This window comes from Bombina bombina, chromosome 8 (assembly GCF_027579735.1).
Source record: "Bombina bombina isolate aBomBom1 chromosome 8, aBomBom1.pri, whole genome shotgun sequence".
In the NCBI taxonomy this organism is placed as follows: domain Eukaryota; kingdom Metazoa; phylum Chordata; class Amphibia; order Anura; family Bombinatoridae; genus Bombina; species Bombina bombina.
In genome coordinates, this window is record NC_069506.1 from 211,696,979 (window position 1) to 211,769,067 (window position 72,089).

A 72,089-nucleotide genomic window follows, 5' to 3' on the forward strand; every position below is an offset into this window, starting at 1 on the left:
CCGCCGTAAAGTCACATGTTTTTTTCTAGCCAATCCGGTAGTAATGGAATGTTCTCTGTTAGTGTGTGACGTTGCATGGGCTCGTTTAGTCACATGTTGTTTTTAGCCAATCAGGAGAGTCCTCCTTTTTCATGCCTTTGTTCGAATTTATCGATGTATGAATTTGACTTAACATTCTATAGATAAAAAACAAGAAAAAGCGGCAGTATCCATTCTGATCGCATATAAAGTAAAATAATCACATTCTATCTGAGTCTTCTACATCAGCTTAAAACAGCAATGAGATCATATCTTAATGATATGAAAAGACGTAACTTTGAAAATCTTTAGTGTGTTACAAACAAAAGGATATTGTAAGAAAATTCCGTATTGAAATTAAACATATCTTTCTTCTTAATGTTTTCAACACTTCTAAATGAGACAATATTTATTCTGTGCTATTCGATTTAGTGAAGAATTAGTTACATAGTGAAAAAAATAAAAGACAAAATAAAACCATTTTGCATTCAATATTTGGTGTCTTATCTTAATGAGACAGACATAAAGTTAGATAGTGAGGGTTGTATTAAATACAATTTTTGGGGGAAACTATATCCCTAATATTTTAATTTGTTAAAGTGAAAAATAAATTGTGCTAGTTATATAATCTTAATTTATGAATCCTAGTGACTAATTTGAGTGGTAAACAATTGACATTTCAAAGTGTGACTACATTTTCTAAAAGGTTTTAAAGTCCCTAATATTTATGAATTATTGGTTTAAATAAAAGCTGCTATTCGAATGTCTTTATTTAACCCCCAATGGTTATAGGTTCTAAGGGTATGAATCCACCATAATTCTCTCTTGTTTAACTCATGTTCTAAATATCCTCCTCTCCAATGGGTGGATACTTTCTCTATTCCTATCCATGAAAAATTGCTAGAATCAAATTGGGGACAGGTATTACAGTGTAAAGGAACACCATGGTCCTGATGTTTCTTTTCTATTTTGTTGAGATGTTCTAAAATGCGGGTCTTAAGAAATCTAGTAGTTTGTCCTAAATATTGAATTTGACAATTACACTGTAGTAAATATATAACATTTTTGGTTTTGCATGTGATAAAATGTTTAATTACGTAGGTTTTACCTGTTGTAAAGGAAGTGAAGGATTTATGAGTTCTTTTTGTATAGTTGCAACCTTTGCATTTTCCACATGTGTAAAAACCCTGTAAATTTGAAATACTTAAAGGTGGTTTGGGGGCCATCCCTTTTATTAGGGATGGGGCTAATTTTTGTTTGAAATTACTGCCTCTTCTATAGCACAATTTATTTTTCACTTTAACAAATTAAAATATTAGGGATATAGTTTCCCCAAAAAATTGTATTTAATACAACCCTCACTATCTAACTTTATGTCTGTCTCATTAAGATAAGACACCAAATATTGAATGCAAAATGGTTTTATTTTGTCTTTTATTTTTTTCACTATGTAACTAATTCTTCACTAAATCGAATAGCACAGAATAAATATTGTCTCATTTAGAAGTGTTGAAAACATTAAGAAGAAAGATATGTTTAATTTCAATACGGAATTTTCTTACAATATCCTTTTGTTTGTAACACACTAAAGATTTTCAAAGTTACGTCTTTTCATATCATTAAGATATGATCTCATTGCTGTTTTAAGCTGATGTAGAAGACTCAGATAGAATGTTATTATTTTACTTTATATGCGATCAGAATGGATACTGCCGCTTTTTCTTGTTTTTTATCTATAGAATGTTAAGTCAAATTCATACATCGATAAATTCGAACAAAGGCATGAAAAAGGAGGACTCTCCTGATTGGCTAAAAACAACATGTGACTAAACGAGCCCATGCAACGTCACACACTAACGGAGAACATTCCATTACTACCGGATTGGCTAGAAAAAACCATGTGACTTTACGGCGGACCTGAAAAGGAACTAAACAAAAGGAATACTCAAATGGGAACTTAATTCAATGTTGCACTTCCATTGGATGAAATTTTGAAGGAATGTTGCCATTGGCTATTATTTATAGTTTGTATGTTTATGCCGAACCATAATACAAAATTATTTGTTTTTAACTTGGATATAGCGACATAAAAAAGATATAGCGATGTTAAGAATAAGGTTGGGCCTAAACATCCAATTACTTTGTATATCTTTTATGTGAGTCCAATTTCCTGTCATACACAGGAAATTGGAACATCGGTACCACTGTATATAAATCCGGCTACAATGTGTCACAGCACTATGCAAACCAAACCTTTTTACTTGTTTTTATTGCTCTTGAAAAAGACGCTTGAGCGTTGAAACGCGTAGAGCTAAAATAAACCTTTTATCTCTTATATTGGGAATCATCATTTTTTTCTGTGACAAGCCGGACTTACTACTTTGGATAAGTAAGTTACTACATAATTTATAACAAAAGTTACTACCTTACTGCTGATGGGGTTTTTAATCCATTTCTAGCCCAGCTGATAACACCTTTTGATCCTTTGGAGAGGGATACACCTTAGAAGCTGAACTCACATTACTGAAGGAGTGAGTATATTGCACATTATTTTGTCGGATTTAACTTGCATATCAAGTCCATTTCTATCTATCACTAGAAATTAACTATACACCAAGACAGCGCCATCCATTTCGTTTTGCCTATTGTCTGTACAGTCCCTGGGGAGAGACTGAGGAAGGGCAGCGGTCATCTGCACATTATTCGAACAAGGAGAGTATTGTTTTTTAGCACATTGTGTTGAGCATATTTGTTTTGTTAACATCTGATCTGTTTGCCACACACATATATTTGTACACTCGAATTTTTCTCCTACATGGCTAAAAACACTCTCAATGATTGGAGAGCGGCAAGACAAAATAAATACAATAATGCCTTTAAAGATAATTCACATCCCAGTTCTAATTGGGAAACCATTTTATCTAAATTAGCACAATTATATGTAAAAGAAACAAAAAAATGGTGGGAAACCACCTTTCTTAGCCGCTATTTAAATGAAAATCTAGTCCCCAGAGGGTTAAGAGTTTATAAAATTCCAGCTTTTGGAATGAACGACCAAACTTTTTTAGATAAATGGAATGCGGCATTACACCAATGCTCAACAGAACTTGTTAGTTTACTATATGAATCACAAGATATTAATTTAAAAAATATAGAAAAATAAATAATAGCTTTAGAAAATGAACTAGATACATTTCTATCAGACAAACGTTGTATAGATAAATTTGAAGAAATAAAAAATAATACTAAACAACTAGATGAGCAAATCGGTAATTCCAAATATAAAAAATATCTAAGGGACAAAGATGATTTTGAGAAGGGTACACAGTATGTTCAAATGCAAGAAGAAAAGTCTAATACACAAAACAATTCTGTTAAAGGTACATATAAGAACCATGGAATTTGAAAAGAAACCAATGGCACTACTAACGTATGAGACCTTAATTCCTACAATTATTCAATAGTTTGTCAGGATGTGGGTGCTGTGTATAGAACCGTATTGTAGCAAAGAAAGAGAAAGTATACACTTCTAGCACTCCTAGGTCTAAAGGTAAATTAAATCTAACTGGATGATACAAATTATTCCCTAAGGAATAAGTGAAAGGGGAGAAAACAGATTACAAATTAAAATATAACTTTTATTGGGTTACGTTTAAAATAGGAATACACTTAAAATCACACTTAAGCACCGATTTTATTGATGTCAGCAAATAAGTACAAGTTGAGATTGTTGCTCTTAGTACTTGAGTGTTAAATGTAGGCTGGAGTAAGAACTGCTATATACTTGTATCTGGAGATCTGATACACCAAATTATCTGTATCCGAAGTTACCAATTCTAATGTGAGAATTAAGTGTATAACGTATTATTATGTCTCCAAAATAATATATCTTTCTATGCGAAGCTTAATGTGAGTTGAACAGTGGGTATATAATTTTAAATATTTCTGCTTGTTTCCAGCTGAGATTATATATACCACTTATTACTTGAATTCTAAATAAAATCTCTTTACTTGTCCAAAATGACTCCGCTTCTGTATTAGCAATTACCTACTAAAAGATTGAAGTGTAGGCTATTCCCTCCACAGCATCAAAAGCTAACTTTCATGAACGCTTTTAGATTGTATATAAATGATTTAACTAAATTGTAATACAATTTATGTTTATTGAGACATTGTATATCATTGTCCAACTGAATAGACTTTATATGTTTAATTTCTCTGCGGTTGTGTATAAAGACCGTTGCTACTGGGTGTGCTCAAACTTTAATTTCAAGAATTGTGTTCTTTATTCTATGCACTTGAGCTGTATGTGCTGAAATATTCCATGGATACCTTAGTTTAGTAATAGTCAGTATCACTGTTTTTGCTTACCAGAACATACAGTCTTTAATAAGGTGCCCTAAATTATTGTATGTTATTTGTGAGCGTAGTTGGATTAAATTTGCTATTGCTCATCATATATATATTTTAAACTGGTTGTTTGGTCCAGTATGTGGCGTGTACTGAAGCTGTAGTTCAGGATATGCCTGAGTGGTATATTACTCGACTTGTGAATCACACATAGTTTGTATATTTTAAACGAACTTCGGTGAAATTTGTCTGCTCACAGTTTCTTTTAGTGCCAGTTTAAGTAACTCTCTGTGATGTGGCAGTTAAATAATCTTATATGTTGCAACAATGGAGCTTATCTGTTCCTATCATCACAGATTTAATTGAGTACCTGTTTAGATAACTCACAGTGTTCCGGTGATTAAATAGTGTTTTATTAGTACAATGAGACGTATCTGTTCTCAGTAACACCAGAGTTTTTGGCAGAAAGATGTACACAAATTTTCTGCTTGTGTTGTGAGTCTATGGAGTTAAACCTACTGTTCGTATAGATTTTCACACTCGCAGCTGATTATATTAGTCTGTGTACGTTCCACCTTTCACACAAACAGGATTTCCACAGATTAGGTTTATGCACTGCTGTGTTGTATAAGCCGTATTAACGGCGAAATTGTGCTTATGTGATCAAGCTGCACTTAATAATCTAACCCAAGGCTAATATAATAGCGCTCTAAATATACTTTGTGCACCTTGGTTTTATAAAACAGAGCTATCTTACAGCAAAAGGTATCGTGAATATATACCCAGTATAACTCGAGGTTGATTTTAAATTATTAGGCAATAGCCACAAACATAATTCTGTTGTTCAGTCTTTGTGTACTCTACACATTAAAGTTAGCTATTACAGGAGGGATAGTACTTGCAACAATATTCGGTACCAGCACAATACATTAACACATAGTTAAATCTGAGCGTCCATTATTACAAGTGAAATCGTGGCTGACTACAGTAATTTGCGGTAGCTTAAGGCTGTCTAAAAACACAGGAGCTCCTAGGACTCCTCACCATTGCCCTATCGTCCCTAACATGTTTCGCAACTTAACGTTGCTTTTTCAAAGGTGAACGCACCGCAATATTGGCGGCTTTTTAAGGCCGTTGGAAACACGCCCCCAATAGGCGTGTATTGTAATTTAGACCAATGACATGAGATGGGCTAATGATTGACGTAGAGAGACGCGTCTGAATTCTACTGTAAGAGCGGTTTATTTGATTCTGTTTGCGAGCTTATTCTTGAATTCGTTCCCAAACCTGATGATAAATAATGATGCAATGATGGTATAATAAAAACAGTTAACCTGTTCGGAATGGTTTTCATTTGCCAAATATGTTGACAGAGGTAGCTGATATTATATTGACCACAGTGACTCTGTACACAAGTTTGTGTTGTTATGACATACTGTTTTTAATTAGCTTATCCTGAGGTGTTATTGAATTTATCATATTGATAGGTCTGATAAGGTAAAGTCAGAACTGTACCCAGGATTGTGATCTGTGTGAAACCTGATCTGCTTAATATGTGATATTGGGATGAATATAATGTGAAGTAGCGTGTTAAACCGTGATTGCAAACAATGGAGCAAAAAATAATAAAATAAAAATAAAAAATAAAAAATAATAAATAATATTAAAAAATAAAAAAGAGAACAGGGAAAGGGAGGGGAAGTGTTTAAACTATTAACCTCAAACATAACTAGAATTAATGTGTGCTTATATTGTGAACATGGGGGATTATAAGACCCCTAAGGAGTGCATTATCTTATGTATTAATAATTTTAATCTTAAAGAGGAGATATGAGAAAAAGATTTTTTGACATGATATGGGTGGGTTGATAAATCATTAATAAAAATCATATTGAGTGGTGTTATAGTTAGTGCACCAGCACTTATCCAGTGACTTAGTGTTTTGAGTGTGTTTTGGTGTAACGTGATAGAGATAAGGTTTCTATGATTTGCTGTCTACCTTACATAGATAATCTGTTTTTACAAGAAAGGAGTAAAATTATTTACTTCATTTAATCCATACGGTTGAACTGAATTCAAAAGAAAGATCCATTTGCTCTCCGCTCTGAGTAGGACATTCTCTACATTGCCACCCCTTATGCCCAAATGTATTTTCTGGATCCCAAAACATTTCAGATCAGACTGTTTGGAATTATGTCTTTTCAAGAAATGTCGAGCTACAGATGTCAAATTTTTACCTTCTTGCAGATCTTTAGTTGCATTTTTTTTTTTATTTATTTTTTTTTATTTTCAATTTTATGGATTTTCCCAAAGTGATCAGTAATTTCTTGTTTATTGACCATGAAGCTGCATGTACTACATGTTCCGCATTTAAATGATCCTTTCTTGAAGGCTCCCAAGGTTCTTGGTCCCTGTAAGTGACTGGGGCTAATAAGATCCTTGAGATTGCGAGTTCTTCTGAAGCCAGTTTGTACTTTTTCTCCCACAATTTTGGAGATTACAGGATCAGATGTTAGAATGTGCCAATTATTTTGCATAATATTAAGAATTTGAGAGCTTTTAGGGTTGTAGGTGGAGATAAATCTCACTTGTTCCTGTTTTGATTTAATTTTCGTTTTCAACAGTTCACGTCTCATGGTATTTTTAGCTCTAAATTCTGCTTTTTTTATTATTCTTTTACTATAACCTCTTGAGATTAATCTCTCAGTTAAATCTTTTGCTCTTATTTTATAGTTCTCTTCTGTGGAGCAATTGCGTCTCATCCTGAGAAATTCTCCTGTGGGGAGCGCTTTTACTGTGTTGGGGGCATGAGCACTTGTACTCAGGCATATCCACTCAGGCATATCCTGAACTACAGCTTCAGTACACGCCACATACTGGACCAAACAACCAGTTTAAAATATATATATGATGAGCAATAGCAAATTTAATCCAACTACGCTCACAAATAACATACAATAATTTAGGGCACCTTATTAAAGACTGTATGTTCTGGTAAGCAAAAACAGTGATACTGACTATTACTAAACTAAGGTATCCATGGAATATTTAAGCACATACAGCTCAAGTGCATAGAATAAAGAACACAATTCTTGAAATTAAAGTTTGAGCACACCCAGTAGCAACGGTCTTTATACACAACCGCAGAGAAATTAAACATATAAAGTCTATTCAGTTGGACAACGATATACAATGTCTCAATAAACATAAATTGTATTACAATTTAGTTAAATCATTTATATACAATCTAAAAGCGTTCATGAAAGTTAGCTTTTGATGCTGTGGAGGGAATAGCCTACACTTCAATCTTTTAGTAGGTAATTGCTAATACAGAAGCGGAGTCATTTTGGACAAGTAAAGAGATTTTATTTAGAATTCAAGTAATAAGTGGTATATATAATCTCAGCTGGAAACAAGCAGAAATATTTAAAATTATATACCCACTGTTCAACTCACATTAAGCTTCGCATAGAAAGATATATTATTTTGGAGACATAATAATACGTTATACACTTAATTCTCACATTAGAATTGGTAACTTCGGATACAGATAATTTGGTGTATCAGATCTCCAGATACAAGTATATAGCAGTTCTTACTCCAGCCTACATTTAACACTCAAGTACTAGGAGCAACAATCTCAACTTGTACTTATTTGCTGACATCAATAAAATCGGTGCTTAAGTGTGATTTTAAGTGTATTCCTATTTTAAACGTAACCCAATAAAAGTTATATTTTAATTTGTAATCTGTTTTCTCCCCTTTCACTTATTCCTTAGGGAATAATTTGTATCATCCAGTTAGATTTAATTTACCTTTAGACCTAGGAGTGCTAGAAGTGTATACTTTCTCTTTCTTTGCTACATATAAGAACCATTCCTACAATGGAGATAAATATTATACAAGTAATAAACCTTGGGAAAAAAACAGGGACCAAGTAAACAGCAAAATCATTATGAGAGAAATAAAAACAATGATCAGTATATTAGAGATAATGACACCTATAATAGACATTATCCCAATAGTAACTCATATAGGCATCATGATGTCAAACAGGATCATTATAACAGAAATTCATATAATCATAATTATGATGATAGATCACACCGCAGAGATTCACACCCTTTTCCATCAAACCAAAATTGGGACAAACACAAATCAATATCAGGCACAAACCATCATTGGCCACAACACAACAGATTTGCTCCTTTACAAAAGGACAGCCCCATTGCATTAGAAGACAGACATACCCCACATTTCAGGAACCAAGACAACAGGTCCAACCCAAAAAATGAGAAAGGACACCAAATCATTCAGAGGGAGAAGAGGAGGTAGAGGAAAGACACATGAGAAAAAGAAATGTTTGAGTAAGATATACAACTTATCTTCACAGTTAATTACTGAACAAGAAACACGAGTACTAGCAAAAGGACTTAAATTTGTACCAACCCAAGGAGTAAATACTTTCCAATTATTTATAGACGCCCAGAAGTTTATCAGAAATTTAACTATCAAACGTTTCTTTATTAAAAAGGAAACTCTGAGTTATATACCCCCTGAAAGCGACCCAAGGACTAAATTTAAAAATCCGTCCAAATTCTATCCTAGCCATTTTAAAGGGCCATGTATAGATGTCTTTGGGAAACTTATAATGAAAGATATAGAAAATATGAGACATCAACCCAAACATTATAATTTATCCAAAGTAGAATCTGAAATTTTAAAAGAACTTAATAAAAGAGAGGACATCATCATAAAGGAAGCCGATAAGGGGGGGAGGGGTAGTCATTATGGATAGGTCATTCTATTTACAAGAAGCCAATAGAATTCTATCAGACACTAACACCTATCAAATTTTAAACCATTCACCCAAAAAGGAATTTAGTCAAGAATTACAAGAACTACTAACACTAGCTCTAGATAGAGAGGTTATTAGTGAACAGGAATTTGATTTCTTGTTCAAAACTCATTCAAAAACCCCTATTTTTTATTTTTTACCAAAATTACATAAAAACCCCCTGCAACCCCCAGGTCGCCCTATCATCAGTGGCATTGACTCATTAACTTCAAATTTATCTGCATTTATTGATTATTTTTTACAACCCTATGCGCAAAATTCCAAATCTTATTTAAAAGACACTACTAGCATACTTAATATTATTAATCAATTGAAATGGGATCCCGATTATCTGTGGGCTACCATGGATGTTACATTTTATATTCCATAATTGACCATCAAAAAGGCTTAACAGCTATTAGATGGAAATTAACACAGGATCCTAATTTATCAGAAAAAATGTTAGACTTTATTCTTGCGGCTATAAAGTTCATGTTAACCCATAATTTTTTCTGGTTTAATGACCAACAATATCTACAAATATGTGGCACCGCCATGGGCACCAGGTTCGCCCCTAGCTATGCCAATATTTATATGGACCACTTTGAACATCTACACGTGTGGTCCAATGACGTAGCCGGGGCGAGCCTGGTGACATGGCGGAGATACATCGATGATGTCCTCTGTATTTGGAGGGGAAATATAGAAAATTGTCAGCAATTTGTTAACGATCTAAATAAGAATGATATGAATATCATATTGACCCCAGAACTACATAACACCAAAGCAACTTTTCTAGATTTGTCCATCACAACTATTGATGGTTGTATACATACCAAAACACACTTTAAGGAATGTGATGCAAATACATACATTCAACACGACAGTCAACACCATCCGTCATGGTTAAAAGCAATTCCTAGAGGACAATTCCAACGAATTAGGAGAAATTGTGACAGAATAGAAGACTATGAAGAGCAATCACTAATACTTAAGAAGAGATTTTTGGAAAAAGGCTATCCTTCAAGTAATCTTGAAGCAGATAGACAATTAGTTAAAAATTTGGATCGCAATTCTATCTTGGCTAAACAAAAAATTGCTACAAATAAACAATCTTCTTTTCCCAGATTCATTACAACATTTAATTCAGGGCACAATCAAATCACTAATATCATCAAAAACATTGGCATATTTTACACAACGATGAATTTTTAAGTAAGATCATACCCACTAAACCACAAATCACCTACAGAAGAGGCAGTAATTTCAAACAAAAATTAGCCCCATCCCTAATAAAAGGGATGGCCCCCAAACCACCTTTAAGTATTTCAAATTTACAGGGTTTTTACACATGTGGAAAATGCAAAGGTTGCAACTATACAAAAAGAACTCATAAATCCTTCACTTCCTTTACAACAGGTAAAACCTACGTAATTAAACATTTTATCACATGCAAAACCAAAAATGTTATATATTTACTACAGTGTAATTGTCAAATTCAATATTTAGGACAAACTACTAGATTTCTTAAGACCCGCATTTTAGAACATCTCAACAAAATAGATAAGAAACATGAGGACCATGGTGTTCCTTTACACTGTAATACTTGTCCCCAATTTGATTCTAGCAATTTTTCATGGATAGGAATAGAGAAAGTATCCACCCATTGGAGAGGAGGATATTTAGAACATGAGTTAAACAAGAGAGAATTATGGTGGATTCATACCCTTAGAACCTATAACCATTGGGGGTTAAATAAAGACATTCGAATAGCAGCTTTTATTTAAACCAATAATTCATAAATATTAGGGACTTTAAAACCTTTTAGAAAATGTAGTCACACTTTGAAATGTCAATTGTTTACCACTCAAATTAGTCACTAGGATTCATAAATTAAGATTATATAACTAGCACAATTTATTTTTCACTTTAACAAATTAAAATATTAGGGATATAGTTTCCCCAAAAATTTGTATTTAATACAACCCTCACTATCTAACTTTATGTCTGTCTCATTAAGATAAGACACCAAATATTGAATGCAAAATGGTTTTATTTTGTCTTTTATTTTTTTCACTATGTAACTAATTCTTCACTAAATCGAATAGCACAGAATAAATATTGTCTCATTTAGAAGTGTTGAAAACATTAAGAAGAAAGTTATGTTTAATTTCAATACGGAATTTTCTTACAATATCCTTTTGTTTGTAACACACTAAAGATTTTCAAAGTTAAGTCTTTTCATATCATTAAGATATGATCTCATTGCTGTTTTAAGCTGATGTAGAAGACTCAGATAGAATGTTATTATTTTACTTTATATGCGATCAGAATGGATACTGCCGCTTTTTCTTGTTTTTTATCTATAGAATGTTAAGTCAAATTCATACATCGATAAATTCGAACAAAGGCATGAAAAAGGAGGACTCTCCTGATTGGCTAAAAACAACATGTGACTAAACGAGCCCATGCAACGTCACACACTAACGGAGAACATTCCATTACTACCGGATTGGCTAGAAAAAACCATGTGACTTTACGGCGGACCTGAAAAGGAACTAAAACAAAAGGAATACTCGAATGGGAACTTAATTCAATGTTGCACTTCCATTGGATGAAATTTTGAAGGAATGTTGCCATTGGCTATTATTTATAGTTTGTATGTTTATGCCGAACCATAATACAAAATTATTTGTTTTTAACTTGGATATAGCGACATAAAAAAGATATAGCGATGTTAAGAATAAGGTTGGGCCTAAACATCCAATTACTTTGTATATCTTTTATGTGAGTCCAATTTCCTGTCATACACAGGAAATTGGAACATCGGTACCACTGTATATAAATCCGGCTACAATGTGTCACAGCACTATGCAAACCAAACCTTTTTACTTGTTTTTATTGCTCTTGAAAAAGACGCTTGAGCGTTGAAACGCGTAGAACTAAAATAAACCTTTTATCTCTTATATTGGGAATCATAATTTTTTTCTGTGACAAGCCGGACTTACTACTTTGGATATGTAAGTTACTACATAATTTATAACAAAAGTTACTACCTTACTGCTGATGGGGTTTTTAATCCATTTCTAGCCCAGCTGATAACACCTTTTGATCCTTTGGAGAGGGATACACCTTAGAAGCTGAACTCACATTACTGAAGGAGTGAGTATATTGCACATTATTTTGTCGGATTTAACTTGCACATCAAGTCCATTTCTATCTATCACTAGAAATTAACTATACACCAAGACCAGCGCCATCCATTTCGTTTTGCCTATTGTCTGTACAGTCCCTGGGGAGAGACTGAGGAAGGGCAGCGGTCATCTGCACATTATTCGAACAAGGCGGGTATTGTTTTTTAGCACATTGTGTTGAGCATATTTGTTTTGTTAACATCTGATCTGTTTGCAACACACATATTTTTGTACACTCGAATAGATCAATAGATGCAATATACATTTGATAGATACGAATTACATAGATCAATAGATGCAATATACATTTGATAGATACGAATTACATAGATCGATAGATGCAATATACATTTGATAGATATGAATTACATAGATCAATAGATGCAATATACATTTGATCGATACGAATTACATAGATCAATAGATGCAATATACATTTGATAGATACGATTGATATATAGATTTGATAGATAAATAGATAGATTTGATAGATATATAATTTCCCAGACAGAGAATTACAAAGACGTGCGGTCTTGGACCCATGGTAAGGTTACTTCCTTTTGCACAATTGAGTACAGTTTGGAGTCCGGGATTGCCTTTTGTGCAAAGAAATTGTGGCCGGGTACTTTCCACTGTGGTGTCCCCTATCAGGGGATGTTTATATGGCATGGATTTATGGAACCGGGAGATGGAAAAGATGCTTGGACATCCAGTACAGGTCGTTTTCCTTCAGCCTTTTTATACGAGGGTCCCCGACCCTCAACATGCACGACAGCATGAAAGACCCCATATGCCATGACTTCCTTTTGCACAATCGAGTACAGGTATGGCATTGATTTTAGGAACCCGGAGATATTTTTTAGGAACCGGGATATGGAAAAAGATGCTTGGACACCCAGTACAGGTCGTTCTCCTTCAGCCTTTTTAAACGAGGGTCCCTGACCCTCAACAGGCACGACAGCATGAAAGACCCCATATGCCATGACTTCCTTTTGCACAATCAAGTACAGGTATGGCATCGATTTTAGGAACCCGGAGATAATTTTTAGGAACCGGGAGATGGAAAAAGATGCTTGGACACCCAGTACAGGTCGTTCTCCTTCAGCCTTTTTATACGAGGGTCCCCGACCCTCAACAGGCACAACAGCATGAAAGACCCCATATGCCATGACTTCCTTTTGCACAATCAAGTACAGGTATGGCATCGATTTTAGGAAACCAGAGATAATTTTTAGCAACCGGGAGATGGAAAAAGATGCTTGGACACCCAGTACAGGTCGTTCTCCTTCAGCCTTTTTATAAGAGGGTCCCCGACCTTCAACAGGCACGACAGCATGAAAGACCCCATATGCCATGACTTCCCTTTGCACAATCAAGTACAGGTATGGCATCGATTTTAGGAACCCAGAGATATTTTTTAGGAACCGGGAGATGGAAAAAGATGCTTGGACTCCCAGTACAGGTCATTCTCCTTCAGCCTTTTTATAAGAGGGTCCCCGACCTTCAACAGGCATGACAGCATGAAAGACCCCATATGCCATGACTTCCTTTTGCACAATCGAGTACAGGTATGGCATCGATTTTAGGAACCCGGAGATAATTTTTAGGAACCGGGAGATGGAAAAAGATGCTTGGACACCCAGTACAGGTCATTCTCCTTCAGCCTTTTTATATGAGGGTCCCCGACCCTCAACAGGCATGACAGCATGAAGACCCCATATGGCATGACTTCCTTTTGCACAATCGAGTACAGGTATGGCATCGTTTTTAGGAACCCGGAGATAATTTTTAGGAACCGGGAGATGGAAAAAGATGCTTGGTCGGTCCTCCTACTTCAAATTTGGGGCACTGCGCGTGCAATCTACTGTGCCACCAGATATGAGTGGTGTGTTAAGTAGTACTATTCTTAGCAGTTTAATCCCTGTTATGTGCCTTTTTTAATGTTTGGGTTTTGAAGCCACAGTGCAGCACCAGAGGCCAGAAAAATTAGGCATGTACAATTGTACACATGCTTGAAAAATTAGGTATTGTTGCAGCCGCTGCTGTAGCAGCGGTCAGAAAAATTGATGTTTGTTTGACAGTTAGAAAGTGCCCTAAAACATTGCGGCTTGAACCCTAGTTGTTGGCGGATAAGTCACGCAAGTCATCCGGCATTCGAAGATAAAATACAGCAGCGTGTGTACCATTTTTAGCCCAAGGCAGCTCATCTCATCAGGCCTTTTTTACTATAATGTATCGCCCAATGTCAGTCCCTTCGGGATCTATCCCTCATTCATTTTAATAAAGGTGAGATAATCAAGACTTTTTTGTCCTAGGCAACTTCTCTTCTCAGTGACAATACCTCCTGCTGCACTGAAGGTCCTTTCTGACAGGACACTTGAAGCGGGGCAGGCCAGAAGTTCGATTGCAAATTGGGATAGCTCAGGCCGCAGGTCAAGCCTGCACACCCAGTAGTCAAGGGGTCCATCGCTCCTCAGAGTGTCGAGATCCGCAGGTAATGCGAGGTAGTCTGCTACCTGTCAGTTGAGTCTTTCTCTGAGGCTGGATCCCGAAGGGCTGTGGCGATGCATAGGAGTTAAAAAGGTCTGCATGTCCTCCATCAACAACACGTCTGGAAAGCGTCCTGTCCTTGCCGCTGTGGTCGTGGGAGGAGGAGTATTACTTTCATCTCTTCCCCTGTTAGACTCCCGTTGTGCTGTGAGATCACCCTTATACGCTGTGTAAAGCATACTTTTTAATTTATTTTTGAACTGCTCTATCCTTTCCGACTTGCCGGAATTCAGTAACATTTCAGTCACTTTATGCTTATACCGGGGGTCTAGTAGCGTGGATACCCAGTACAGTTCGTTCTCCTTCAGCTTTTTTATACGAGTGTCCCTCAACAGGCACGACAGCATGAAAGACCCCATTTGCACAAGGTTGGATGCCGAGCTACTCATGTCCCGTTCCTCTTCCTCACTGATCTCACTGAAGGTATCTTCTTCCCCCCAGCCACGTACAACACCACGGGTACCAGATAGGTGACAACAATGAGCACCCTGGGATGCCGGTTGTGCTTGGTCTTCCTCCTCCTCCTCAAAGCCACATTCCTCCTCTGACTCCTCTTCCTCACAATCCTCTTCCTGCGTTGCCGCTGGTCCAGCAAGCAATGCTGATAAGGCTGTTTCTGGTGGTGATGGAGACCACAACTCTTCCTCTTCCTCTTCACGCTCATCTACGGCCTGATCCAGCACTCTTCGCAGGACACGCTCCAGGAAGAAAACAAATGGTATGATGTCGCTGATGGTGCCTTCGGTGCGACTGACTAGGTTTGTCACCTCCTCAAAAGGATGCATGAGCCTACAGGCATTGTGCATGAGCGTCCAGTAACGTGGCAAAAAAATCCCCAGCTCCCCAGAGGCTGTCCTAGCACCCCGGTCATACAAATACTCATTGACAGCTTTTTCTTGTTGTAGCAGGCGGTTGAACATTAGGAGTGTTGAATTCCAACGTGTCGGGCTGTCGCAAATCAAGCGCCTCACTGGCAGGTTGTTTTTCGCCGCTGGATATCTGACAAGTGGGCCATGGCCGTGTAGGAACGCCTGAAATGGCCACACACCTTCCTGGCCTGCTTCAGGACATCCTGTAAGCCTGGGTACTTATGCACAAAGCGTTGTACAATCAGATTACACACATGTGCCATGCACGGCACATGTGTCAACTTGCCCAATTTCAATGCCGCCACCAAATTACTTCCATTGTCAGAAACAACTTTGCCAATCTCCAGTTGGTGCGGAATCAGCCACTGATCCACCTGTGCGTTCAGGGCGGACAGGAGTGCTGGTGCGGTGTGACTCTCTGCTTTCAGGCAAGTCAACCCCAAGACGGCGTGACACTGCTGTATCTGGGATGTTGAATAGTACCTGGGGAGCTGGGGGGGTGCCGTTGATGTGGAGCAAGATGCAGCAGCAGAAGAGGACTCAGCCGAGGAAGAGGATATGGAAGAGGATGGCGTAGGAGGAGTAGAGGAGGTAGCAGCAGGCCTGCCTGCAAGTCGTGGCGGTGTCACCAACTCCTCTGCAGAGCCACGCATTCCATGCTTGTCAGCCATCAGCAGGTTTACCCAATGCGCAGTGTAGGTGATATACCTGCCCTGACCATGCTTTGCAGACCAGCTATCAGTGGTCAGATGGACCCTTGCCCCAATGCTGTGTGCCAGACATGCCATTACTTCCTTTCGCACAATCGAGTACAGGTTGGGGATTGCCTTTTGTGAAAAGAAATTTCGGCCGGGTACCTTCCACTGCGGTGTCCCAATAGATACAAATTATTTGAATGCCTCAGACTCCACCAGCTTGTATGGTAAAAGCTGGCGGGCTAAGAGTTCAGACAAGCCAGCAGTCAGACGCCGGGCAAGGGGGTGACTTTGGGAAATTGGCTTCTTACACTCAAACATGTCCTTGACAGACACCTGACTGTGGGCAGATGACCAGGAACTGCTACGTAAGAGAGACTGAGTGGTGGATGGTTGAGAGGGGGCAAGGAGTACAGCAGTGGTTGACGTGGCTGAAGATGCTGGACCAGGAGGAGGATGGCGGCTTTGAGTTTGTGTGCTGCTTCTACTCATGTGTTCATCCCATCGGCGTTTGTGATGTGAGACCATGTGCCTTCGCAAAGCAGTTGTACTTAGGTGGGTGTTGGACTTCCCACGACTCAGTTTCTTTTGGCACAGGTTGCAAATGGCATCGCTGTTGTCAGAGGCAGACACACAAAAAAAATGCCACACTGCTGAGCTCTGCGATGACGGCATTCTGGTGGTGGCAACAGCATGCATTGATTGGCGTGATGTCTGGCTGACCCCGGGTGCCGATGCATGCTGTCTGACTGTGCCACTAGCTCCTTGCGACGACCTCCCCCTGCTTCCAACTCATCTCCTCCTCCTCCTCTCTGTCTCCCCATCTGAACTTTCCCCCTCTTCTTCTTCTCTTCTAGCGGTCACCCACGTGACATCCACGGACGCATCATCATCAACCGCTTCACTTGTATCTGACAAATCAACAAAGGAAGCAGCAGCGGGTACAACAACACCATCATCATCACACCGTACGTCCATGTCTGTAATGCTGCCTGACTGAGACATATCACTGTTATCTACATCCTCTGTCAATGATGGTTGCACATCACTCATTTCTTCCAACTGATGTGTCAATAACTCCTCTGACAGATCAAGTGAAGTGGCTGTGGTGCTAGTGTTGGTGGTGGCGGCAGGCGGGCGAGTGGCACTGGTCACTTGAGAGGTGCCCGAAGCTAAGCTGGAGGTGGATGGTGTGTCAAGGTTAGGAGCGGAAGCTGTAGAAGATTGGGTGTCCTGTGTTAGCCATTCAACTAGGTCCTCCTCAGAACTTTTCACGTTCATGGCACGTGGCCTCTGAACACTGGGCATTATTGTAGGTTCAAAGGGAATCACAGCACCACGACCATGACGGCACCTGCGGGGTGGCCTGCCTCTGCCTGTCATTTTTTTTTTAAATGTAGACTTACACTACTATTAAACAAAATATGAGTGGTGCCACTGGGCAAGTAGGCACAGTATACGCTGTGAGCCTGGCACAAAAAAGCAGACTGATGTTTCACAATCCAAAAAGTTTATTTTTTTTAAATGTACACTTACACTACTATTAAACAAGATATGAGTGGTGGCACTGGGCAAGTGGGCACAGTATACGCTGTGAGTCTGACACAAAAAAGCAGACTGATGTTTCACAGTCAAAAATGTTTATTTTTTAAATATTTAAACTACTGTTACAACAAATATGAGTGGTGCCACTAACTTGGCAAGTGGGACTGGCACACACGCTGGCAGGCAGGCAGGCAAATGCAATAAGATTACACTAGCAGACTGATGTTTCACAGTCGAAAAAGTTTTTTTTAAAAAATTTTACACTACTGTTACAACAAATATGAGTGGTGCCACTAACTTGGCAAGTGGGCCTGGCACACACACTGGCAGGCAGGCAACTTCAATTAGATTACAATAGCAGACTGATGTTTCACAGTCAAATATTTTTTTAAAAATATTTACACTACTGTTATAACAAATATGATTGGTGGCACTAGTTGGCAAGTGGGCCTGGCACACACGCTGGCAGGCAGGCAACTGCAATTCGATTGCACTAGCAGACTGATGTTTCACAGTCAAATATTTTTTTTTAAATATTTACAATACTGTTATAACAAATATGATTGGTGGCACTAGTTGGCAAGTGGGCCTGGCACACACGCTGGCAGGCAGGCAACTGCAATTCGATTGCACTAGCAGACTGATGTTTCACAGTCAAATTTTTTTTTTTTAAATATTTACACTACTGTTACAACAAATATGAGTGGTGCCACTAACTTGGCAAGTGGGCCTGGCATACATGCTGGCAGGCAGGCAACTTCAATTAAATTACACTAACAGACTGATGTTTCACAGTCAAAAAAGTTTTTTTTTAAATATTTACACTACTGTTATAACAAATATGATTGGTGGCACTAGTTGGAAAGTGAGCCTGGCACACACGCTGGCAGGCAGGCAGGCAACTGCAATTAAATAACACTAGCAGACTGATGTAAAAAATTTTTTTTTTCAAAATTTACACTAATGTTACAACAGATATGAGTGGTGGCACTGAGGAATTAGGCACAGTATATGCTGGAAACCTGACACACAGGCCGGCACTAGTGGCAGGCTGGCCTGGCAACTAAAATTAAATAACACTAGCAGACTGATGTAAAAGTTTTTTTAAAAAAAATTTACACTAATGTTACAACAGATATGAGTGGTGGCACTGAGGATGGAAGTAGGTACAGTATATGCTGGGAGCCTGACACACAGGCTGGCACTAGTGGCAGGCTGGCCTGGCAACTAAAATTAAATAACACTAGCAGACTGATCTAAAAGTTTTTTTTTAAAAATTTACACTAATGTTATAACAGATATGAGTGGTGGCACTGAGGATGGAAGTAGGCACAGTATATGCTGGGAGCCTGACACACAGGCTGGCACTAGTGGCAGGCTGGCCTGGCAACTACAATTAAATAACACTAGTAGACTGATGTAAAAGTTTTTTTAAAAAAAAATTACACTAATTTTACAACAGATATGAGTGGTGGCACTGAGGATGGAAGTAGGCACAGTATATGCTGGGAGCCTGACACACAGGCTGGCACTAGTGGCAGGCTGGCCTGGCAACTAAAATTAAATAACACTAGCAGACTGAAGTAAAAGTTTTTTTAAAAAAAGTTACACTAATGTTACAAAAGATATGAGTGTTGGCACTGAGGATGGAAGTAGGCACAGTATATGCTGGGAGCCTGACAACTAAAATTAAATAACACTAGCAGACTGATGTAAAAGTTTTTTTTTAAAAAAAATTACACTAATGTTACACCAGATATGAGTGGTGGCACTGAGGCTGGCAGTGGCAGGCAGGCTGGCCTGGCAACTGAAATTAGATTACACTAGCAGACTGATGTAAAAGTTTTTTTTAAAAAAATTTACACTAATGTTACACCAGATATGAGTGGTGGAAAACAGAGCAATTAGGCACAGTATATGCTGTGGGCCTGACACACAGGCCTGCTGGAAAATGAAATTAGATTACACTAGCAAACTTATGTAAAAGTTTTTTTTTTTAAATTTACACTAATGTTTCACCAGATATGAGTGGTGGCAGTGAGCAAGTAGGCACAGTATATGTTGTGAGCCTCACACACAGGCTGACTGGCAGGCAAATGCAATTAGATTACAAAAAAAAAAAAACGACTGAAGTTCTAGCCCTAAAAAGGGCTTTTTGGGCTGAAGTTCTAGCCCTAAAAAGGGCTTTTTGGGGTGCTGTCCTTACAGCAGAGATCAGATGAGTCCTTCAGGACTGTAGTGGACACTGAATACACTAGCCTAGCTATCAATTTCCCTATAAAAACAGCAGCAGCAGCACTATCCCTCCTCTCACTAAGAATGCAGGATCGTAATGAATCTAAAATGACTGCTGCCCAGGAGCTGGGAGGGTCTGGGATGGAGTGTCTGCTGCTGATTGGCTGAAATGTGTCTGCAGACTGTGAGATACAGGGTCAAAGTTTACTCAATGATGACAAATAGGGGGCAGATCGAACATTGCATATGTTCGCTCGCCGCGGCGAACGCGAACAAGCTAAGATCGCCGGGCACTGTTCTCCGGCGAACTGTTCGCGACATCACTATTTGAGATTAGGGAAACAGTTTGGACATCATATCACAGAAACCAATCAATGTAATCAACAAGGATAGGTATGTGATGATGTGGTCTCCACACACTTGTAAAACACACTCTGCAAACAATCTGACTCCATGGACCCGGTCCCATAGAAGCAGATTATATACAGAGTGTGCTCCACAAGTGTAAAAAGACCACATAATCACATACCTATCCATTACACATTAAATAACTAAATATATAAAAAAAAAAACTTGAATCAGACTTCCTGTTGGAGGCAGGGCATGCAGGTATCTGCAGGTAGCTGCAGGAGCTGTGGACGCTCCGTGCCTCTGAGAGAGGCCTAAATTCAACACCAACATATGCTCTGTTTCCCTTGGCCATGCGCAGGCTTGGGAGTAAGGATTTCGATCCAGCATGGGAAGTTAAAGTTGCAGCCTAGATGTGCACGGTGGCTGTTGCACACCATTTCTACAGGGGCTTCTAAGTACTGGAATAAGACTCCTTTAGATAAAGCCCTTCAATTATATCCAGGACTTTACATTGATGAGTACCAGTTCCCCTACCTATTGCATCTGCCTTTTAAACCCTAACTAGAAAAGAAGGTTTCGGGGCTTGCTTATACAAGTGCAGATTCCTGGAAAAAACTATTCACACGCTGGGGTATATCAAACGGAGAGACGGCTTTAACACTCACCTGGTTGACACTTGTGGATACCTAAGCGGCAGCTCCTCCCATCTCCTGACAGGTTCCGACCCATTCATTGAAAGGCTCAAGCTGTGTGGGCTCACCTGGAAAGCCCAGCATCGGAAGTGGTAGAGTCCCTCTCCCTGGCTGAGAGTGGATCGAAATCAGCTGTGTGAGTTCACCACGGGAAGTCTGAGCCCCCTGGTCGGGCAAACAGCCAAGGTGATCCCGCCTCCCCCAGCGTGAGGCGTTGGGGGTGTTACCGCATACCGGTCCTGGCTGCTGCTTGTTCAGGCTCTCCTGTTTTGCGGCCCGCATACAAGCGGAGAAAAGAGTGGCTGGTGTGATCGACTGAATTACTGCTCTCCTCGACGTGGGCGGGCTCTTCCACCGCACAACTGTTTCCTTACCCTGGCCGCAACTGCGGGTTCCTCTGCCTCAGTAATTCACAATTGGGGAAGATCGAAGTGGTAAGGCACCCGGTGAGAGGTTAGACACTTGCAGCGAGGTACCGTATCCTGATCTGATTAATGGTGTCCTGCAGGGGAGCAAAGTACTTTGATCTTGCTCACCGTAGTTGCACAGACTGCCTAAGTGCTTTTGTTTGTTGTAATATATAACGCATTGGTCCCCCTGGTAGATGCATTGAGCGAATTAATAGCTCATGCTGACTGGGCAACTGGCTGCGGTGGCAGTGAAGGCAATGGTGTGAACTACTGTTTGGTCTCAATAAGTTTAATTTGAGGACTGATTACAGGGGAGCTATTACCCTCAGCTATGTTTATAACCTATTTTGTGTATGCTGTATTATTATAAAACCCTCTTTCTTTTCAGGCTTTATTACAGAGATTTTGCACCTCTGAATGCTAGATTAAGGGGGTACAATATATGTATATAATGCGGCTACAGAAGGTTTCTAGGCATTTAAGCATAGTGGCTAGACTATGCAGAAATTTCTTCTTGGCATTCAACATCTGAAAGAGATTGTCAAGGATGAGTTTTATACATCTTAGTTAAGTAATACAGATTGGGGCACTATGTCATATCTGCTGTGGTTAAGATAAAATGTTAGCTGCTTTTGATAAAAGTTTTCCTTAAATTAATAGTGCTGAACTATAGGATTTTGAACTCCATCTTTATCAAATTAAGTTTATAGCTATCTATCATTGTAGGTGTACATACACAAGCTATTCTGGGTAATTTTTACTGTGTTGCTTTAGGATAAGAAATTACCTATCTATACATATATCTATCTCTTCACATTTATCTATTTAAAAGTATTGTGTTATTAGCTTTAACCTCATATACGTTAGAAAGGGTTTTGAAGTAAGGAATAGCCTTTTTTCACTTTAGATGGAGTTATAGTCTAGGGAATTTAAGGAATAGAATGGACACTTGATGTAAAATACTATCTCTTCTGGAGCATAAGGCACTAAAATATCAGGGGTTTTTTTTTTGTTTTTTTTTGGTGAGTGCCTCTCACAGGCCTAGATTTAGAGTTTGGCGGTAGCCGTGAAAACCAGCGTTAGAGGCTCCTAACGCTGGTTTTAGGCTACCGCCGGTATTTGGAGTCAGTCAAAAAAGGGTCTAACGCTCACTTTTCAGCCGCGACTTTTCCATACCGCAGATCCCCTTACGTAAATTGCGTATCCTATCTTTTCAATGGGATCTTTCTAACTCCGGTATTTAGAGTCGTGGCTGAAGTGAGCATTAGAAATCTAACGACAAAACTCCAGCCGCAGAAAAAAACCAGGAGTTAAGAGCTTTTTGGGCTAACGCCGGTTCATAAAGCTCTTAACTACTGTGCCCTAAAGTACCCTAACACCCATAAACTACCTATGTACCCCTAAACTGAGGTCCCCCCACATCGCCGCCACTCGATTAAATTTTTTTAACCCCTAATCTGCCGACTGCCACCTACGTTATACTTATGTACCCCTAATCTGCTGCCCCTAACACCGCCGACCCCTGTATTATATTTATTAACCACTAATCTGCCCCCCACAACGTCGCCGCCAACTACCTACAATAATTAACCCCTAATCTGCCGACCGCAAAGCGCCGCTACTTAAGTTATCCTTATGTACCCCTAATCTGCTGCCCCTAACACCGCCGACCCCTATATTATATTTATTAACCCCTAATCTGCCCCCCGCAACGTCGCCTCCACCTGCCTACACTTATTAACCCCTAATCTGCCGAGCGGACCGCACCGCTACTCTATTAAATTTATTAACCCCTAAAGCTAATTCTAACCCTAACACCCCCCTAAGTTAAATATAATTTTATTCTAACGAAATAAATTATCTCTTATTAAATAACTTATTCCTATTTAAAGCTAAATACTTACCTGTAAAATAAACCCTAATATAGCTACAATATAACGAATAATTACATTGTAGCTATTTTAGGATTAATATTTATTTTACAGGCAACTTTGTAATTATTTTAAACAGGTACAATAGCTATTAAATAGTTAAGAACTATTTAATAGTTACCTAGTTAAAATAATAACAAAATTACCTGTAAAATAATAAAACCTGTAATAAATAAAAAATAAAAAAGAACTAAGTTACAAAAAATAAAAAAATATTTACAAACATAAGAAAAATATTACAACAATTTTAAACTAATTACACCTACTCTAAGCCCCCTAATAAAATAACAAAGACCCCCAAAATAAAAAAAATGCCCTACCCTATTCTAAATTACTAAAGTTCAAAGCTCTTTTACCTTACCAGCCCTGAACAGGGCCCTTTGCGGGGCATGCCCCAAAGAATTCAGCTCTTTTGCCTGTAAAAAAAAAACATACAATACCCCCCCCAACATTACAACCCACCACCCACATACCCCTAATCTAACCCAAACCCCCCTTGAATAAACCTAACACTAAGCCCCTGAAGATCTTCCTACCTTGTCTTCACCATGCCAGGTATGACTGTCCGTTCCAGGCTCCAATATCTTCATCTAAGCCCAAGCGGGGGCTAGACATCCATCATCCGACGGCTGAAGAAGTCCAGAAGAGGTTCCAAAGTCTTCATCCTATCCGGGAAGAAGAGTAGATCCGGACCGGCAACCATCATCTTCCAAGCGTTATCTTCTATCTTTATCCGATGAGTTCCGGCTCCATCCTGAAGACCTCCACCGCGGACCCATCTTCATCCGGCGACGTCCAACTGAAGAATGACGGTTCCTTTAAGGGACGTCATCCAAGATGGCGTCCCTCGAATTCCGACTGGCTGATAGGATTCTATCAGCCAATCGGAATTAAGGTAGGAAAATTCTGATTGGCTGATGGAATCAGCCAATCAGAATCAAGTTCAATCCGATTGGCTGATCCGATCAGCCAATCAGATTGAGCTCACATTCTATTGGCTGATCGGAACAGCTAATAGAATGCGAGCTCAATCTGATTGGCTGATCGAATCAGCCAATCGGATTGAACTTGATTCTGATTGGCTGATTCCATCAGCCAATCAGAATTTTCCTACCTTAATTCCGATTGGCTGATAGAATCCTATCAGCCAATCGGAATTCGAGGGACGCCATCTTGGATGACGTCATTTAAAGGAACCGTCATTCGTCGTTCAGTCGTCGCCCTGGATGGATGTTCCGCGTCGGAGGTCTTCAGGATGCTGCCGCTCCGCTCCGGATGGATGACGATAGAAGATGCCGCTTGGATGAAGACTTCAATCGGATGGAAGACCTCTTCTGCCCCGCTTGGATGAAGACTTCTACCGGATCATGGACATCTTCAGCCCCCCGCTTGGGCTTGGATCAGGACATCGGAGGATCTCTTCTGGACCGATCGGTGAACCTGGTATGGTGAAGATAAGGTAGGAAGATCTTCAGGGGCTTAGTGTTAGGTTTATTTAAGGGGGGTTTGGGTTAGATTAGGGGTATGTGGGTGGTGGGTTGTAATGTGGGGGGGTTATTGTATGTTTTTTTTTACAGGCAAAAGAGCTGAACTTCTTGGGGCATGCCCCGCAAAGGGCCCTGTTCAGGGCTGGTAAGGTAAAAGAGCTTTGAACTTTAGTAATTTAGAATAGGGTAGGGCATTTTTTTATTTTGGGGGGCTTTGTTATTTTATTAGGGGGCTTAGAGTAGGTGTAATTAGTTTAAAATTGTTGTAATATTTTTCTTATGTTTGTAAATATTTTTTTATTTTTTGTAACTTAGTTCTTTTTTATTTTTTGTACTTTAGTTAGTTTATTTCATTGTAGTTATTTGTAGATATTGTATTTAATTAATGTATTGATAGTGTAGTGTTAGGTTTAATTGTAGGTAATTGTAGGTATTTTATTTAATTAATTTAATGATAGTGTAGTGTTAGGTTTAATTGTAACTTTGGTTAGGATTTATTTTACAGGTAATTTTGTTATTATTTTAACTAGGTAACTATTAAATAGTTCTTAACTATTTAATAGCTATTGTACCTGGTTAAAATAATTACAAAGTTGCCTGTAAAATAAATATTAATCCTAAAATAGCTACAATGTAATTATAATTTATATTGTAGCTATATTAGGGTTTATTTTACAGGTAAGTATTTAGCTTTAAATAGGAATAAGTTATTTAATAATAGTTAATTTATTTTGTTAGAATAAAATTATATTTAATTTAGGGGGGTGTTAGGGTTAGGGTTAGAATTAGCTTTAGGGGTTAATACATTTATTAGAATAGCGGTGAGCTCCGCTCGGCAGATTAGGGGTTAATAAGTGTAGGCAGGTGGAGGCGATGTTGGGGGCGGCAGATTAGGGGTTAATAAATATAATATAGGGGTCGGCGATGTTAGGGCAGCAGATTAGGGGTACATAGGGATAATGTAAGTAGCGGCGGTTTACGGAGCGGCAGATTAGGGGTTAATAATAATATGCAGGGGTCAGCGATAGCGGGGACGGCAGATTAGGGGTTAATAAGTGTAAGGTTAGGGGTGTTTAGACTTGGGGTACATGTTAGGGTGTTAGGTGCAGACGTAGGAAGTGTTTCCCCATAGCAAACAATGGGGCTGCGTTAGGAGCTGAACGCGGCTTTTTTGCAGGTGTTAGGTTTTTTTTCAGCTCAAACAGCCCCATTGTTTTCTATGGGGGAATCGTGCACGAGCACGTTTTTGAGGCTGGCCGCGTCCGTAAGCAACTCTGGTATCGAGAGTTGCAGTAGCGTTAAATTATGCTCTACGCTCCCTTTTTGGAGCCTAACGCAGCCATTCTGTGGACTCTCAATACTAGAGTTATTTTAGAGGTGCGGCCAGAAAAAAGCCAGCGTTAGCTACGCGGGTCGTTACCGACAAAACTCTAAATCTAGCCGTAAGTTAATAGCGCTGAATTATAGGATATCGAAATCTAGCTTTATCAATTAAGCCAACAGCTATCTATCATTGTATGTGTATATACACAAGCTATTTTGGGTAATTTTTTACTGTGTTGCTATATGTTAAGAAATTACTTATCTCTACCTATATTTATTCATCCATATTTATTTATTTAAAAGTACTGTGTTATTAGCATTAACTTCACGTTACAACACACATCAGAAATGATTTTGAAGTAAGGAATAATTTAATTTTTTTTTACACTTTAGATAAAGTTAAAGTCTAGGGAATCTAATGATTAGAAGGGATATTTGGGATTAAAACACTATCACTTCTGGAACATAAATTGTCTTAACAAATTAGAAAAGTTAACACTCTTTTTTCTCTGTCTACAACTATACTTTTTGCAGAATATAGGAGGTTTTACACAAAGTATACTATTTGGAGATAGTCTGTTAGAGCATTATAAGTTTTTTTTTGGGAGATTTTTTGATTTGTTCTCTATATTGCTAAGAGACATAGGTAACATCTGTCACAATACAGACAAATATCAGTTAGGTCCTGTTCATGGACAAATATATGCAGCAAAGGAGTTCTCCCTCCAATATGGCTCCCAAAGCAAGAGAAAAAAAAGGGAGCAGCAGGAACTTGGACACTAGCATTGTTTCCCCCTTGGAAAAAAGTGTTTCCAATCCTTCTCCTAACAATATGGTAGAATTTGCAGCTGAAGTGGCTAAAATTCTGACACCTCAATTTGATATGATCAAACAGGAGATCAGAAATGAGATATCAAACCTCACCTTGGAGGTCAGGCAATTTTCATCTTGATTAGATGAAATTGAGAATCGGATCTCAGACCTGGAAGACAGATTCAATGTTGCTGATCCTACAATGGATACTCATAGTAAAATTATCACTTCTTTGCAAGCTAAGATCGAGGATCTTGAGGATCGATCGAGACGTAATAATCTTAAAGTAATTGGTCTGCCCGAATCCCCTGAGTTTCAAGATCTAATGAATTTTGTCACCACTACATTACCACAGGCCTTGCAGATTCCAGCTCCTGCTGCTCCCTTTCTGATAGAAAGGGTACATAGGATAGGCCAACGACGTGAATTTAGTGAGGCCCTGAGACCCAGGCCAGTAATTTTTAAATTTGTGAACTTTCAAGACAAATTATTATACCTCAAACATTACAGGAAATGTAGTCCTCTTTCCATAGGCTCTCATAAGTTACTATTGTTTCAGGATTTCTCTTCGGAAACACTAACCAAGAGAAGAGATATGTCTTTTTTTTATGGGAGGCTGCAGAAAGAATATTACAATATCAGACTGATTTACCCCGCAAAGTTAATTGTGCAGAAAGATGGTACTACACACACACTCAACAATGTTATGGAGGCTGAGGCTTTTTGCAGGGAAGCAGGGGTTCCATGAACACGTACCCAATTTACTAGGAGAGGCTTCCTGATCACAGAACTAGAATATCTAGTTACTTAGAGTTAGTTAGCTGATTAATATGGTATCTGAATTTAGGAATATGGTAGTTTCAGAAATGGTGTTTTCAGGTTCTGCTGGGGGGGGGGGTTTCTGTGGGGGTTGTGTTGTGCCCTTTTTTTTTTTTTTTTTTCGTTCTTCCTCTCTCTCCTCCTGTCCGCCGCCTGCTTCTCCCCGCTCCCTCTCTGTCCCTCCTTGTTTGCCGTCGTTAGAATTGGCCCCTTGAGTTTCCCTAATGGGGAAATTATAGGGAGTACTCTTTTGGCATTCGGGGTCGACAAGACAAGATAAATAGTGTTGATGGCTTATAACCTTAAGCTATTATCTTGGAATATAGGGGGCATTAATTCACCAATCAAAATAATAATAATAATAATAATAATAATAATAATAAAACACCTGGGGAAATTTAACCCCAACATAGTCCTCTTACAGGAATTACATCTTAACGCTAGTGAAATTCCCAAACTTAAATCTAAGTGGGTGGGGGAAGTTGTGGCAGCTCCATTTACCTCGAGGAAGAGGGGGGTCGCAATTTTATTGAATTGAAAACTAGAATATCGAATAGTTAACATTGAACCCGATCCTGAAGGGAGATTTTTAATACTGGAATTGGAAATTAAAGATATTAGATATATACTTTGTAATATATACGGACCTAATCAAATTGACCATAATTTTTGGTCAGCTCTTTCCGTAAAATTACACAGATTTATAGGGCTAAATTTAATTATCGCAGGAGATTTTAACCTGTTAGCAGACCCCTTTTTGGACAACTCTAACAAGAGGGCGCTAAACAGTAGAGGCAGAAAAGTCAGGATCTTTCAGAAGTTATGTTCACATCTGGGTATGGTCGATTTATGGCGAGTACAGAATCCGGATGTTCGTACATTTACGTGTGTATCCCATATTCAACACTCTTTCTCTCAACTTGACTATTTTCTAGTATCAGAATCAATGCTTGCTCGGAAATGGGCCACTAGAATTGAAGACATAGCTATTTCTGATCATGCTGTTATAGCATTAAATCTTACTATCGGACATAGTCGACCTGGTAATAATTATATTTCTTTCCCCAGATATCTAAGTAGTAACATCAAATTTCAGAACCATTTACGTCTGAAATGGGCAGAATACCTTAATAATAACGGTAATTACATAGACAAGATTGAGACATTCTGGGAGGCCTCTAAGGCCGTTCTACGCGGAGAGATTAAATCTTACACACTCTATTGGACAAAAAAACGTAGTTCATTGGCTAGACAACTACCCAATCGGGTCAAGAACACATATAGAGCTTACATTACCAGGCATACTAGAGAATGCTGGGAGGACTATATTGCAGCTAAGACACTTCGGGATACACATATGAAACAGACCAGTGCCCAGGAAGAACTTAGAATGAAAGCCAGATATGGGGGGTTCACAGGTAGATCAGCGACGTTTCTAGCGAGGTTAGCTAAGTCTTCAGCTAGACACGCAATTGCTTCTATCAAGCAAGGAACCACGAGATATACGAGGCACACGGATATAGAAAAAGTATTTTTTGACTTCTTCCAGGATTTATATAAACAAGACCCCCCTAATCCAGATAAGAAAGAGGCATTTTGGGGAAAGATTAAAGTACCACGTTTATCCATAGAAGCTAGAGATACCATTAATATGCCCATTACTGAATAAGAAATATTATGGGCAATTAAAAATGCGAAACCTAATAAAGCAGCCGGTCCAGATGCTCTCCCCATCGAATATTATAGGATTTTACAACTCCAGGTGTTGCCTATATTAACTAAACTATTTAATTTTTACTTCTCTGAGAATACGAGGTGCTCTGCCTCCTTCTCAGCTGCAAATATTTCTTTGATATTAAAAAAGGGGAAAGATCCCGAGTTACCAAGCTCCTTCAGACCAATTTCTGTCTTAAATACCGACTATAAGCTGCTCGCGGCTATTGTAGCCTCACGATTGAAACCTCACATGGGCGATTTAGTCCATGAGAATCAATCTGGTTTTATGCCTGGTCGTAAGCCGGTAAGGAATATGAGTAAACTGCTAATCCTGATGGAATCCTTCTGGAATAAATATAAGTCTATGGAGTCTCATGAAAGTATAGATAAGGCTATTTTAACGGTCGACGCGGAAAAGGCTTTCGATAGGGTCAGCTGGGACCATCTGTTTTTTGCGTTAGATCAATTTGGGTTCTCGGGCTCTTTTAACAACTATATACGCTTAATCTATAGTACTCCCTTTTCCGCGGTGATTATCAATAATACATCTACTCATCGATTTAATCTATTCAGAGGGACCAGATAAGGCTGCCCACTCTCTCCCTTCTTGTTTAATCTTGGCGTAGAACCTCTGGCTATTCGATTACGGCAAGAGCTTGATGGGATTTCACTTGCAGGTGAGAAGTTGGTTCTTCTCCTCTATGCGGATGATCTTCTTCTATTTCTATCTAACCTTAAGGTTTCATTACCCATTTTACAGAGCATTACCCAAGAGTTTGGGGAAATCTCAGGGTTTAAGATCAATACTTCTAAATCTGAATTAATGTGGATATATAAAAACCCCTCACCGCAGGTGAATCATCCCTTTCGAGAGGTCCCCCAGATTACATATCTTGTTTTAAGATTATCCAGAAATCCGAAAGAATGGTATAGATTAAATCATAGGATGGTGATGGACTCTTGCAAGAAGAAGCTGGAGGAATGGACCAGGTTACCGATTTCGTTAACTGCTCGGGTGACTCTGATTAAATCAATGATCTTCCCAAAGCTTCTCTACATCTTACAAAATATCCCATGGTTCTTGCATAAAAAAGATATCACCATATACAATAAGGCCTGTTCCAAATTTCTATGGAATGGCAAGAGACCGCGGATTGCCTCTCATAGACTCATGAACTCTAAGATATCAGCGGGTCTGGCACTTCCTAATATCCAGACATATAATTTGGTTATTATTGCTAGATTTGCACTAGATTGGTTAACTGGGAAGGAGCAAATTACTTTGTGCACCTGGGAATCGCAGGTGGTGGCTCCCTTTCAGTTGAAGGCTCTTTTACACTGTCCATTCACCTCAATCCCATCCAACATATTTCATCTAGGCACCTTTAAGAATGTCATTACAGCTTGGCAAAGGCTATGTATAGAACTGGGTAATTCTCCCTATGTTTCACAATACCTACCCATAGTGGGCAACCCAGAGTTTAGTCCTGGCCTTTCCAACCAGATATTTAAAGATTGGGAGACAAAAGGTCTCCAAACCTTGTGGCAATTACGAGATGTAGGAGGATTTCCATTATTATTTCAAGAAATTGCAACCCGGTTTGATATAGGTACTCGTGAATTTTATGCCTTCCTCCAAGTTAGATATTTTCTCCAGGAGCTGCTCACAAAATATGGGAATAATTGGTCCTTGGGTGAGTTGCAGACTAGGATCTCTATTTATGCAGCAGGAATATATGCAATTTCCCCTTTGTATCTACTGTTAAACCAGAAAGCGTCAAACTTACAAGTAAACGAGATGGTTGATAGATGGGCTACTCTATTTCCGGATATAGATGAGCAGACTATTGTGGGGAGTTTTAAAATAATCCAAGTTGGGTCCCGACATCATGGAGGGAGTCACAGATGAAAGTTGGGTTACAGAGATACCTTACACCTGCTGTCCTCTCTAAGTGGTACAAAACAAAGGTTCTCTGCCCTAGATGTTCAGCTATAGGAGCTGATCTATTTCACTGTTTATGGAGCTGCCCAATGGTTTGCCAATACTGGGGGAAAATCATATTTTGGATGACGGTAGTTTTGAAATTGGACCACAAAATATCTCCAATTGAGATTTTCTTCTTGGTAAAATTCCAGGGTATATCTAAGAACTATAGCCTAATAAATACTATTATATTAGCAGCATGTAACCTTATCTTTAAAGCATGGAAAGCATCTTCTGCACCTACAATGGCCCAATTTAAAAGGGCTTTGACGGATCAATTCATAATAGAACAGATTAATATACCATACCCACAAGACAAATACTTAGCGGTATTTTTTAAAAAGTGGGAGATATTTGTAAGATCTCTGCCCCTAATAAATCGAAAAAAATTAATCAAACCAATTAGAAACTCGGAGTTTATACAGATGAATATTTTGGCGGGCCATTTTCCGGGTGAATGGCTAGAGGACACCGAGTGAGGGGTCGGGGGGAGATGGGGGCGGGGGGAGGGGTGGGAGGAGAGGATAGGTTAGTTTTTTTTTCCATTTGAGGCGTGGTGGTCCTGTCATGTGGGGTTCTGTTCTATTGTTTGTGTAGTAGTGTTTGTGAAGGGTGGGGGGGCGAAAAGATAAAAATGCAACTAAGATGAAGAAAGATTAGCTATCTGACAAAAGTTTACACTGTTACACTATGCACTTTTCAGCCGATATATGAATGCTCGCTCTAAACAAGTTTGTACTCTGGCTTATACTGTTTTTACTTAACTATGTACGTATGTCTTATAATTATTGTGGCACCTGTTTTTGTTTTTACCTGGTAACCGTCAATGTAGTAAATTTCTTTGTCTTTGTTATAAATAAAGTTTAAAAAAAAAAAAAAAAACTTCCTTCCCCTCTTCCCACAAGACTGAGGCTCTGGGGGGGCAACTGCCCCCTCCAACGAGTTCTCATAGGAGATGTTTGGGGAAGAGGGGAAGGAGGAGTACTGGGATCACCCGGCTGAGGAGGAGATTGAGGATGAGATGGAGGATGGCCAGGAGCAGATGGTCCAGCAGCAGATGGCGCAGGATCAGATGGCCCAGCAGCAGATGGCTCAGCAGCAGATGGCCCAGCAGCAGATGGTCCAGCAGCAGATGGTGCATTATGCGCCTCCCGGAGGACCTGCAATATATCTTTCAGAGTATGCAAGATCTCTCTTTGGTCTTGTCGAATATCATTAATTGCTTCTGTCAGCTGGATTCTGCTTTTCGTCTGTTCCCTCCGGGAGGCACACATCTCTTCAAGAAAATCTCTAAATATCTGCAGCTCTGCTATCTCCTCCTGAGCAGCTGCTGGTGCACGGTGGGCTGCTGGTGCACGGCGGGCTGCTGGTGCACGGCAGGCTGCTGGTGCAGGAGGGGCTGCTGGTGCAGGAGGGGCTGCTGCAGGGATCTCTTCTGCAGCGGGGGCTTCTTCAGAGGATGAGGATAGAGGGATGTCTTCCATGTCTTCCCGAAGTGGCGAGTCATCTGCCCCACTCTCATACCTGGTGAAGGAGGAGCCTGTGGGTGTGTGCTGCCTCCTCCCCGGGCTCAGACTCTGTATATTGTAAAAAGAAAGAAATCGAGATATTAGCACAGTTTCAAATAATGATGTAAATGCTTTTGCTTACAATAGAATTACAAATGCAGCCTCATTAATACACTTTCAAATACAACAATCAATAGGATTTTCGCATTTTCCAAACCGTGTTTCTATATGGTCAATCTGAATGTGTTTGTTTTCAGTCTGTTTAAATGCACACCTAAACTGTAGACTAGATACTTATGTGATGGCTTTTCGTGAAATGCAACTTTTGCAAAGTAATTGTGAATGCGTTTACGTAATAATGTCTAAAAAAGCGTAATTGCTTTAATCATATCCTTAAATACAGTCTTTATTTTTGATGTAAAGAGATTATTAAATGAGCTTACCGGAAGATGATAGTGGCAGGTTCCCAGTATCGACTCCTCCGATACCGACTATGGCCACCTCGGAGATGCTGGGACGCAACATTTGCTCCCATCGGGAATATTCCACAATCTTTTCAGGACTGCCACCGGTCCCTGTTAGATATTGGTTCTTTCTTGAGAGCTTTCTTTTGAGTTCCATTCTGCAGTCCCGGTAGCAATGCTGTATGGACTTGACATCCCTGTTATGGACCCCCACTGCATTAACGGCATCCCTGATCTCCAGCCATAGCTTCCTCTTCTCCTTAGGGGTGGCCTTCTGAGCCTTCAGCCTCCTAGCCCTCTCCATATAAGCCTCTATGAGGGCCTCCTTCTCATCCATGGTATATCTCGCGTCCCTACTCAGCTTGGCTTTCCCATGTGATGTGAGCCTCTGTTTCCCGGACTGTGAAGCTCTACACTGCACGCCACTGGGCCCAGCCACTTGTTCATCTTGAACAAAGTGGCCGGGTCCACCCACCGCTTCGTCCCCCCTTCCTCTCCCCCTTCCTGTCCCCCTTCCTGTCCTGTTCCTCTCCCCCTCCCCCTCCCTCTCTCCTGACTAACCTCCTGCCTGACCTGCTTCCTGACCTCCTCTACAACCTCTTCTCTAAGCTGCTCCCTAATCAGCTCTAACAGTTCCGGGCTTATCTGCCCCCTATCCCCCCCTCACGACATACTCAAACAAAAAGTGAATGTGCCCAAATGAAAGAGGGTCAAAATAAATAAGAAAAAGTAAAAAGTGCAAAAAGTGTGAAAGGGATATAAATAAAAGAGGGTAAGGGGTATTAAACAGACAAAAATGTAGGAAAAGACTATGGATATGTAAACAAAATCTAACGGAATGGGTATGGGCTTACAGGGAATGGGGTATGGGCTTACAGGGAATGGGGTATGTATGGGCTTACAGGGAATGGGGTATGGGATGAAAGGGAATGGGGTATGGAGTGTAGTATGAGAGGGAATGGGGTATGGAGTGTATGTAGTGTTATTGATAAGTTGTCAGGGTTTTTTCCCTGCTTTGTTTGCCATGTGCTGCTGGCAGCCATTTTACTCACCTCTCTTGCTGACTATGGTGCATTGTGGGGGATGCTGCTTATTTCCTGCACTTCCTTTTATGGCCAGACTGGTGTGCATCATCTGTGTGAGACAGGATGCAGTCTCAGAATTGTGATGTCATCACTTATTATTTAAAGGGCCTCTGTTCAGTATGCTTTGCCTTTGCGTTGTCTCAGACCTGTTTGTGAGAGTTCCTGTGTATTACCTGGCTGTCTGACATCCTTCCTGGTTCTTGATCCCTAGCTTGTTCCTGACTCTGCTGTTTTCCTTGTTCCTGATTCCGGCTCGTCTGACTATTCGCTTTGGCTCCTGACTCGGCTCGTCTGACTACTAGCTCTGGTTTTGACTCCTGGCTTGTTATTTGACTTGTGGACTTTTTATTATTTTTTTGTTATTAATAAAGGTGTGATTATTTTTGCACTTCTCGTCTCAGTCTGATTCCTGGCACCCTGACATTACGCAAAGGCCATGAATCCTGATGGTGCTAATAATCCACCTTTACCTTCCATCATTTCCAGGATGGATGCACAGGATCACCGCTTGGATCAATTTGCACTAGCCCTGCAAACCCTGCTGACTTGCACTGCACATTTGGACCAAAGTGTCCCACAACTTATGGCTGATCCTGTTTCCGCTGCTACACCTAGTCCTACCAGGAGCATGTCCGGTTCTGCACCTCTATCTCAGTGATATGGAGGCGATCATATTCAGTGCAGAGGGTTTTTGAACCAGGTGGGCATTTATTTTGAGATGTTACCTCAGGCATTCCCCTCTGACAGAGCAAGGTGGGATTTCTCATCTCGTTACTCTCTGACACAGCTCTTGCCTGGGCTAATCCCTTGTGGGAGACTAATAAACCTGTGATTTCAAATTACCCTGAATTTGTGGCCTCCTTTTGAAGGGTATTTGATGTTCCGGCTCGCTCCTCTGCTGCTAAACGACTCATGTCCATTCAGCAAGGTACAAGATCTGTTGCTCAGTATGCTATTGAGTTCCGTACGCTTGCCGCAGAGGTTTGTTGGAACAATGAAGCCCCTGTTGCCGCCTTCTTTCATGGGCTCTCTGATGCGATTAAAGATGAAGTTGCTGCCAGAGATTTACCAGAGGATCTTGAGGCATTGGTGTCTTTTTTATCCTAATTGACATCAGACTCAGAGAGAGGCCCTCTTTCAAGGAGCGCTTGCGGAAGCCTCCTGTTTCATTGTCTCCTACATTTTCGTTCCCACCCATGCTTCCCTCTCCTCCCATGCCTCCTGGTCCCGAGTCACCAGGTACTGCTGAGCTGATGCAGTTGGGATTCACGCGTCTCTCCACAGAGGAGAGGGCCTTTAGGAGGAGGGAGGGGCTCTGCCTCTATTGTGGGTTACAGGGCTTCCTTTTGAAATCTTGTCCTACACGGCCGGGAAACTCTCACACCTAAGGTCCTGTTGGGGGCAGACCTTGGGTGGTTTATCCTCATCCCCGGAACCGCTTAAGGAGAAACCTTTGGTCACGGTTGTCCTTTCCTGGGTGGACTCCTCCATAGTCACCCAGGCTCTTGTTGACTTCGGTGCTGTGGGCTATTTAATTGACAGTGCTTTTGTATCAAAGCACTCCATTCCTGTTTTGCCTCGGTCTGTTCCGCTTGCTATTGAGGCCATTGATGGCAGGCCCCTTCAGCCCGCACTCATTACTCACAAAACTGCTCTGTTGTCCATGGCTGTTGGGGCTCTCCATTTTGAAACCCTCAAGTTCCAGGTGATAAACTCTCCGCATTTTCCGGTTGTTCTGGGTTATCCCTGGCTCCAAAAGCACAATCCCAGTCTCGACTGGCGCAGGTCCGAAATTTTGTCGTGGTCCTGGCAATGTATTTCCACTTGTCTTCGGAAACCAGTTAAAGTCTTGTGCACTTCTTTGGTATCTCAATTGCCATGGGGGTACTGAGAGTTCCTAGACGTTTTTGACAAGGTGCGTGCCGGTACATTGCCTCCTTACCGGTCTTACGATTGTGCCATAGACCTGCAACCCGGAGCCATTCCTCCTCGGGGCTGGGTTTACCCTCTGTCTGTTGCAGAGAATTGTGCTATGGAGGAGTATGTTGCCGATGCTCTGTTGCAGGGGATCATCCGCAAATCCTGCTCTCCTGCAGGGGCTGGCTTCTTCTTTGTGAAGAAAAAGGGTGGTGAGTTAAGACCATGCATTGATTATAGGAGTCTTAATCTTCTTATCATTAAGAATCCTTACCCTATTCCGCTCATTACGGAACTCTTTGACTGCCTCAAGGGAGCTACGGTCTTTACTAAACTTGATTTGAGCGGAGCGTACAATCTCGTTAGGATCAAGGAGGGCCACGAATGGAAAACAGCGTTTAACACCAGGAGCGAGCATTATGAATATCTTGTAATGCCCTTTGGCCTATGTAATGCTCCTGCTGTTTTCCAGGAATTTATTAATGATGTCCTACGAGATATGTTGCAACAGTGTGTTGTGGTGTACTTAGACAACATCCGCATACACTCACCCACACTTGAGGCTCATCGTTCTGATGTTACACGGGTTCTTCAGAGACTACGTGAGAACGGCCTGTTTTGTAAACTCGAGAAATGGGAGTTCCATCAGACTCAAGTAACCTTCCTAGGTTATGCTATCTCCGTTGCAGGGTTCTCCATGGATCCTGACAAGTTATCTGCAGTTCTGGAGTGGCTTCGCCCAGTTGGTCTTCGGTCTATTCAACGTTTTTTGGGGTTCGCCAATTACTATAGAAAGTTTATTAAAAACTTTTCTTCCTTGGTCAAACCTATCACAGACATGACCCGTAAAGAGAATGATCCACTCCATTGGTCACCTACTGCCATTAAGGCCTTTGATAGTCTTAAGACTGCCTTTGCTGCCGCTCCAGTTCTGGCTCATCCTAACCCTTTCCTGCCTTTCGTTCTTGAGGTCGATGTGTCTGAGACTGGAGTAGGTGACCTCTTGTCTCAACGTCCTACGTCTGATGGTTCCTTGCATCTGTGTGGTTTCTTCTCTAAGAAATTGTCTCCAGCAGAGTGCAATTATGAAATTGGCGACAGGGAATTACTGGCCATAATTTTGGCACTCAAGGAATGGATGCATCTTCTCGAGGGTACTAGCGTGCCAGTGCTCATTCTTACTGACCACAAGAATTTAACTTATCTATCTGAAGCAAAATGTTTGTCGTCTCGACAGGCCAAATGGGTGCGATTTTTCTCTCGCTTTAATTATGTGGTCTCCTACTTGCCTGGTAGTAAGAATGTTAGGACTGATGCCCTCTCTCTACAATTTTCGCCTCTTTCCAAGGAGGAGTCTGTGCCTACTCCTGTTATACCTCCTGACCATATTTTAGCTACCATACGTACTAATTTGACTTCTCGCTTGGGGGAGGAGATCCTGGCTGCACAAACCAATGCACCTCCTGAGAAACCTAGTGGTAAGTGTTTTGCTTCTGAGAATCTTCAAACCAAACTTTTGCACACTTACCACTATCCTAAAGCTGCAGGTCACCCAGGCAAGAACCAAATGATTTGGTCTGCCACTCGACAATTCTGGTGGCCAGGTCTTCGTTCTGATGTTGCTGCTTATGTTGCCTCCTGCCCAGTTTGTGCACAGAATAAGACTCCTCAACGTCTTCCTGTGGGTCTTCTTCAACCTATTGCTAATGGTGAGCATCCTTGGACACATCTTTCCATGGACTTAATTGTCGAGCTCCCTGTTTCCAATGGCAATACTGTTATCCTTATGGTGGTTGACCGTTTTTCTAAAATGTCACATTGCTTTCCCTTGATGAAGTTGCCTACCGCTCAGGAGCTTGCTTCAATTTTTGCTTCCATTTACATGGGTTACCCAAGGAGATAGTGTCGGACTGGGGTAGCTAGTTCCTTTTGTGCTCAAATGGGGATCCAACTTTCCTTCTCCTTGGCATATCACCCTCAATCCAATGGGGCTGCAGAACGGTCTAATCAAGCTCTGGAACAGTTCCTCCGTTGTCTCAGATCACCACAATAATTGGTCTGAACTGTTACCTTGGGCAGAGTTTGCTTGTAATAGTGCTATTAATGCTTCCTCCAAGTTATCCCTGTTCATGGTGAATTATGGGTTTCAACCATCATTGTTGCCCGATTCATTCATGTCTCAGGGTATTCTGGCTTTGGAGGAGCATCTCCGGCAACTCCGTTCCACATGGGTGCAGATTCAGGCTGATCGTAGGCGTCTGCCCGTGCCTTCCTACCAGGTTGGTGAGAGAGTTTGGCTGTCCTCCTGCAACTTGAACCTTCATGTGCCTTCCAATAAACTGGCTCCCCGTTATGTTGGTCCTTTTCGAATACTCTGACAGGTCAATCCTGTGGCCTACTCTCTTGACCTTCCTCCTGCAATGCGCATCTCCAATGTTTTTCATGTCTCCCTCTTGAAACCATTGGTTTGTAATTGGTTTACCACTATGTTGCCTCATCCCCATGCTATCTTTGTTGACAACCATGAGGTGTATGAGGTCAGCAGCCTTATTGACTCTCTTATGTCCAAGGGCCGTGTACAGTATTTGGTTCACTGGAGGGGCTACGGTCCGGAGGAGTGTTCTTGGGTTCCATCCTCTGATGTTCATGCTCCCGCCCTCCTCCGTGCCTTCCATGCCCGTTTCCCCAATAAGCCTTTTGTCCTCCCGCGGGGGAGGGGTCATTGAGGGGAGGGTACTGTCAGGATTTTTTCCCTGTTTTGTTTACCATGTGCTGCTGGCAGCCATTTTACTCACCTCTCTTGCTGACTATGGTGCATTGTGGGGGATGCTGCTTATTTCCTGCACTTCCTTTTATGTCCAGACTGGTATGCATCATCTGTGTGAGACAGGATGTAGTCTCAGAATTGTGATGTCATCACTTATTATTTAAAGGGCCAATGTTCAGTATGCTTTGCCTTTGGCGTTGTCTCAGACCTGTTTGTGAGAGTTCCTGTGTATTCCTGGCTGTCTGACGTCCTTCCTGGTTCCTGATCCCTGGCTTGTTCCTGACTCTGCTGTTTTCCTTATTCCTGATTCCGGCTCGTCTGACTATTCGCTTTGGCTCCTGACTCGGCTCGTCTGACTACCAGCTCTGGTTTTGACTCCTGGCTTGTTATTTGACTTGTGGGCTTTTTATTATTTTTTTGTTATTAATAAAGGTATGATTATTTTTGCACTTCTCGTCTCAGTGTGATTCCTGGCACCCTGACATAAGTGTATGTATGTATTGAATGTGTTTGCGTGTAAATGTTAATATAAGTATTCAGAAAAACCACTCGCACACTCACCCAAACAAACTCTCGCTCACTAAAGCTCTCTCACTATCTCACACTACCACTAACTCACTATCTCACACTACCACTAACTCACTAGCTCACACTACCACTAGCTAACTCACTATCTTACACTACCACTAACTAACTCACTATTTCACACTACCACTAACTAACTCACTCTCTCACACTACCACTAACTAACTCACTCTCTTACACTAACACTAAATCTCACAATACTAGTAACATGTTAAATCTCTCTAATCTCACAAAATCCTCCAGCAACACAGTCAAAGAAGCCATGCTTGTAGCGTGCTTATATACCCTATGTAAATGTTTAATGATGTCCCGTTTAAAGTAAAGGATGTTCAGGTGTGCTTTGTTAGTAATTAGTATGTGTGCAATGTGTATTAGTTGTGTGAATATGTGCATGCTCATATTGAGTTAGTATTTGTGGAATGTGTATAATGTGATGATGTCATAGTGATCGTTTTGCATAACATTGTCCAATAGTATTATCTGTAAATGTAAATACATATTTGTGATGGTGTCGTATTTGTGAAGTGGTGTAAATGTTTATTTGTACTAATGTTCCGTAATCTTGAATGCAAATGTTTTGTTTGTGTATGAGTGTGCAATTCTTTTTTCGTGTTGTTTTGTTCCGTGTTGCAAGATTGTAAGATATTTATGTATTCCTCGTTTAGTGTAAATGTTGTGCATTCTTTTTCTTTTCTGATTGTGAATGTGTAATGGGTATGTGCTATGTTGCGTGATTGTTGTTTGTACATTTGATGTGTGTTTTTGTTGTGCATTATGTGGTATACGTAATAGAGCAGTGCGTATTTCTCTCAAGATCGAATGTTAGCTGAAAAATCCGTGCTTTTTTTCATTTATCATTGATCTCTATGGGAGAATGTTTAACGCTGCCGTGATTATGCGAACAAAAATAAATGCGGTAGTCGTGTTACCGTGACGCGTTATGAGGTTGTTTTGAGATTTGTAATACCTACGTTATGAAAAGTACACTATGTAAATAAAGTACACGTAACTAACGCACCCCTCCTAACGCACAACTGGTAATCTAGCCGTAAATAAATAATATTTTTGTAGCTTTAGTGCAGCTATTGTCACTCTTTAGCAATTAGACAATTTGGCCTCTATCTATCAAGCTCCAAATGGAGCTTGATGGCCCCTGTTTCTGGCCAGAAACAGCAGTTATGAAGCAGCGGTCACAGACAGGAATCGCCAGAAATCAACCCGATCGAGTACGATTGGGTTGATTGACACCTCCCTGCTGGCTGCCGATTGGCCGCGAGTCAGCAGGGTGCGGCGTTGCACCAGCAGCTCTTGTGAGCTGCTGGTGCAATGCTGAGTATGGAGAGCGTATTGCTCTCCGCATTCAGTGAGGTCTTGCAGACCTATTCCGACTGTCGGATCAGGTCCGCAAGACCTTTGTTAAATAGAGACTTTTGTATCAATTGCTCTTTTCTTTTGGCATATAAATATATAGCTAGGCTTGTGAAATCTGCACTTGTAGGTCTCAGAAATGGAAAACCCACACATGTTAGACTTAACTTACATGAAAATAGGACAAACTAAATAATGAAAGCATATTGCAAATGTGTTTAATTACACACAAACATTTTATATAATAAAGATAAAATCTCATTGTGTCATGTACCTTTAAACTTGCAATTTATTAGAGAGAGTGAGAGAGAAATAGAGAACTATAAATACATTTAAAATAATAATTCATGAATTTATTAGGGGAACTAAGCGTTGGCAGTTGGGCAAAGAAGATTGTAATTGCATCCTTGAAATAAATATAGCTTTATGTGTGTACAGCAATGTATTGCCTACAAATGGTCATTTTCACCTGTGCAGTGACAATATTCTGCCTTACAGAACATTATAATTAAAATCACAAAGGCTTAGCTATGGTACATGATCCATTAGCAAAAACACAATTAACCTATAAAGAAAAAGAAGAGGAAGACACTGGAGAGTAAACTAGGTGTTGTACATGTCACAAATGCACAGCAGCTGTAATAATGATGTGAAATATGTTCTTGACAAATAAATCCACCAGCCTCTTTGCCCTACAGTTATGTGTAATTATTGTGGGGCAGAGGAGGTTTTCTGTTACCTGTCACCACACAGCTTCTCAGCCACTGATGCTTTTTAGCTGCTCCTCTTCTGTACAGCATCTTGCTATATGAGATGGATATTCTTTGTTAGTTTCACTTTGTGTAGCTAACTCCTATCTCTGGTAAGAGGGGGCTGCATCCTCTAATCTGTGGTGCTCATACACACTGCTACCATAATAAACACGTGTCTGTAACTGCAAACCAATAACAGAGCCAAGTATCTTAGGACGTTCATATTTAATTGTACTTGTTTATAGTTATGTGAATTTATTAAGCCCTATGACTGTTAGTGGACCATAGCAACTAATAACACTTAGTAACTTTAATCTCAAGGAAGTGCTTTCTGCTATTTTCTTGGATGGGTCTATTTATAATATACTATAATATACAGTGTGTACACTGGCCATTTTTTGTAGTACAATGGTCCCACCCCTTGCTCTCTCTCTCCCCCTCTCTTTTGCTATCTCTCTCTCCCCCTTCTCTTATGCGCTCTCTCTCCCCCCTCTCTTATGCGCTCTCTCTCCCCCTCTCTTTTGCTCTCTCTCTCCCCCCTCTCTTTTGCTCTCTCTCTCTCTCCCCGTCTCTTTTGCTCTCTCTCTCTCTCCCCACTCTCTTTTGCTCTCTATTTCTCTCCCCATCTCTTTAGCCCCCCCATTATTTTGCTCTCTCCCCCCTCTCTTTTGCTCTCTTTCTCCCCCCCCCTCTCTCTCCCTCTCCCCCCTCTCTTTTGCTCTCTCTCCCCCTCTTTTAATCTCATTCTCTCCCCCTCTCTTTTGCTCTCTTTTTCTCCTCCTCTCTCTCCATCTCCCCCTCCCTTTTGCTCTCTTCCCCTTCTCTTTTGCTCTCTCTATCTCTCCCCCTCTCTTTTGCTCTCTCTCTCCCCCTCTCTTTTGCTCTCTCTCCCCCTCTCTTTTGCTCTCTCTCCCCCCCTCTTTTGCTCTCTCTCTCCCCCCCTCTTTTGCTCTCCCCTCTCTTTTGCTCTCTCTCTCCCCTCTTTTGCTCGCTCTCCCTCTTTTGCTCTCTATCCCCTCTCTTTTGCTCTCTCTCCCCCCCCCTCTTTTGCACTCACTCCCACTCTTTTGTGCTCTCTCAGGCCACGCCCACCCAACCACGCCCACCCAACCCGGTCCCTTCCGACCATGCCCCATCACGGCACTCCTGACGGCCATGCCCCCTCATCACGGCTGCTCCGCTCGACCACGCCCCAGGCACGCCCACCCAACCCGTTCCCAACCAACCATGCCCCATCATGGCACTCCCGCCGGCCACACCCCCTCATCACGGCCGCTCAGACTGACCACGCCCCCCTGCATCAGCTGCTTCCACTCTGCTGTCAGATCCTAAAGGCCAGGTATGTTTGTCCTTGCGCAGTCTCTACTGCGCATGACTGCATCTGACAAACATACATGGCCTTTTATTATATAGGATTGTTTTATGAACTTACCCCTATGTTTGACAAATTTGCTTAGTCTATGATTCATTGGAATCAAATCATCTGTTATCTACTCACAAGAAAATAATAATGTTTTTGAGCAACCAAGTGCTCCTACTTCAGACAATCCAATGTGTACAATCTCAATTAATATATGCATCTAATCACTAAAACCCAGCAATAAAATTAATATACCTGAATCACAACTGATATAAACATGATACCAAATTCAAATACAAAGAGGAACAGCATAATACTTGTATGTGGTGGATCCTCACATTCAAATCTCAATAGATGTACGTGTGCAAAACACCTTTGGGCTGCAATGGGTGCATCTCAGGTAGGTAAGGTAGCTTGTGTACTGGAGCAAAATTAAGTGCATGGCCCTCTAGTGGAAAGGAAAACTGGTTAGAGTTAAGTTAGCAACTATGTTGCAAAAGTTAGGGGTAGAGTTCAGCTTACCAGATTTAAGCCCAGGGAACCAGGGTTCTGCCTCTTTTTCCTTGTGACTACAGTCTGGAAGTTTTTGCAGTTTTCTGTTGCAGTTCTTTTAAAGTCACTGGTTTGCAGTATGTACCATGCCAGAAGGACCAGGACAGCGTCTAAACGATTCAGGGACAATATGGATTCTCCTTCCCATGGACATGCTGCTGAAAAAGAGATGAGTATTGATGAGGACGCGATTCCTCCATCAGGCCTTTCCCCATTCACTTCCACTTTGCCCCTATCCCAAGTTACGCAGGATTCCCTGTCATCTTCCTAGTCCTTGTTCCCGGATGAAGAGCCTCCCTCTCAGAATTTAGGGGATCAGGGATCTGAGGGTGCAGGTCAGGAAAGGAATCCTCTCCCCTTAGAGCAGGTGCTATTGGCCGGCATAGGGGCTTTGACATCCTCCAGGATGACAGCGGAGGTGGCTGCAGCTATAGTGGGCCTGTTCAGGACCTTCACCATTGTGATGCCATATGTGGCCTCTTCCCATTCCCCCACCCCCCATTTGGCGGTATCTCAGCCTTCTGCTACCCAACCACCCACCTCGCACGTGGCAGCTTCCCTCGCACGTGGCAGCTTCCCATCCGTCAACCTCCCAACTACCCACTCCTCTGGGCCTCGGTTCGGTAGGCCGCAACACGGCGCAGAGCTCCGCCTCCACTTCCGGTTTAGTGCTCCCGGTGTCCCATACTGATGACATCACTTCCGGAAATGACGAGCGGGGAGTTGGAGCAGCTGGACGTGGAAGCAGAAGAACTCAGAAGAGGCCAGCAATGGACGATGGCGCAGGGGAGCGGGGAGTGTCCAGGCCTAGGGACTCCACTGCATAACGCTCTGCAGTCTTGCTGAGAAGGGCTCAGTCTGTTTCAGCATTGGTAAAGAGGGGTTCCTCAGCTGTGGCACTAAGGAGCACACTAGACCACCAGGCAGTCAGGGGGCATTCTTACAAGTCAGTTACATGGATCAACCCGGTCACTGGGGGTAATACAGGGGGCAATCCAAAAAATGGGAACAGCACCACACTGATGATTTTCAAAGTTGCTTCATTGGGACATCAAAAAACAGCACAACGTTTCGGTCTCACCAGACCTTAATCATGTGAATAAGGGCTGGTGAGACCGAAACGTCGTGCTGTTTTTTGATGTCCCAATAAAGCAACTTTGAAAATCATCAGTGTGGTGCTGTTCCCATTTTTTGGATTACTTATCTGGTTCTTAGGTTTGGCAGAGCCTGGGAACTGTGCACACCTACATACTGTGATACCTGTGCTGTAGCGTAGCCATCCTTCTTTTGGTAATACAGGGGGCATAAGGGTTTCGGCCTAGCATGCCAAACCAATAGCCAGGGGTAGGAGCTTGCAGGGCCAAGGCAGAGCAGGTGCAGGATTATCAGACCCTATGTGTTCTAGTACAGGAGAGCAGGAGGGTGATGCAGAGATAGTAATGGATATGGAGACAGATGCGGGTCATGTGACAATGCCATTGGGCACAGGCTAGGGGTGTTCAGGCGGTTCAGTGCCTGGCCTAGATACTCCCCTCTCGTTCTTGTCTCCCTTTCAGGTATTAGTAGGACAGATGTCGCAGCATGGAGGAGCTGAGCTGATGGACAGCAATGCAGCATTGTTCCCCAGCACATCAGGAGCCTATTCTTCCTCAATGACACAGAACAGCAGCTCAGAGGGAGTGCTAGCTGCCGGTAAGAGTCTGCATACCATTCACTTACATACATTTTCTGAGGATTCTAGCTCAGACACAGACTCAGATGGGGGAGGGCGCTAGGGCTGAACACTAAAGGCCATAGGTGCATGTTTCACATGCTTAAGACAATTATGGGATCCATAGGACAGACCAGGGGGTCCCCTTGACCTTCCCTCACTTCGCAGTTTGCAGAGTCAGGTTTAAGGGTAGTGCCGGCTCAGATGTCTGGGGTGGCACTTCCAGTAGCGCCAGTCATGCAGAGCCTGCCTAAAAGTGCACACACAGCCCGTAAGATGGTGGTGCAAGGGGATAAAATATCCCTGCAAGGTGCATTAATTGCACGTTCACTTAAAGCCAAAAATGATCAAAAAGATTAGAGACGGTTGATACATCAACATTTTTGAGTTATCCATGGAAGCTTTAAGAGCAAAGGAAAGTAGCAAGGATGGCACAGGGCCTAAGAATGTGAAACGGACGGACACTTTTCATGAGTGGTGGTGCTGTTTCTGGGTTTTTTCTTCCTGTATTATTGAAGAATGGTCAGACCAAGCACTGGATCTGTTCAAGTATATTGAAGTGATTGAGGTGATCCATGAGAAATACGGCGAGGGAGTGTAGCGCAATTATGACGCCAAGTTCCACCGAAAAATGACGGACAACTCTCTTCTGACGTTTGACTTCAAGGACATAGACTTGTGGTCCAGTTTGGGGCCTGAAAAAGTCCCTCGTCTGGTCCCAGTATCTAAGGTGGGAGTGGCCAAGCCCCAGACCCCTGCAAAACATTGGGGGAGGGAGTGTGACAGGGGAGCGTCATGCTCCTTTCTTCATGTCTGCATGTACTGCAGGGACCAGCATGCAGGGGTGGAGTGTCAAAGATGGACAGCGGGTAAGGCTCCCCAGCGAGGGCCCGCTAGCAAAAAGGGTGCCAACCCCGCTGAAGCTGACCACAATTAGGCCATGGTTCGTGGCTTATCCCAACAGGGAGGCCGCTGATCTGTTGCTGGGAGGGATTCAAGAGGGTTTTAGGATTCCTACGACAGGGGAGGTAGCGGGGTCTTAGACACACCGTAATCTGAAGTCAGCATATGAGTTCCCAACAATAGTTAGGGAGAAGCTGGCCAAAGAGCTAGCACTGGGTTGTATATCGAGTCCCTTCATAGAACCTCCACTGCCTTCACTAGTTATCTCCCCATTGGAGGTGGTGCCTGTTACAGAAGCATTAGTTATTTTGTTGTGAAGAGCTTATTTCCCAGCAGCAATGCCTGAACCAGCAAGCCAGCGCCTAAGAAGGGCTCCAAGAAAACCGTAACAAGTATCATTTCATAAAGAGTTAACTCTTTTTTTTCAGCTTTTAGAAACTATTGTCTAATCACCTCTGGAGCCAGACTGGTAATTGATAAGATGAACTTGTAAACTTGTTATCTTAAGTACTGTAATCCTATTGTGGCCTGTCAAAGGACAGTGCTCTCTATCTAAATGTGTGATGGGGGATGTTGTGCTTCCCCCCCTCTCCCCCTGGGAGTGCCCTGTGTGCATGTAACCTTAATAAAAAGCAGGCTGGGCATCCCAGTCCTGAGTTTTTTGTTTGACCCTCAATCGCAGCGTTGACTCGTTTTTGTGGGCAGAAGGGTATCCTAGCGGTACTGCAGCTAAGGGAGATTATTCTATATTTGCGAGACTCATATAGAATACTATGGAAAGCAGCTTCTCCCCTCTTTAGCAATAGGGATCCAGGCTACTAAGCGGTCCATCTCTCAGCGAGACTAAGGGTAACCGTAACATTTGGCGGCAGCGGCGGGATTTTCCTGGATTTCCTAGGAGAGGTACAGAACGGATGGAGAGCGCTTACGAAAAATTGAAGCGTACAACCCAAAAGGATTTACTTGAAAGCAGAGGGGGGTACGCCAGCAACCGGCCAAGGAGAGAGCTGATCGCAGAATTGACCGAACTGGATCAGAGCTTCACAATGGCGGAAACACCGACCACGATTAGTGACGAAAAAACCAGGATTGTTCGGGAAAGGCTCTCATTATACGGGCCGAACCCCTCCACGGAATTGGTACAGCAGTTGATGGCAGAGGCGGACGAGGATATACGAGAGACTCGAGCCCACGAACTCAACCTAGCGAATGCACACCGCAATGCTGAAGCCCCGCAGGTAATCATCCCTGTCGAAAATGCTGGGAGGCCCAAGATACCCTATGCGGCATTTCGACCCTTCCTAGAGAGCGAGACAGGGATTGATGAATATTTGGCGGACTTCGAAAGGCAATGTGCCCTGCACCAGATTCCCAACAGAGAGTGGCCCACGATATTGTCTGGGAAACTATCCGGGCGAGCCCTGGAAGCCTTTCGTACTCTGGGTGCTGAGGAAGTGACACAGTATGAGCTAGTTAAGGAGACACTGTTGCGACGGTACGCTGTAACTCCGGACACGTATCGCCGACAGTTTCGGGGCACGGAAAAGAAGCCTAACGATACCCATATGGAATGGGCGCACCGAATGCGGAGAGCGGCAAATCACTGGCTGAGCGGAAGTAAAGCGGTGACTGGGGAGGAAATTTTACAATTGTTTCTCTTAGAACATTTTTATAATGGCATGGAACAGCAAGGGAAGGAATGGCTGCGAGACAGGCGGCCTTCTACCTTAGAAGAAGCAGCCAAATTGGCCGATGAACATTATGACTCCCGTCTTCACGAACCCATGAACTACCGAGCTCCAGCACGGGTCGAACCCAGAGAGGTTTACCGTGCACCCCCTCGTACTGAATTCCGAGCCCCGGTGCCCACAAGGCCCGTCCGACACTCAGGACCACCCAATAACAGCTCTGAGCGTCCCAGACCGACTTGCCACCGATGCAAGCAACCAGGGCATTTCATGGCTAGCTGCCCCCTTAATACGCACCAGACACCCAGGAATTACAATTACCCCTCTGGGTCCTATCGTCCGGCCCGGGCCCTCTGTGTTAACCAAGAGGCCCCTATGGAGGGATATGTGGGGCCGCTTCACGAGGCAGACCCTGTATATGCTGCCTCAGATAACCGCCAGCACCATCGGCAGAGGGTATGGCTCGAGGGGCGATCTACCGAGGGATTGCGAGACACAGGGGCTACTATCACGCTGGTACAGAGTCATTTGGTGCCAGAGCACAAGCGATCCGGACAGACTGTGGCCGTTAGAGTGGCGGGGGGGGATGTGTACAAAATTCCAACAGCTAAAGTGCATCTTGATTGGGGAGCGGGAAAGGGGGCTGTGAACGTGGGCCTAATGGATAATTTACCTGCCGAAGTACTACTGGGCAACGATTTGGGCCCCATGACTTCTGCCTATGCTCCAGTATGCAACAACGAGGCGGACCCAGTGACTACACGGGCCCAAGCCCGGACGGAGCGAGAGCTCTCACCAGTGCGGGAGACACAGGTAAGACCTACCCCGACCTTGCCTGACAGGTTAGGCCCCATACCCTGGGACACCCCAGATGCTTTCGAGGCAGAGTCTAAGACTGACCCGACCTTACAAAAGTACCGGGAACGAGCAGAGACCGGAGGGGGCGGGGCAGATAACGAAACATTCTTATGGGAAAAAGGGAAACTATACCGCTGGACAGAGAAAAGGGGACAGCGTAGGCGACAGCTGGTAGTGCCCCACAAATACCGTCAAGAAATCCTCAAAATAGGCCACGACATCCCCTTAGCAGGCCACCTAGCCGTTACCCGTACCCTACACCGCATTACTCACACGTTCTTTTGGCCAGGGGTGCACGCTGACGTTAGAACTTACTGTAACACCTGCGATGTGTGTCAACGAGTAGGAAGGCGAGGCGATCACCCTAAAGCCCAGCTAGTAAATATGCCCATTGTAGAGGAACCCTTCAGCCGGGTTGCTATTGACCTAGTGGGACCACTGGCTACCCCTAGTCCCTCCGGTAAGCGATACATTCTTACCGTAGTGGACTACGCTACCAGGTACCCAGAGGCTGTCGCCCTATCCAACATACAAGCGGATACGGTAGCGAATGCACTAGTACAGGTGTTCTCCCGGGTAGGATTTCCAAAAGAAATCCTATCCGACCGAGGCACCCAATTTACGGCTGAATTGACCCAACAACTCTGGCAGGTTTGCAAAATTAAGTCCCTCCTGAGCTCCCCATACCACCCCCAGACGAACGGGCTGTGTGAGAGGTTCAATGGGACCCTCAAGCAAATGCTCAAGACGTTCACTCAGGAATACCGAGACTGGGAACGCTTCCTGCCGCACCTCCTATTTGCTTATCGGGAGGTGCCCCAGGAAACGACAGGGTTCTCTCCCTTCGAGTTGCTCTACGGAAGAAAGGTACGGGGACCCCTAAACCTGATCCGGGAGCACTGGGAGGGAGAGATGGAGGCTGACGGTGTCCCCATTGTGCCATACGTGCTGGAACTCAGGGACCGAATGGAGCAATTAGCCAAATCCGTGCGGGCTAATCTCCAGTTGGCCCAGAGAAGACAGAAAGTATGGTACGATCGGGGGGCCCGAAAGAGAATCTTCACCATAGGACAAAAGGTGTTAGTACTTAAGCCGGTGAAGACAGACAAATTGCAGGCGTCCTGGCAGGGTCCCTACCAGATCGTAGAGAAAAGGGGAGACACCACTTATGTGATAGCTAGCTACCACGACAACAATCTTAGAAAGACATTCCATGTAAACATGCTCAAGGAATATTTTGAGCGGCCAGAGAACGTGACGGCCGTATGTTGTTCCCCTCAGGAAGACCCCGACAGTTTACCCATTCCAGACCTATTAGAAAAGAGCATCCCCACAGGTATAGTGGCGCAGGTTCAGATAGGGGACCGACTTAGCCCCACTGAAAGGGAGCAGCTCAACCAACTCCTCCAGTCTAAACACCTCACCTTCTCCCCGAAGCCAGGGTACACTACTTTAACCACCCACCAGGTAGATACTCCGGGACAAGCTCCCTTGCGCCAGGCTCCGTACCGAATCCCCGAAGCAGTTAGGACAGGAATGAAGAAGGAGATCGATGAGATGCTCCAGCTCAGGGTAATTGAGCCCTCCGATAGTCCCTGGGCCTCCCCAGTTGTCTTGGTGCCCAAGAAAGATGGGACCACCCGGTTCTGCGTAGACTATCGGAGGCTCAATGAAAATACCGTGACGGACGCTTACCCTATGCCCAGGGTAGACGAGCTACTCGATCGTATAGCCAGGGGAAATTACCTGACCACTATTGACCTCTGCAAAGGTTACTGGCAGATTCCCCTGGCCCCGGAGGCTATCCCCAAGTCGGCATTCGTCACCCATTCGGCTTATATCAGTTTAGGGTAATGCCGTTTGGGATGAAGAATGCCCCAGCTACATTCCAGCGCTTGGTGGATAGGCTCCTGGATGGCTTCCAGAGTTTTGCTTGCGCCTACCTGGACGACATAGCGATCCACAGTGAGTCCTGGGAGGACCACTTAGCTCATGTGGGAATGGTTCTGGATCAGATCCGGGCTGCTGGCCTGACTCTGAAGCCAGAAAAATGCCACTTTGGGATGGCCGAGGTACAGTACCTGGGTCACCGGGTGGGGTGTGGAAAGCAGCGACCAGAGCCGGCCAAAATAGAAGCTGTCGCCAATTGGCCCACCCCCATCACTAAGACTCAGGTCCTAGCCTTCCTGGGCACGGCAGGGTACTATAGACGGTTCGTACCAGACTACAGCACACTTGCCAAACCCCTGACTGACTTGACCAAGAAGAACTTACCTCGACAGGTCCTGTGGTCTCCCCACTGTGAAACGGCTTTCCAGGCTCTCAAAAATGCTCTAATTAACGCTCCTGTCTTGGCGGCCCCAGCCCTTAACAAACGTTTTATCGTCCATACAGATGCTTCCATGTTCGGGCTGGGAGCCGTCCTCAGCCAAGTAGGCGAAGATGGAGGGGAGCATCCAGTTGCCTACATCAGCCGGAAGCTCCTGCCCCGCGAAGTCAGCTATGCAGCGGTCGAAAAGGAGTGTTTGGCTTTGGTGTGGGCATTAAAGAAATTGACTCCCTATTTATATGGTCAGGAGTTCACTCTGGTCACCGACCATAACCCGTTGGTGTGGCTGAACCGGGTCTCTGGAGATAACGGCAGGCTATTACGTTGGAGCTTATCGTTGCAACCCTTCAATTTCACCATTACTTACAGACCTGGGAAACAGAATGGCAACGCCGACGGGTTGTCCAGAAAAACCGACCTCAGCCCGCATAATCAGCGGTCTGGACAGCCTTAGTCTGCCCCGAAAAGGGGTCAGACCGTGTCTGCCAGAGTGTTCCACAGAAAGGGAGCACTGTTACAGAAGCATTAGTTATTTTGTTGTGAAGAGCTTATTTCCCAGCAGCAATGCCTGAACCAGCAAGCCAGCGCCTAAGAAGGGCTCCAAGAAAACCGTAACAAGTATCATTTCATAAAGAGTTAACTCTTTTTTTTCAGCTTTTAGAAACTATTGTCTAATCACCTCTGGAGCCAGACTGGTAATTGATAAGATGAACTTGTAAACTTGTTATCTTAAGTACTGTAATCCTATTGTGGCCTGTCAAAGGACAGTGCTCTCTATCTAAATGTGTGATGGGGGATGTTGTGCTTCCCCCCCTCTCCCCCTGGGAGTGCCCTGTGTGCATGTAACCTTAATAAAAAGCAGGCTGGGCATCCCAGTCCTGAGTTTTTTGTTTGACCCTCAATCGCAGCGTTGACTCGTTTTTGTGGGCAGAAGGGTATCCTAGCGGTACTGCAGCTAAGGGAGATTATTCTATATTTGCGAGACTCATATAGAATACTATGGAAAGCAGCTTCTCCCCTCTTTAGCAATAGGGATCCAGGCTACTAAGCGGTCCATCTCTCAGCGAGACTAAGGGTAACCGTAACAGTGCCCAAGAAGGAAGAAGGGAAGTTAAGCCTCATACAGCATCTGTCATACCCAAAAGGCAGATCTGTGAATGATGCAATCAACCCAAAAATCATCTCCGTGAAATACCAGCAGTTCCAACAAGCGCTGGGTTTAGTTAGACAGGTAGGCGCTGTTAGTCAAACTGGACATCGAGTCCACGTTTTGGCTGCTCCCTATTCACCCATTGTCTTTCTGGCTAATGGGTGGTAAGTTTGAGGGCTGCTCAGTATCCTGTGCCTTCTTTGAGACCTTTAGTTCCTTCCTGCACTGGCCAGTGGTGACAAAGGCAGGAGGGAGGGCTGTAACACTCTCAATGACTTCCTGTTGGTGGGCAAGGAGGGAACCGAGGAGTGCGCTAGGCTGATGGGGGTAATGCGAGCTCTGATGCAAGAGTTCGGGGTTTCTCTTGCCAAGGACAAGACCCAAGGTCCTTGTACCAGGCTGACGTTCCTGGGTATTGAGATTGACAGTGTGGAAAAGCTATGTCGTCTCCCAGAGGACAATGAACAACGTATGCTAGGAACAGTTGGAAGGGCTGCTGTAGCACGTTTACCACTAAGAGACCTTCAATCGGTTCTGGGCCTCTTCACCTATAAGGTGATCCCAATGGGAAGGGTTTTCAATAGAAGGTTAGAAGAACCCCTTAAGGGTAATGCGCAGGATTCACATCCAGTGTGGATAACAGGGGAAATGAGGGAGGATCTGGCAGTGTGGGAAATATTCCTGCAGGATTTCAATTGCATTCTCCTCTGGAGGAAGCCTCCAAAGTCCAGTCAGGCCCTCCATTTGTTTACAGACGTTGTGGGGAGCTTTGGATATGGGGCATACCTGTGTGGCGCTTGGAGCACAGAAGCATGGCCTGAAGAGTGGGCTACGACAGGCCTGACCAGGAACTTGACGTTCCTGGAGTTCTTTCCCATAGTTGTAGCAATTGAAATTTTCCCGGCAGGAGCTGAGAAACCGTTTTATAGTTTTTTGGATGGACAACATTAGCGTGGTGTTCACCATTAACCGCCTGTCAGCGTCTTCCCCGCTGGTGGTACGGTTTCTCAGACATTTAGTGCTTAGATGCTTACAGTTCAACATCCACTTTGTAGCTAAGCACGTCCCAAGGGTGAATAACAGTTGCAGATGCGTTATCGTGCTTCCAGTGGGAACAGTTTGGGAAGCTTGTACCGCAAGCAGTAGCTCACGGCTTGCCATGTCCCTCTTTTCTTTGGCAGATGGCAAGATGTGGGCCCCATACATCCATTTAATTTGGTAGTCTATGTCTCCGATGACGTGGAGAACTTATACCCAGCACTGGGCCGATTGGACACAGTTTTGCACATCTCGACACTGTGAGGTAAAACTAGGGTCACAAGTAACACTGCTTGAATGGCTCAAGTGTTTAAGACTAAATGGAGTGAAGAATGGTGCCGTGGGCAGCCGGATGGCTGCGCTATCATTCTTCCACAAAATTTTCGGGTATAGCAACCCTACCACAGGCTTTTCAGTGCGCCAGGCTGTAAAGGGCTGAGGGAGGTTGGAAGGTGCTAAGCTTGACTCGAGGGAACCAGTTATGCTAAAGCGACTAATTGCCCTGCTGGGTGCGCTGGACACCATCTGTTTATCTGTATATGAGGTGAGGCTGTTCAAAAAAGCCTTCACTGTCGCGTTTTATGGTGCATTGCATTCTGGGGCGTTGGTGGTGGTTTCCAAGATGGGTAAAGGGGCGGGGGTACAAGCACAGCATGTTAGACTGACAGATAGTGCAGTGCTTCTGCATATCCCACTCTCGAAGACCGACCAGGACACCAGGGGAACTTTGCTGTCGTTGCCTGCCAGTCCAGGAACACCATCATTTCCCACTAGACTGGTGGGAGACTATATAGCAACGTCGCCTCAGTTTTACATGCACATAGATGGGTCTAACCTATATCGATTCCAGTTCGCCGCGGTGCTGTGCCAGGTGGTTAAAACTGCGGGTTTAGAGGACTGTAAGATCACCCCTCAATCATTTTAAATTGGCGCAGCTACTAACGCAGCAACTTTGGGGTGGACTGAGAAGGCTATATAGGTGTTAGGGAGATGGAGGTCTCAGATGTACAAACTCTATGTGCGGCCTCCAGTGTTAGACTAGGGGAGCCTGTCCTGTCTGTGTGTGCTGGGGAAGGGGTGGCAGACAGGGAGGTAGCGGAACTTTTGTAACAATGTTATCTATTTACAGGTGCAAGCAAAGGCCTTACCAGAATATGGATCGTGGGCCATTCCTTTGTCCATGGGCTTCCATTCACGCGGGGTCCATGGTTGGCCAACAGTTGGGGCTCCCAGATTTTTCAGCCTCTGTGAGGTGGTTAGGCCATAGAGGCATACATTGGCCCACACTTCCATCACTAGATGCTCAGCGCAGATGGGGAAGACCCAACATCATTTTTCTCCACATGGGGGGAATGACCTGGGCAGTGCTCCAGTGCTTGATCTCATTAATAAAATGAGGTCTGATGTCAGGTGGATCTGTACCACCTTCCCTGGGGTAAAAATAGAATGGTCCAATATAGTGGAGGAAGTTCCCAACCCCTAAGTCAGCTTACAGGGTTATGAAGAAGGTGAACAGGTTGCTGGGTAGGGCTGTATTGGTTCCTGGGGGATTTCTTGTCCAACATGACTGTCTTTCGGCAGACAAGAAGTTCCTGTACAGACAGGACGGAGTGCATCTTTCGGACGAAGGGTTGCAAATATTTTTGGCCAACCTAAAAGCAGCGTTGGCAGCTCAAATGAAAAAAAAAAAAAAAAGGTTTTATGCTATTTAATGTTAATGTTATATATTGTTATAAGTTACGATGGTGGCAAGAGTCAGTTCCTTCCTTAAGTAGGGCTGTCTTTTGTGGCGGGAGGTCACACACATACAGGGAGTGCAGAATTATTAGGCAAATTAGTATTTTGACCACATCATCCTCTTTATGCATGTTGTCTTACTCCAAGCTGTATAGGCTCGAAAGCCTACTACCAATTAAGCATATTAGGTGATGTGCATCTCTGTAATGAGAAGGGGTGTGGTCTAATGACATCAACACCCTATATCAGGTGTGCATAATTATTAGGCAACTTCCTTTCCTTTGGCAAAATGGGTCAAAAGAAGGACTTGACAGGCTCAGAAAAGTCAAAAATAGTCAGATATATTTCAGAGGGATGCAGCACTTTTAAAATTGCAAAGCTTCTGAAGCGTGATCATCGAACAATCAAGCGTTTCATTCAAAATAGTCAACAGGGTCGCAAGAAGCGTGTGGAAAAACCAAGGCGCAAAATAACTGCCCATGAACTGAGAAAAGTCAAGCGTGCAGCTGCCAAGATGCCACTTGCCACCAGTTTGGCCATATTTCAGAGCTGCAATATCACTGGAGTGCCCAAAAGCACAAGGTGTGCAATACTCAGAGACATGGCCAAGGTAAGAAAGGCTGAAAGACGACCACCACTGAACAAGACACACAAGCTGAAACGTCAAGACTGGGCCAAGAAATATCTCAAGACTGATTTTTCTAAGGTTTTATGGACTGATGAAATGAGAGTGAGTCTTGATGTGCCAGATGGATGGGCCCGTGGCTGGATTGGTAAAGGGCAGAGAGCTCCAGTCCGACTCAGACGCCAGCAAGGTGGAGGTGGAGTACTGGTTTGGGCTGGTATCATCAAAGATGAGCTTGTGGGGCCTTTTCGGGTTGAGGATGGAGTCAATCTCAACTCCCAGTCCTACTGCCAGTTTCTGGAAGACACCTTCTTCAAGCAGTGGTACAGGAAGAAGTCTGCATCCTTCAAGAAAAACATGATTTTCATGCAGGACAATGCTCCATCACACGCGTCCAAGTACTCCACAGCGTGGCTGGCAAGAAAGGGTATAAAAGAAGAAAATCTAATGACATGGCCTCCTTGTTCACCTGATCTGAACCCCATTGAGAACCTGTGGTCCATCATCAAATGTGAGATTTACAAGGAGGGAAAACAGTACATCTCTCTGAACAGTGTCTGGGAGGCTGTGGTTGCTGCTGCACGCAATGTTGATGGTGAACAGATCAAAACACTGACAGAATCCATGGATGGCAGGCTTTTGAGTGTCCTTGCAAAGAAAGGTGGCTATATTGGTCACTGATTTGTTTTTGTTTTGTTTTTGAATGTCAGAAATGTATATTTGTGAATGTTGAGATGTTATATTGGTTTCACTGGTAAAAATAAATAATTGAAATGGGTATATATTTGTTTTTTGTTAAGTTGCCTAATACTTATGCACAGTAATAGTCACCTGCACACACAGATATCCCCCTAAAATAGCTAAAACTAAAAACAAACTAAAAACTACTTCCAAAAATATTCAGCTTTGATATTAATGAGTTTTTTGGGTTCATTGAGAACATGGTTGTTGTTCAATAATAAAATTAATCCTCAAAAATACAACTTGCCTAATAATTCTGCACTCCCTGTATAGGCATCTATTTATCAAGCCGTCAACCGCAAAGATGCTGGAATTCCGCAGCGTATTAGCGGCGAGCCTGATTCCCCTTAGTTAAACCCTACAGACCGGCAAAAGTAGAATTTTGTGATGTAACATACGATCCGCCGGTCTCAGACCAACACAGATCGATGCTTACGTCACTCCAGATGTTCCGAATGCAAGTTCGTCACTATCCGACTACTTTTGCTAGTTATCAAATAACTAGCAGGTACACTCATTACTATTCTGGCCCAGCGTACCTGGTTTGTCTGAAAGCAGTGAAAGCTCATGTTCGCTGCGGCCAGATATCCCATTGATTCCTATGGGAAAATAAAGTTATGTTTTGTTTTTTTTTAAATAATATTTTATTAAGGTTTACCAAGCGGTACAAGGAAAAAGAAACAACCATCAGTACACAACAATGATTACATAAACTCAATCAACAGTGATGGGTACATAGGGTGGAGACATTATAGATCAAGATTGCCTGATATGACTTCTGGTTAAAATTGAGGGCCAGTTATGGACCCTTTGTAGTTGCATATCACGTAGAAAGCTGATGGTCATTAAGAGGACCCATTTCGGGCCCTTGCTGAAAGGTAGAACCTAATTTTTCTTTTTTATTTCAATACAAATATGATATATGTATATACAGATAAGTGTGTAGACCAGAAGGGTCTGGAATAGAAAGAAAAGAGGATAGAAGGAAGAGAGAGAGGAGGGAGAGAGGGGGGAAAAAAAAAAAAAGGGAGGGGGGGGGAGAAGGGGATGGGGAGAGAGCAGAGGCCAAGGCTCGCTCTTAGGGGGGAAGACACTGGCCCTCGGCTGGGTGGGTGGCAGCATTATATGGTTTTGTTCCAGTATGCTATTAACAGTTCGTGAAGGTCTTATTTATGGATTTTTAGGTAATGGTATCTCTCAAGTAGCAGCAGGTCATTCACCTGATTCCGCCATTCTTGTTCAGTGGGGGTCGATTGTGTTTTCCAGTATTTTGGAATGATTTTTTTAGCCGCAGACAGCATCAGCAGCAGCAATGCTTGCTTGCCCTGACCTACAGTTTGGGGTATGGAGCAGAATAACAGAGTCTCTGGTCCGGGCGGGACTGTTGTACCTAAAACCTCCGACATGGCCCGAAATACCGCTGTCCAGTAATCTGTTAAGCGGGGGCAGCTCCACCAAATATGAAGGAGAGAACCTGTCTCCCCACATCCTCGCCAACATGTGTTGGTCGTGCCAGGGAACATCTTGCTTAGTCTCATTGGTGTTAAGTACCAGCGGCTAATGAGTTTAAGGTGAATTTCTTGTATTTTCGCTGACACTGAGGAGTGTTTGATAAGTTTAAATGCTTTTAACCATGTTTCAGTGTCTATAATTTGATTTATCTCCCGCTGCCAAGAGCCTGTGTATGAGGGGAGAGAGGAGGAGGAGGGAACGACAATGAGTTTATATAGTTTGGAGATTAAATGTCTAGGATAATTGGATTGTGTACAGAGTTTCTCGAAGTGTGTGAGTTCTCTCCCAAAGTCGTGTCTGTGTTTATGGTGCGAGATATAGTGTACTAGTTGGTTATAGTGAAGCCATGAGGAGAAAATCCCCCCATGGGTTTCTGCAAGAGTCTGTTGCGTTTTCAATTTGCCCCCTTCTGAGATAAAATAAATGGAGCCAGTTCTAAGGGGGTATGAGGTCAAGATTTTGCTTTTCAGTCTGTGATACGGGAGATCCGCATTCTCCAAAAGCGGGGAGAGCGGGCCAGGTCTAAAAGAAATGTATGTAGTGGTAGACAGGAGCCTGTCCCACTCTGACAGAATATGTGCCGTAATAAGGTACTGTTGTGTATGTTTGGGTCTCTGTTGAGAGGGTGTCCAAACTAGTGATGCGACGTTATTTACCTTAAGGACGTCTCTATCTAATTGCAGCCATGTCTTGTTATCAGTGTTGTGTGCCCATTCTACTAGATGTCGGAGCACTATTGCCTGCTTGTATGCTAGGAGATTCGGGATCCCCAACCCGCCGCTATCTCTAGGAAGGTATTGCGTTTTCCTTGGCACTCTGGGGTTAGTGCCAGCCCATATAAACTGGTCTATTATCTTTTGTAAGTGGAGAAGGTAGTTGTCGTGAAGCGGTATGGGCAGTACCTGCATCAGATATAAGATTCGGGGGAGGATGTTCATTTTTATCACTTTCTTCAGACCGGCTTTTTGAGGACTGCAATTGGCTAGCCACCTACACACCTCCTAAGCTGTAGCTACGTCATCCCCTATGCACTGATTCATTTTTATCACCCCTATCCTGCCGAGCCAGGACAGCGGCTTATTTCTCCAGGAGGACAAATCTCGTGCTATATCGTTTTTCAGGGGGCTATAATTATATTTGAATAGGTCTTGGGTATTTGGGGTCAGTTGAACGCCCAGGTACTTTAGTTTATGTTGGGCCAGAGGGACGCCATAGTTATCTTTGATGTCCTGTAGCTAAAATAATTTAGTGAGCGCTAACAGCTTAAAAGGCTAAGTGAACAGATGGGTGGTGTAGATAAAAATAAGTTTAATACAATACATAAAACAATCTAGATAATACAATAGGTAATTATATTCAATTAAAACCTGCATGGATCCATGAGGGACATCTAAAAACAAATAAAACAATATGCGTTCAATACTGTATAAAAGGATAAGTATCACAACATAACACAAGTGGAGTGTCACAACAGATGGATGATACTAGTGTACCGTTTGGGACCTAATGCGTGGTCACAAATCCAACATTTGTTTCCAAATGGAAGGTTAACACATAGGTAAACACAATAAAACAACGTGTAAAAAATGTGTGAAAATATGAGGATAAAATGATAAGTGACTTTGTGTCCAAAATCAGTGTCCAAACATGATGAAGTCCAAAATTAAAAATTAAATTAAATTTGTCCAGTGTTGTTAATAAGCATACAATGCAAAAAAAACCAAAACGATTCTTAAATGCCAAAATGTGAAAAAATTTGAAAAAATGTGAAAAGGCAAAATTGTGTAAACGATGATTCAAGGAGCAATGGTGATTCAGAAAGCAAAATGTGAAAAAATAATAAGAGCAAGGTCCAAAATATCTTCTAAACCTGTGGAAAAATAAAGAAATGATAGTGCAATACCGTCTATATAATCCAACTAATAATTAGAAATTAGCTCACCAGTATGTCAACGCGTTTCGGCCTTCCTGGCCTTTATCAAGACTATATCCTGTAGGACATTGTGGGGGGTGTTGATGTTCAAAATTTCTGATTTCGAAATATTAAGTTTAAAATTGGACACTTTGCCGTAAGCCTTCAGCTCCAACAGCAACTCAGGTAAGGAACTCTCCGCCTCTGTCAGGGAAAACAGAATGTCGTCAGCGTATAACGCTTGCTTATGTTCCAATCGTCCTATCTTAAGGCCTTTGATGTTAATATTGTTCCTTACTTTTTGGGCTAAAATTTCAATAGAGATGGCAAAGAGTAGAGGAGAGAGAGGGCAGCCCTGTCTGGTACCATTGTTTATGAAAAAGGGTTCTGACAAGGTGTTATTAACCCTGATTCTTGCATTAGGGTTGGAGTACAAGGCAAAGGACATATGCAGGAAGGGATCCGGTATTCCCATCTCAATCATAGCCCGACGCAGAAAAGGCCACCAAACCCTGTCGAAGGCCTTCTCCGCGTCAGATGAGAAGAGGATCAGAGGTGTACCCGAGGCTTTGGCAAAATTTATAAGGTGAATAGTTTTGATAACATTATCTCTTGCTTCCCGACCCGGAATAAATCCAGTCTGGTCGCAGGATATTAAGCTAGGGAGGTATTTATTTAATCTAGAGGCCAAGATTTTAGCAAGGATTTTCATGTCCGTATTGATGAGGGAAATGGGCCGAAAATTCTCAGGTCGAGTTGCTGGCTTACCTTGCTTGGGGAGAACAGTGATATGAGCCTCTAAGAGGTTCCTAGATAGAGAGGGGTTATTTCTTAAGTTATTAAATAATGTTAAGAGATGGGGGGACAGGGCATCTTATAGTTTCTTGTAATATCCCATTGTGTAGCCGTCCGGCCCTGGGCTTTTCCCCGATGGGGAGTCTTTAATAGCTTGTCTTACTTCCTCTAATGTGATGGGAGATTCTAAGTGTGCCTTGCCCTCGTCATTTAAAGTGGGCAAATCTAGTCCCTGGAAGTAGTTGTCAAGTTGGTCCCTAGGCTCCAAGGGGAGTGCCTCCCCCTGTGCCGAATCCTCAAGATGCGAATATTATATAGCTTGTTGTAGTACTGTCTGAAAGTGGATGCAATGTTTTTGTTGCTTTTAATTAGGTGACCCTCTGAGGATTGTAGATTGTGAATGTAAGAGGACAGCTGTTTCCTCCGCAAGCATCTAGCCAGTACCCTTCCCGGCTTGTCCCCACCCTCATAGTAGTATTGCCTTAAGTGGAGAGCATTGCGCTGGTGTATCATCGTCAAGTGTGCCTTAAGGTCTGCTCTAGCTTTGAAAAGGTCATCTTTTAGTTTGTCGTTAGATACGTCTTGTTTATGGGCAGTTTCCAGTATGCCTATTGTATCCAAAAGTTGTGTGTGTTTTTCTCTAGCTTGTTTGAGACTCCAAGCTTTTCGTTTGATAAATATGCCGCGCATAACAGATTTATGCGCCTCCCATTCGCACTGCTGAGATGCAGTCGAGTTGCCATTAAGCATGAAGTACTCTGTAACGTCCCTCTCTATTTCTGTAAATGCAATGGGGTCATCCAGAAGGGAGTCATCTAGCCTCCAGATATTGGATGTGATAGGAAGATCAGGCCACAGGACAGAGCAGGTTACTGGGGCGTGGTCAGTCCACGTTATCTGGCCGATCTCGCAATGGTTGGTCAGGGATAGACCGTTCGCGTCAGTGAAAATGTGGTCTATCCTAGTATAGCAGTTGTGTGGGGGTGAGTAGTAAGTGTAATCTTTAGTCTGTGGGTGCAATGTCCTCCATACATCGTGCAAGTGAAGGTTATTGAGTATATGTTTAATTGTTTTCAGTTTGTACCTAGGGATAGAAGAGATTCCTCTAGAAGAATCTAGCCCGGGGTTGAAGGCTAGATTGAAGTCCCCCGCTAAAAACAATGTCCCTTTCACCCGATCTAATATTAGGTTTGAGACTTTTTTAAAGAAGGCAGTGTGGGTTTGATTAGGGGCGTAAATGTTTAGCAACGAGAGTTGTTGCCCATATAATTGTCCCGTTATGAGGATATAGCGTCCCTCAGGATCTCTGTCAGTTTGTGTCACCTGGAAGGGGAGAGATTTGTGGATCAAGATGCCCACCCCGCCCTTCTTTTGGGGGCCTGAGGCAAAGCTGGCTATGGGGAATTGTGGAGTGTGCCACCTAGGTTCTTTACCTTTTTGAAAGTGTGTCTCCTGGACCATGATGACATGGCTCCCTAATCTGGAAAGCTCCCTACATGCTATGGACCTCTTGCCTGGACTGTTAAGTCCTTTGACATTTATCGTTGAGAGTTGCAGGGTGTGCTCCTGAAATCTACTAAGTCTACCCGCCATGACCAGTGTCAGTGGAAAAGGGGGTAGGAAAAAAAAAAAAAAAAAGAAGGGGGGAGGAGCGGGACTAGAAGTTAATGAAGTGAAGAGGGTTGGTTAAGGGAGAGCCCTGAAAGAGTCAAGTTAATAAAGTGAAGAGGGTTGGTTATGGAAGAGCCCTGAAAAATTGACAGGAGAGAGAGGATCTGTGAGAGTAAGAGGAAGTCTCCTATTGTGAGCGCAAGAAGTAGGAAAAGATACTTGGGGGAAGTATCTCCCTAACCGGCTAACAGAGGTATAGTTGTTTTTAGTTTTAATTCTAAAGGGCATGTTATTTAGAGTAGGAGAAGAGGAGAAGAGATTAAATAAGAAGGTTTAAAAGATGGGGGGGGGAAGGGGGGGAAGTGGGAGGGAGGAAAGTGGGGGTGAAGTAAGTATACGTATATATTGCTACATATGAGATGGACATACAATGTAACCCTTTACCTCTCTTAGTGAAAAAAAAACAGTGTAGACTTTGTTATGGCCTAAAAAGCTTATAAAACATAAGATAAAATACACAAGCATGAGTATCAGCATATCGACATCATCGTTCCATTAGAAAAGTTATGATTTCTGCGGATACCGTGTCTGTAATGTTAGTTGTTTAGGGTGGAGGAGAGGGAGGGGATAGGTAGGGTAGAGAAGGAGGGGGGGCGGGGAGGATAGGGGTGGAAGGTAAAGAAGGATGGGGATGAGGGGGGGGAATGGGATTGGCATATTTATATAATTATATAACAATATGTGGAACAAAAACACATCATGTCCCTTTACGGTAACCCTCATGTAAAACAATGTAGACCGCACTGGGGTCTAGAAAACCCTTAAAATATAAAACAAGTTAAACAAACACAGGGAACAATACTTCAACTGTAATAGAAAGAACATGAGTGAGAACACATTGCACATAGAGGGCTTGTTGGATTGTAAATCAGCCCCCCCAACAAAAAGGATACATCTTCTTGCAAGGAACGGACCCCGTGGCCCTTTGTGATGGGATGCAAAACATTAGTCCTGGGGGAGCAAATGGGGCCGTTATGACCCAGGTAGTCAGGTGCAAAATATAGAGCTCAGTCATTTTTGGACAGTAAGGTCCCATATAAACAGAAATGAGTCCTTTGTCAAAAGGATTAGAGGGTTCCTTCAGCTTGGAGCTGCCCCGCTAAGGGGGGTCTGAGGAGGTCTGTGGGTCTCTGGTTGAGGAAGGGTGGAATTACTGCCCTCTTTTAAGACAAAGGGAATGGAGAGTTCGCTGCAGAGGGATTCGGGGTCGTCCCCGGGTCTGAAGATGGCCGTTTTGTTGTTATTGGAGATTATTAGGGATACAGGGAATCCCCACCTGTACTGGACTTTGTGCCTCCTTAGAGCTGTGGTTAGGGGAGCCATTTCTCTCCGCTTTTGTAAAGTTGCCTGGGAGAGGTCTGTGAATAACGATATTTCCTCGCCTGCATGATAAATAGGGTGTTTAGCCCTTGCGCAGCGGAGGAGTTCTTACTTGTCTTTGAACGGCAGGAATTTAACTATGATGTCCCTTGGTGGGGCTTTTGGGGGGGGTTTGGGTCTAATAGCTCTGTGAGCTCTTTCAATAGGTATATCATCAGCAGTCGGGTCATCTTTTATAATTTTGAATAGAGCTTGTAAGTAACCCTCAATGGCAGGAGGGAAAATGGTCTCTGAGACCCCTCTTATTCGTAGATTGTTGCGACGACACCTGTTTTCTAGATCCTCCAGTTTGTTGGCAAGGTCGTTGATCTTGTGATTATGTTCAAGTAAGTGTGTGGCGTTTGTCTGGATATTCTTCTCCGTAGTGGCCTGCTTTTCTTCCAGAGAAGCAACTCTCTGATCAAGTGCTCCAATGTCCCTGCGGAGGTCCCCAAACAAACTCCTCATCTCCTGCATGATTTCTTTGATGTCCTCCTTTGAGGAGAGGTGCATAATGTCCATTTTAGTTAGGTACATATCTGTGGGGGGCTCCGCAGGCTGCATCAGACTGGGCGTAGATGTTAAGGGAGTTGGTGTGTCCGCTGTACAAGCAGGTGTGGAGCTCTCTGCAGGCCTGAGGTAGTGGTTTAAGGTTTTGTTAGCGGAGGGTTTGTCGGATTTATTATGCTTCTTACAAGGCATTACATTGATAACAGGGCGCAATAAATAAAGATAGAAAATGATGCGCAGTCTTTTGTTTCAACACTTTCGCCCCTGCAAACCTCTGCTTTATAGCTTGACAAGGAGTATATAGATATGATGTGTAGCCTTGTTCCGACTCTGCCAAGAGAGGGGAAGGCGGCAGATGACACTTTCTGTGGCGCTATTTGGGGGGGTGCTCTAGGGTTGTGGGTTATGCTGCAGTGAAAGGACAACCAATTTGCTGAGTTCGTGAGAGTTCCGAAGCTTTATCCCCAGCTTTGTGCTCCGTGTCCCCCCTGCCAAACCCTGTGAATTTGAAATGATGGTAGGCTGTATAAGGGAAGATTTCCAAGTTTGCAGCTGCACAGTTCTGAGTATCTATGTCCCCGCTCAGTTTGTAAAGGCCCCCCAGTGTGGTGTGCAGATTAAGTACTCACAGTTTTGCCGTGATATGATGTTAGCTTGTGCCGTAACCCCTCAGACCAGTGCGCTGCCAGAGGAGAGGTACGAGCGGGCAGCCACGTGGAGGCAAGATGGCGACCGGGAAGGCCGCAGGGTGTGCTCCGTACCTGGAGCTCAAATGAGTGATCCACTGCAGTGCCCAGTCAACCGCCTCCGTTGCCGGCTTGTTCCGTGTGGAGGGTGGGCTCCGGATGTGTAGGGACCGCAGCTGAAGTGATCCGGTTTAGTACAGGTATACAGGGGCAGCCTGAAAACGGTCTGTCTGAGATCGGATACCTCCTGTGGCTTGCTGCCACCTGTGAAGAGCCGGGACGCAGTATAGGGAGGGTTGGAGATGCTTCTAGTATTCCAAGGAGTTGTTGAGGGGAAAGAAAAGTTTAATTACATGCCTTTAGAGCGATCTATACCGGGAAGGGAGATGGGAGCTCTAACAGAAAGCAGCCATCGTCCTGCGTGGCTAAGCTCCGCCCCATAAAGTTATGTTTTACACTTAACACCCTAACATGTACCCGAGTCTAAACATCCCTAATCTGCCCCCCCCACACCGCCACCACCTACATTATACTTATTAACCCCTAAACCGCCGCTCCCAGAGCCCACTGCAACCTACATTATATTTATTAACCCCTAATCTGCCCCCCCTACACCGCCGCCACCTACATTATATGTATTAACCCCTAAACCTAAGTCTAACCCTAACCCTAAACCCCCTAAATTAAATATAATTTAAATCAATCTGAATAAATATTCCTATCATTAACTAAATTATTCCTATTTAAAACTAAATACTTACCTATAAAATAAACCATAAGCTAGCTACAAAATAACTAATAGTTACATTGCAGCTAGCTTAGGTTTTTTTTATTTTACAGGCAACTTTGTATTTATTTTAACAAGGTAAAATAGTTATTAAATAGTTATTAACTACCTAGCTACAATAAATACAAATATACCTGTAAAACCTAACCTAAGTTACAATTACACCTAACACTACACTATAATTAAAGGAATTACCTAAATTAACTACAATTAAATACAATTAAATACAAATATCTAAAGTACAACCCCCCCCACCAAATTACAGAAAATAATAAAATAATTACAAGATTTTTAAACTAATCACACCTAATCTAATCCCCCTAACAAATTAAAAAGCCCCCCAAAATAAAAAAGCCCTACCCTACACTAAATTACAAATAGCCCTTAAAAGGGCCTTTTGTGGGGCATTGCCCCAAAGTAATCAGCTCTTTTACCTGTAAAAAAAAATGTACAATACTCCCCCCAACATTAAAACCCACCACCCACACACCCAACCCTACTCTAAAACCAACCCAATACCCCCTTAAAAAACCTAACACTAACCCTTTGAAGATTACCTTACCTTGAGAAGTCTTCACCCAACCAGGCCGGAGTCCTCAACGAAGCCGGGTGAAGTGGTCCTCCAAATGGGCAGAAGTCTTCATCCAAACCAGGCAGAAGAGGTCCTCCAGACGGGCAGAAGTCTTCATCCAGATGGCATCTTCTATCTTCATCCATCCGGCGCGGAGCGGCTCCATCTTCAAGACATATGATGCGGAGTATCGTAATGAAGGTTCCTTTAAGTGAGGTCATCCAAGATGGTGTCCCTTCAATTCCGATTGGCTGATAGAATTATATCAGCCAATCGGAATAAAGGTAGAAAAAATCCTATTGGTTGATGCAATCAGACAATAGGATTGAGCTCGCATTCTATTGGCTGTTCCAATCAGCCAATAGAATGCAAGCTCAATCCTATTGGCTGATTGCATCAACCAATAGGATTTTTCCTACCTTAATTCCGATTGGCTGATAGAATTCTATCAGCCAATCGGAATTGAAGGGATGCCATCTTGGATGACATCACTTAAAGGAACCTTCATTCTACAGTCGCCATCGATGGAAGAGGAGGATCCGCGTCGGATGTCTTGAAGATGGAGCCACTCCGCGCCGGATGGAGGAAGATAGAAGATGCCGTCTGGATGAAGACTTCTGCCCATATGGAGGACCTCTTCTGCCCGGCTTGGATGAAGACTTCTGCCCGTCTGGAGGACCACTTTTCCCGGCTTCGTTGAGGACTTCGGCCCGGTTGGATGAAGACTCCTCAAGGTAAAGTGATCTTCAAGGGGTTAGTGTTAGGCTTTTTTAAGGGGGTTTTGGTTGGGTTTTAGAGTAGGGTTGGGTGTGTGGGTGGTGGGTTTTAATGTTGGGGGGGTATTGTACTTTTTTTTACAGGTAAAAGAGCTGATTACTTTGGGGCAATGCCCCGCAAAAGGCCCTTTTAAGGGCTATTTGTAATTTAGTGTAGGGTAGGGCTTTTTTATTTTAGGGGGGCTTTTTTATTTTGTTAGGGGGATTAGAATAGGTGTAATTAGTTTAAAAATCTTGTAATTATTTTATTATTTTCTGTCATTTAGTGTTTGTTTTTTTGTACTTTAGATTATTGTATTTAATTCTATTTAATTGTAGTTAATTTAGGTAATTCATTTAATTATAGTGTAGTGTTAGGTGTAATTGTAACTTAGGTTAGGTTTTATTTTACAGGTATATTTGTATTTATTGTAGCTAGGTAGTTATTAAATAGTTAATAACTATTTAATAACTATTCTACCTAGTTAAAATAAATACTAAGTTGCCTGTACAATAAAAATAAAACCTAAGCTAGCTACAATGTAACTATTAGTTATATTGTAGCTATCTTAGGGTTTATTTTACAGGTAAGTATTTAGTTTTAAATAGGAATAATTTAGTTAATGATATGAATATTTATTTAGATTTATTTAAATTATATTTAAGTTAGGGGCTGTTAGGGTAAGGGTTAGACTTAGGTTTAGGGGTTAATAAATTTAATATAGTGGCGGCGGTGTAGGGGGGGCAGATTAGGGGTTAATACATATAATGTAGGTGGCGGAGGTGTAGGGGGGGCAGATTAGGGGTTAATACATATAATGTAGGTGGCGGTGGTATGTGGGGGCAGATGTAGGTGGCGGTGGGCTCCGGGAGCGGCGGTTTAGAGGTTAAACACTTTATTTAGTTGCGGCAGGGTCCGGGAGCAGCGGTTTAGCGGTTAATACATTTATTAGAGTGGCGGTGGGCTCTGGGAGTGGCGGTTTAGGGGGTAAAACAGTATAGTACAGTGTGGGTGTTTAGTGACAGGCTACCAATAAAGCTGGGAGAAAGCCGAACGGCAGCGATATCGATGACTGTTAGTTAACAACAGTCCGCTGCTTATCACCCCGTACTTGGTGCGCAGCTTTTTTACAGCTTTCTTGGTAATTTTGGAGAACGTATTCAGGTCCGTGACAGCAATGTTAGGCGAACTTAGGCGGGCGTATTGGTGCCATTGAATGCAGGTAAGTTGACAGGTTGATAAATAGATGCCTAAATGTCAGAGTAGAGAGTCCGGAAGGGTGACAGTCAAGCTAATGTGCGGGGATGAAGATCCCCAGGTAGTCTGTACTCGTGTGTGGGCAGGGTCCCTGCGAGGCCCTCCCTCCTATTTCCATTTGATACCCCCCTTTCAATGGGGCGTGACCTCTGGCTGCATGGGATTTAGTTTAGGGCCCTGCTTGCTGCCACCATAGGTTTACGGCTTATGAAGCGAAGTTTAAAAGTTAATCTGCTAGATTACGAGTTTTGTCGGTAAAGTCGTGCGTTGCTAACACTCCTTTTATTCTTAACGCTCCCTTTAAACAACTCTGGTATTACAAGTTTTCTGAATGGCTGCGTTAGCCTCAGAAATGTGAGCGTTGAGCAAAATTTAGCTCCACTTCTCACTGTAATACCAGCGTTGCTTACGGTAGCGGTAAGATGGCAAAACGTGCTCGTGCACAATTTCCCCATAGGATACAATGGGGCTGAGCTGGCTGGAAAAAAACCTAACACCTTCAAAAAAGCAGCGTTCAGCTCCTAACGCAGCCCCATTGTTTCCTATGGGGAAACACTTTCTAAGTCTACACCTAACACCCTAACATGAACCCCGAGTCTAAACACCCCTAACCTTACACTTATTAACCTCTTATCTGCCGCCCCCGACATCGTCGCCACCTGCATTATACTATTAACCCCTAATCTGCCGCTCCAGACACCGCCGCCACCTACATTATACCTATGAACCCCTAATCTGCTGCCCCTAACATCGCCTACACCTACATTATATTTATTAACCCCTAATCTGCCGCCCCAACGTTGCCGCCACCTACCTACAATTATTAACACCTAATCTGCTGCCCCCAACATCGCCGACACCTATATTATATTTATTAACCCCTAATCTTCCGCCCCCAACGTCGCCGCCACCTACCTACAATTATTAACCCCTAATCTGCCGACCAGACATCGCCGCCACTATAATAAATGTATTAACCCCTAAACCGCCGCACTCCCGCCTCGCAAACACTATAATAAATTTTATTAACCCCTAATTTGCCCTCCCTAACATCGCCGCCACCTACCTACAATTATTAACCCCTAATCTGCCTCCCCCAACATTGCTGCTACTATAATAAAGTTATTAACCCTTAAACCCTAACACCCCCCTAACTTAAATATAATTTAAATACATCGAAATAAAATTACTATAATTAAATAAATTAATCCTATTTAAAACTAAATACTTACCTATAAAATAAACTAATAGTTACATTGTAGCTATTTTAGGATTTATATTTATTTTACAGGCAAATTTGTATTTATTTTAACTAGGTACAATAGCTATTAAATAGTTAATAACTATTTAATAGCTACCTAGTTAAAATAATTACAAAATTACCTGTAAAATAAATCCTAACCTATTAATAAATTAATTAAATAAATTAACTACAATAATCTAACATAAAATACAATTAAATAAACTAAACTATATTACAAAAAAACACTAAATTACAAAAAAATTAAAAAATATTCCAAGAAATTTAATCTTATTACACCTAATCTAAGCCCCCTAATAAAATAAAAAAGCCCCCCAAAATAAGAAAATTCCCTACCCTATACTAAATTACAAAAGTAATCAGCTCTTTTACCAGCCCTTAAAAGGGCTTTTTGCAGGGCATTGCCCCAAAGTAATCAGCTCTTTTACCTGTAAAAAAAAATTCAAGACCCCCCAACATTAAAACCCAAATCCCACACACCCCTACCCACCCAATCCCCCCTTAAATAAACCTAACACTAACCCCCTGAAGATCACCCTACCTTGAGCCGTGTTCACCTAGCCGGGCCGAATTCTTCATCCAATCCGGGCGATGTGGTCCTCCATCCAGCAGAAGTCTTCATCCAAGCAAGGCAGAAGAGGTCCTCCATCCGGCAGAAGTCTTCATCTATTCGCGGCTCCATCTTCAAGACTTCCGATGCGGAACATCCTCCTCGGCTGACGGACTAACGACGAATGAAGGTTCCTTTACATGACGTCATCCAAGATGGCATCCCTCAAATTCCGATAGGCTGATAGGATTCTATCAGCCAATCGGAATTAAGGTAGGAAAAATCTGATTGGCTGATTCAATGAGCCAATCGGATTGAAGTTCAATCTGTTTGACTGATCCAATCCGATTGACCTCGCATTCTATTGGCTGTTCCTATCTGCCAATAGAATGCAAGGTCATTCCGATTGGCTGATTGAATCAGCCAATCACATTTTTCCTACCTTAATTCCGATTGGCTGATAGAATCCTATCAGCCAATCGGAATTCGAGGGACACCATCTTGGATGACGTCATTTAAAGGAACCTTCATTTGTCGTTAGTCTGTCGGCCGAGGAGGATGTTCCGCGTCGGAGGTCTTGAAGATGGAGCCGCGGATGGATGAAGACTTCTGCCTGATGGCGGACCTCTTCTGCCCCGCTTGGATGAAGACTTCTGCCAGATGGAGGACCTCTTCTGCCCCGCTTGGATGAAGACTTCTGCCGGATGAGGGACCACATCGCCCGGATTGGATGAAGAATTCGGCCCGGCTGGGTGAACACGGCTCAAAGTAGGGTGATCTTCAGGGGGTTAGTGTTAGGTTTATTTAAGGGGGGATTGGGTGGGTTTTAGAGTAGAGGTGTGTGGGTGGTGGGTTTTAATGCTGGGGGGGGATCTTGTATTTTTTTTACAGGTAAAAGAGCTGATTACTTTGGGGCAATGCCCCGCAAAAAGCCCTTTTAAGGGCTGGTAAAAGAGCTGATTACTTTTGTAATTTAGTATAGGGTAGGTAATTTTCTTATTTTGGGGGGCTTTTTTATTTTATTAGGGGGCTTAGATTAGGTGTAATTAGATTAAAATTCTTGTAATATTTTTTTATTTTTTGTAATTTAGTGTTTTGTTTTTTGTAATATAGTTTAGTTTATTTAATTGTATTTTATGTTTGATAATTGTAGTTAATGTATTTAATTAATTTATTGATAGTGTAGTGTTAGGTGTATTTGTAACTTAGATTAGGATTTATTTTACAGGTAATTTTGTAATTATTAAAACTAGATAGCTATTAAATAGTTATTAACTATTTAATAGATATTGTACCTAGGTAAAATAAAAACAAAGTTGCCTGTAAAATAAATATAAATCCTAAAATAGCTACAATGTAACTATTAGTTATATTGTAGCTATATTAGGGTTTATTTTATAGGTAAGTATTTAGTTTTAAATAGGATTAATTTATTTAATTATAGTAATTTTATTTTTATGTATTTAAATTATATTTAAGTTAGGTGGGTGTTAGGGTTAGGGTTA